Source organism: Artibeus jamaicensis, unplaced genomic scaffold (genome assembly GCF_021234435.1).
Source record: "Artibeus jamaicensis isolate MK-2021 breed Jamaican fruit bat unplaced genomic scaffold, CSHL_Jam_final scaffold_804, whole genome shotgun sequence".
NCBI classification, from domain to species: domain Eukaryota; kingdom Metazoa; phylum Chordata; class Mammalia; order Chiroptera; family Phyllostomidae; genus Artibeus; species Artibeus jamaicensis.
The window spans coordinates 780,766-846,889 of record NW_026522055.1 but is presented as its reverse complement, the minus strand read 5'-3'; the positions used below and the strand labels follow the sequence as shown (position 1 = coordinate 846,889).

General features: G+C 52.6%; 6 protein-coding genes across 12 annotated transcripts in view; 5 read left to right on the top strand and 1 right to left on the bottom strand.

The window, feature by feature from the left end:
• Positions 1–14,306, top strand: part of TEAD2 (TEA domain transcription factor 2) — a 14,527-nt gene extending 221 nt beyond the window's left edge. For 2 of the 5 annotated variants that reach the window (XM_037140923.2, XM_037140924.2), the window contains exons 2-13: positions 1,391–1,628; positions 1,974–2,038; positions 2,479–2,541; positions 3,682–3,693; positions 3,862–3,969; positions 4,075–4,133; positions 6,748–6,812; positions 7,865–8,013; positions 10,432–10,605; positions 12,117–12,278; positions 12,902–13,054; positions 13,495–14,306. In XM_037140923.2, the coding sequence (XP_036996818.1) occupies positions 1,397–1,628; positions 1,974–2,038; positions 2,479–2,541; positions 3,682–3,693; positions 3,862–3,969; positions 4,075–4,133; positions 6,748–6,812; positions 7,865–8,013; positions 10,432–10,605; positions 12,117–12,278; positions 12,902–13,054; positions 13,495–13,608 (1,356 nt within the window). In that variant the 5' untranslated portion in view covers positions 1,391–1,396 and the 3' untranslated portion in view covers positions 13,609–14,306. Of the gene's footprint in view, positions 90–1,390; positions 1,629–1,973; positions 2,039–2,478; positions 2,542–3,681; positions 3,694–3,861; positions 3,970–4,074; positions 4,134–6,747; positions 6,813–7,864; positions 8,014–10,431; positions 10,606–12,116; positions 12,279–12,901; positions 13,055–13,494 lie in introns of all 5 variants that reach the window. The other 3 variants (XM_037140925.2, XM_053659780.1, XM_053659781.1) reach the window with 3 other exon arrangements.
• Positions 14,307–14,323: 17 nt separating this feature from the next.
• CD37 (CD37 molecule) lies at positions 14,324–19,536 on the bottom strand. Of its 2 annotated transcripts, XM_037140928.2 has the most exons (9): positions 19,219–19,536; positions 18,901–18,978; positions 18,707–18,779; positions 17,773–17,897; positions 17,580–17,654; positions 16,956–17,060; positions 16,087–16,317; positions 15,675–15,758; positions 14,324–14,695 (listed from the first exon to the last, which is right to left on the bottom strand). In XM_037140928.2, the coding sequence occupies exons 1-9, from the start codon at positions 19,279–19,281 to the stop codon at positions 14,618–14,620; spliced, it is 912 nt and encodes a 303-aa protein (XP_036996823.2). In that variant the 5' UTR covers positions 19,282–19,536; the 3' UTR covers positions 14,324–14,617. The 2 variants fall into 2 exon arrangements, with proteins under 2 accessions (XP_036996823.2, XP_036996824.2); XM_037140929.2 differs by lacking the exons at positions 18,901–18,978; positions 19,219–19,536 and having other exon boundaries at positions 18,711–18,779.
• A 2,019-nt stretch (positions 19,537–21,555) lies between these two features.
• LOC119046018 (orphan sodium- and chloride-dependent neurotransmitter transporter NTT5) lies at positions 21,556–31,913 on the top strand. 2 transcript variants are annotated; one of them, XM_037140930.2, is made up of 13 exons: positions 21,556–21,648; positions 22,946–23,036; positions 23,859–24,376; positions 24,789–24,946; positions 25,129–25,255; positions 25,425–25,600; positions 25,830–25,940; positions 26,319–26,560; positions 27,249–27,435; positions 28,162–28,363; positions 28,511–28,670; positions 31,078–31,240; positions 31,424–31,913. In XM_037140930.2, exons 2-13 carry the CDS (start codon positions 23,032–23,034, stop codon positions 31,640–31,642), a joined length of 2,268 nt encoding a protein of 755 aa, XP_036996825.2. In that variant the 5' UTR covers positions 21,556–21,648; positions 22,946–23,031; the 3' UTR covers positions 31,643–31,913. The 2 variants fall into 2 exon arrangements, with proteins under 2 accessions (XP_036996825.2, XP_053515635.1); XM_053659660.1 differs by having other exon boundaries at positions 31,078–31,913.
• Positions 31,914–38,455: 6,542 nt separating this feature from the next.
• Positions 38,456–48,248, top strand: LOC119046028 (orphan sodium- and chloride-dependent neurotransmitter transporter NTT5-like). The gene is made up of 10 exons (XM_053659674.1): positions 38,456–38,792; positions 39,164–39,321; positions 39,476–39,602; positions 39,755–39,930; positions 40,683–40,924; positions 42,784–42,970; positions 43,582–43,783; positions 43,890–44,049; positions 47,580–47,742; positions 47,979–48,248. Exons 1-10 carry the CDS (start codon positions 38,456–38,458, stop codon positions 48,246–48,248), a joined length of 2,022 nt encoding a protein of 673 aa, XP_053515649.1.
• A 4,461-nt stretch (positions 48,249–52,709) lies between these two features.
• Positions 52,710–53,936, top strand: LOC128626591 (sodium-dependent neutral amino acid transporter SLC6A17-like). The gene is made up of 4 exons (XM_053659673.1): positions 52,710–52,948; positions 53,101–53,258; positions 53,374–53,506; positions 53,647–53,936. Exons 1-4 carry the CDS (start codon positions 52,738–52,740, stop codon positions 53,931–53,933), a joined length of 789 nt encoding a protein of 262 aa, XP_053515648.1. The 5' UTR covers positions 52,710–52,737; the 3' UTR covers positions 53,934–53,936.
• A 1,156-nt stretch (positions 53,937–55,092) lies between these two features.
• On the top strand, positions 55,093–62,763 carry LOC119046029 (orphan sodium- and chloride-dependent neurotransmitter transporter NTT5-like). Its single transcript, XM_037140948.2, has 7 exons — positions 55,093–55,107; positions 55,246–55,484; positions 60,195–60,381; positions 60,798–60,993; positions 61,128–61,287; positions 61,665–61,830; positions 62,043–62,763. Exons 1-7 carry the CDS (start codon positions 55,093–55,095, stop codon positions 62,535–62,537), a joined length of 1,458 nt encoding a protein of 485 aa, XP_036996843.2. The 3' UTR covers positions 62,538–62,763.
• The last annotated feature ends 3,361 nt before the right edge of the window (positions 62,764–66,124 follow it).

Sequence of the window (66,124 nt, the reverse complement as noted above, 5' to 3'; positions counted from 1 at the left end):
ATCAAGTCTTAAGTGCGGGCTTGGAGCTTTCCCCGGAGTTGGGGTGTCTGCTGATGCGTCTGGGTTGAGGAGTGTGAGCCCGCGAGTGGGTGAGGACAGGGGACTTTGTCGGGTATGTGTGGGATGTGAGTTTCCGCGACGGTGTCGTTTGGAAGCGAGAACGGACTCTGCGTGTTTCTGACCGAACTGATTCGTGTGTGTCATTTGTGGGCGCCTGGTTCTCCTCAGGGAGAAAGGGGCCTCCGGGGTCACAGAAGGAAGACTACAGAGCTTTCTGGACCTTCAGTCTCGTTTCTTCGGAGGTTGGGGCCTGGGGAAGGAAATTAGGGGGACCTTTCTTAGCCGGCTCCTCGGTCTCTTTGTCTGGCCACATGGGGGAGAGCTGGGCTGGGATTTTGGCCTACGGGGGTCCCGAATGCCGCAGCGCCACTGGGCTCGGCCTGGGGTCTTTGTCTGTCTCGGCCGGGACTCCAGGGTCCGAGGGAGGAGGGGGATGGGAGCATGGACTCTGGAGTCCTGGGAAAGCTGTGGAAGACGTGGAGCTGCCAGGGAGGCGGGATCTGACTGTATTGGAAAAAGTTTTCTCCCCCTGTTCCCGGCCTCCGGAAAGTCACTGGGAACTGGAGTTGGATCCGAGCCCACGGCGCCGGGGGTGGGAGGGAGGGGGCGGGGCCGAGGGCTTGAGGGGAGGGCCCTCGCCAGCCAGCCCCTCCCCTGATGGGGGTTGTGGGAAACTGGGGGAGGGGATGCCTGGGCCCTTTGTTCTGGCTCTCCTGATGGCAGGGCGCCCTTGCCCCCCCAGTCTCTGGTTCTGTGCGTCTTTCCTGATGTCCACTTGAGTTTCTGCCCTGGGTCTCTGTCCCTGACTCCCTCTGAGCCTCTGTCCCCTCTATGTCTCTGGCCCCTTCTCTCTAGATCTCTGTCCCCCCCCCCCCCCCCCGGGACTCCGTCCCCCACCGTCTGGATCTGCCCTTCAGCCTTACTAGGGCCTGTGCGCCTCTGCTTTTCCCGCAGCTGTTGCTCGCATCCTGGCACCTGTTCTTGGGGTGGTACTAAGATCTCACCCACACCCCCCTTTCCTGCAGCCAGGCCCTGACTCCTGTCTCTTTACTAGGAGACAGCCAGGCCCTGTCTCCTAGGAATCCCTACCCAAGTGCATGGCCCTCATGGGCCCTACGCAAGACTCTGGGGTCTCCAAGACTTCATCACTTCCCAGGCTTCCCTGGAAAGCCAGAGAACACTCTTCACCCTAAGTGTCTCCAGAAATCCAGCCCCCTTCTCCAGGACCCCTCCTCCCTCAGACCCAGGGGTTGGGGCCCCCAGCCCTCTGAGCCCGAGGTCCTTCTGGGGGCGTCGGGGGAAACTTGCTGAGAGCTCTTTGTCCTTCCAGGCCCAGATGGGAGAACCCCGGGCTGGGGCCCCCCTGGACGATGGCAGCGCCTGGACAGGAAGTGAGGAAGGAAGTGAGGAGGGTACCGGTGGCAGCGAGGGGGCTGGGGGAGATGGAGGCCCAGATGCCGAGGGCGTCTGGAGTCCGGACATCGAGCAGAGCTTCCAGGAGGCCCTGGCCATCTACCCGCCGTGCGGCCGGCGGAAAATCATCTTGTCTGATGAAGGCAAGATGTACGGTGAGTCCACCTCAATCTTTTTTGCTCTGGTCTCTGCTGATTAAGAAAAAATAGTAACCAACATTTGGGGAGCTTTCAACACTGCTCACGTTAAAGCACTTCGCATCCTCACGATGGCTCAGGTAGGAGCTCGCATCCCAGAAAACCTAAAGGTAGCGTGTGGCAGAGCTGGGATTTGCACCCAGGCAGTCTGGCTCCCAACCCCGCAGTCGTAACTCTGCTTCCACCGAGCTCCCGGCTGGCTGTGGACCTCTGGGAACTGTTGCTTCTCTCTCCTTCCCTGGTGTCCTCTCTGTTGGGAAGTTCTGCTGAAGGTCTAACTCTGTTCCATCTCTGACTCCTCAGGTCGGAATGAACTGATTGCCCGCTACATCAAGCTGAGGACGGGGAAGACTCGAACTCGCAAACAGGTCTTGGGACTGACTTGTGGGCTTCTGTCTGGGGCAGGCTTGTCTTCCCAGGGCCATACTAGTATGGGCAGGTTCAGGTTCAAGGAGGATCTGGTTCACGTGCTTTTGCCTGTCTTCTCGGCGCCCCTGTGAGTGCGCTCTGTGCCTGTTTGATGCAGTTCTCTTAGCGGTTGTGTGAGAACCCGAGGAAGTGAGACCAACGGGGCCAAAGAGAGAAGGGCAGGGAGGGGACATGAGACTTAGATTTGCTGGGTCTGGGGGAGATCAGAACTGTTAGTGAGGAAAGAGTGGCCTTATGGGTCACGTCTGGGTTTGCATACATAGTCCTGAGCTGGCATGTTGGGTGTGTCATATCTCATGGTCCAGGGGTGCCTTGGGGACAGGGAACGCAAGAGGCGAGTCACTCTGGCCTGAATCTCCCCCTTTGTCACTCCCTCCAGGTCTCTAGTCACATCCAGGTTTTGGCCCGAAGGAAATCGAGGGAAATCCAGTCCAAGCTCAAGGTAGAGACCAAAGGAGACATTCGGAGAGTGGAACAGGGGCCCGGAGAGAGAGAACAGGGATTCATTTAGAGAGAGGGGACCTAGGGGGAGAGGACAGGGACTGAGAGGGGGTAACAGAGATCTGGAGAAAGGGGACAGAGAACCGGGGTGCAGGGCAGAGACCAATACATGGGAACAGGTTCACACAGGAGGGTAGACAAAATAGGGGGAGCAGAGACCCAAGGTGTCCGGGTTAGTGGAGCAGCAAGGCGGGGAGGAGTGGATGGAGACCCTGGGGTCTGAAAGATCTGTAGACAGAGGGGTGCAGAGAAGGATGGGGCATCAGGCCCCTCCTCCAGCTACGCCTGTCTCCTGCCTCCCTCCCCTCTTTCCTTCTGCTTTCTTGTTTGCTTTTCCTGGCATCCTCACTGCAGAGTCACGCCTGGGCTCTGAGCGTCTCCTCTTGTCTGGGCTCTGAGCGCCTCCTCCAGCGTCTGGGCGCTGGTTCACCTGCCCATGTCCCTGTCCCTGTGTGGCCTGCCTGTGTGTTCCGAGCCAGATTGCTTCGTTTCCTTTTGGAGCTCTTGACATCCCTTTTTGTTTCTCGTTCCTCTGCATTTCCTGTTCCCTCTTGGCCAAAGATCCTCATTTTTGACCCCTCCTGAGTATGGAGTCTTTCTGTCTCTTTCTTTGCACTTGGGGACCACCACTTCCTGTTCCTTTTATTTGTTCCCAGAAGCCTCCCCTTCCTTTCTCTCTAGGTCTAAACACCTTCCCTCTGGTCTTGTTCTTGTCTGGAGTTCACTGTTCCCCTCTGTCCTGTCCTGGCTACGAAATGTTCACCGCCTATTCCCCTCGGGTCTGAAATTCTCATTTCCTGTTGCCTGCTTAACCGGAAACCTTCACTTCTGTCTGGCTCTTTATTGACTTAGAAACCCTCATTACCGTCTTTTATTCTGGGCATTGGGAACCTCTGTCCCCCGTCTAGGCCTGGCTCCCTCTTTTGCATATTCATCCTTCATTCTGCCTTTCTCTCCTTGGCCAGCTCAGGCGGCAGGGCTGTCGGGGTTGGCAGGGCAGGAAGGTGGGGCGTCCAGGCCTCGCTTCCTAAATCCTGTTTTCTTTCCTTCTTCGCCATCTTCCCCCACCCCCCGTGGGCAGGCCCTGAATGTGGTAAGTCCCTCTGCCCATCCTCCCACCCACTGCCCGAACCCACACATTCCTTTGCCTTGACCCCCCAGCTTCGCACCTCCCTGCGCTTGCCCTGCCCTGTCATTGTCTCCACCCTCACTGTGGCTGCTGAAACTCCCCACTGACACGGCCTTTCGACATCTCCTCCAGGACCAGGTTTCCAAGGATAAGGCGTTCCAGACAATGGCCACCATGTCCTCGGCCCAGCTCATCTCGGCCCCTTCCCTGCAGGCCAAACTGGGTCCCGCCGGTCCTCAGGTGGCTTGGATTGGGGACTGTGGGGTTCAGGGCTGGAGGGTGGGGGGGGGTGTAGTTTCAACAGGAGAGTAACTGGCTGACCCCCAACCTTTGTCTCATCTCCAGGCCTCTGAGCTTTTCCAGTTTTGGTCAGGGAGCTCCGGGACCCCCTGGAATGTTCCAGAGTGAGTACTTTCTGTTCTGCCTCTGCACCTGACTCCCACCCCCACTCTCTCCCTCAGGCTTTTCTCACCCCACCTCCCAGTTCCCAGCTGCCCCGTGAACAGGGATTCTGGAGCCGGGCTACTTGGAGTTGAACTCAGGCAGGAGGGTGAGGGGACGATGGTCTGAAGAACGAGACTAGGATACCGAGGAGGGGGAGGGGCCAGGGACAGCGCCTGAGCTCTGGCTGGTGCTAGGGGTTGGGAGGCCACCCTGGGGGAGGAGTGGGTCTGGGAAAAAGTGAGCTCAGCTGGGACTTGATGATTGTGGGAGGCCTGGAGGATGTCCACGGGGACAGTGGCCTTGTAGTGAGATTGGCTGGGCCCCAGAGGTTCATGGGAAAAGCAGCTGTAGGTCCAGAGGCTCCCGGAAGGGTTGAGTGGAGCCCCGGAGGCTCATGGGAAGGTGTGTTCTCATTCCATAGAGCTGTTTCTTTGGCCTGAGCCCGGGTCCTTATCTTCTCTCAGAGTCAGAAGAAAGAAAGTAGGCCTCAGAGGTAAATAGGAGTGTCCTTTTTAGGACCATGAGGGTGACAGTGTGTATGTGTCTAGCCTAGAAGAATAGAAAGGGGCCCCAGGGGCACATGGGAAGGACAGTTTTCAGCCCAGAAAGGAGTCAGTGGGCCTGGGCTGGGTGCCTCTGGACTGTGAGGCAGGAGGGTTGAGGGTGTCACCAGAGAAGGAGTAAGTGACAGGCCGTGGGATCTCCAGGCTGGGGGAGAAGAAGGTTCAAAGGGAAGGTGCTGCCGGGTGGGGACCAGGAAAAGCTGAACAAGTCCCCAGAGCCAAAGGAGCCACAGGTGTGCCAGGGAGGAGGCTGATCTGGAAGGAGGGTCGTTCAGCATATACCACACTGGTCACTGGGGCTCTGCCTCTCACGGAGCTGTCAGTCAAACTGGGGAGATGGATGTGCATTAGATCACGTGCACAGACACAAAAGTGAAGGGCCTGTGTGATGTGGTGTGAAGGTTCTGGGGTGAGGAGCGTTATGGGAGTGTCCCTCTGAGGACATAACGTTGAAGGCTAAGTAGGACTTTGCCAGGTGAAGAGAGAGGATGGGAATATTTTAGGCAGAGAAAACAGCATGTGCCAAGGCCCTGCGGTAGGAAAGTGGTGAGTGTCAGGAACTGAGAGAAGGCCAGCGTTAAGCCATTGGTCAGTCAGTCAAATGTTTACTGAGCATCTACTAAGTGCCTGTTACTCTGCTTGGCTTGGGGACACAGCATTGAACAGGTCAGAGAGAATTCCTGCCTTCTTGGAGCTTTGATACTTGGGGAGGGGAGGAGGCAGACAGTGAAGATGTAAACAGGGAAATTAGCATCAATAAGAGAGGAATAAGTGTGGAAAATACAGCAGGGTGAGAGTGCTGTATTTAGACAGGAGTCAGGAAGGCCTCTGAGGAGATGGCATGTGGGCAGTGGCCTGGTGACAAGAGGGTGTCAGTGGTAGGGTTCTGGAGTTCAAATTTCAGACATGGGGTGGCAAGGACTAGGTCAAGGGCCTTGGGAGTTGAAGCCTGAAAGCCCCTGGCATTTGTATCTTTCTGATCTTGATCTTTGGACCTTTGGCCTCTTACTGACCTCTGACCTCAGGCTCCCTGACCTCTGACCTCTCAGTCTCCCCACCACCATCTCCTGGGATACTAATAGGTCATTGGCTTTTAGAGTTATGCTATCAGATACTATAGCCACTAGCCACATGTGGTTAATGAAATTTACGTTAATTCAAATTAAATGAAATAAAAATTTCGGTTCCTTAGGCAGTGGTTATAGGTCGTGTGGTCATTCGCATGTGGTCTGAGGCTACAGTATTAGATGGCACACATACAGAATATTTCCATCATCACAAATATTTTTTAAAAGATTTTATTTATTTTTAGAGAGGGGAAGGGAAGGAGAAAGGGAGGGAGAGAAATATCAGTGTGTGGTTGCCTCTCACACACCCCTTACTGGGGACCTGGCCCACAACCCAGCCTTGTGCCTTGACTGGGAATCGAACCAGAGACCCTTCAGTTCGCAGGCCAGCTCTCAGTCCACTGAGCCACACCAGCCAGGGCTGCAGGCAGACATTTCTGCTGGACACAGTGTGTGGGACTCTGTTGTGCTGCTGCCTCACCCCAGAGTTCAGCCCGATGCCCCACTTCTGGGCTGCTGGTTATTATCTCCCCAACCTCTTGACCCTTCAGCCTCCTCTTTCTCCAAACTTCCTCTTCTCCCCACCCATTGAGACCCCATTTCTGTTCTCTTTCTGCCATTTTGTGAGAGGTACCCCACTATCATCAAGACCCCAGGCTTCGTGGTTGGCACTGACCTGGTCCGAGCCCAGGCTGCACTGTGCCCAGCTGCAGGACTGGGTGGGCCTGCTAACCACCGCGTGCCTCAGGTTTCACTTGTGCAAATGAGAAGAGCAGTAATCACACCTACGTCATTGGTGTGACGCTTCGATAAACACGTTCACGTCCCATGTAGCAGCACAGGGTCCAGCTTGTCCTGACCCCTCAATACACAGTAGCTGGCATGATCAGCATCGTGATTAGCATCGTTCCACCTGCTGACCCCCAGCCTCCTTTCTCCCACAGTGTGAAGCCATTCTCCCAGACACCGTTCTCCTTGTCACTGACTCCCCCATCTACTGACCTCCCAGGTAAGAGCCTGATCTCCACCCTCCCTGGGCTCCTGTCTCTCTTGCCGCCCCTAATTATCTCTCCTTTAACCTTCCATTAACCAGGGGACACATTTCTAGTGACGTCCAGCTCTGAGGCAGGGTGCGTGGGGGTGTAGAAGGATGAGTGACAGAATTTGTAGTGGGTGAGAGCATGGCATCTGTAGCTAGACATGCTGGGTTTGTGTTCTGTCAGCCTAAGGTTTGTCACTTGCTTAGCCTAAGGGACATTGGGAGGTGTATCAGTCAAGATTTTTTTCAGCTGCAAGTGACAGAAACTCAAGTCAAGCTAGATGACAAAAACAACAACAATAATAATTAGACGGAATGTATTGGTACCTGTAACTGATATTTCAGGAGTTAGAGCTTCAGGTATGGCTGGATCCGAGGGTTCAAATCAGGACGTGTTTGGTTCTTCCTTCTGGTAGCTTTATCGCCAGGTAGGCTCTGTCCATCTGGCTACAAAGAAGGCTTCCAGAAGTCCATGCTGATATAATCCTATGAACTCACATTAATAAAAAAAAAAAATCACACTTAGGTTCCATAGACTCATTAATTAGGAATACTCTCGGCTGCAAATAACGATACTCAAATGAGTAGTGCCATAAACAAAAAGGTTTTCATGATTCCACATAAAAAATCTGAAGGTGGGCTGCTAATGTGCTGGCTGAGCAGCCAAGCAATATCAGGACTAGCATCTCTATGGGTCCCTCGGCCTCTGCTTACTGAGATGGCTACTGTGACTCCAGGCATCATGTCCCAAGCTGGACTTGACAAGAACCAAAAGCTTTTGCCTCCCAAAGTTCTGTCTTTTTCATTCAGGAAGAAACTCCTTCCCAGAAGCCCCCGAGCAGATTTCCCCTAACGTCTCATTGGCCAGAACTGTGTCACATGGCCACCTCTAGCTGCAAGGGAGGCTGGGAAAGTGAGTATTTAGCTTTTTCAGCTTCTAAGTGGAGGCAGGCAAGAGAGAACAGTGCTTGATGTATTCCATAAATGTTAGCAATTTTTATTGTTTGTTCTTCTTTCCCTAGGGTACGAGCCCCCCCAAGCCCTCTCACCCCCTGCCCTGCCCCCACCAGCCCCATCACCCCCAGCCTGGCAGGCTCGGGCCCTGGGCACTGCCCGGTTACAGCTGGTGGAATTCTCAGCCTTTGTGGAACCCCCGGATGCAGTTGACTCTGTGAGTGCAATTTTGGGACAGTCTCTGTAGGTGTTTTGGAATGTAGAGGGTTATGGGAAGGGAAAGCATCAGGCTTTAGCATGTATCAGAATGACATGGAGGGCATATTAAAACACAGATCGCTGAGTCTTACTCTCAGAATATGCGATTCAGTAGGTTTGCTGTGGGGCCTGAGAATTTGCATTTCTTACAAGCTCCCAGGTGATGCTGCTGCAGCTGCTGGTCGGAGGACCACACTCTGACAGCTCCTAGCATAGAGGAACTGGAAGGTCATGAGGTCATGGGTGCAGGAGGTCAGAGAAACTCTCCAGAACATAATTTACTCGTTCAAACACTTCTGAGTGCCTACTGTGCACCAGGCTTTGGGGAGGACATGGGGAACTTGCAAAAGTGGATCTTGTTTCTAAGTTCGAGCTTTTCCTGACCTAGGACGGAGATGGAGGCCATATGAGTCAGGGTGAGCTGACAGAGGAGATAACCCCATCACGTAGGGACTGAACATCACAGAAATTGCTCACTTATGTGCCATTCCAGTGTGGGCGGTCAGCAGGAGCCCTCCACACAGCAATGCTGGGAATCTACGCTTCTTCCATTTTGTGGCTCTGCCATTTTCTAGGGTTTCAGCATCTGTGGCTAGATTCTCTGCATCTGGCTGGCAGATGGTGGAAGGGAGAGAGTGAGATTTTATAGGTCTGACAGGGAAGTGGCAACTATCAGGTCTGCTCACATCCCATTGGCCAGGACTTAGTCATGTGACAGCACATAACTGCAGGGGCATCTGGGAAATGTAGTTGAGCAGTGTGAAAAGCGTTTGTGAACACACCGTCTGCAGTAACCACACAAAAAACAATTACTATATATAGTGGTCTTGGTAAAACCCAAGTCAGACCAGGTTAAAACCCTCCCATCTCACTTGGAGGAAAAACTCAAGTCCTTTATTCGCCCACAAAGTGCTGCACGATCTGACCCCCGTTCCTGCCTTGCCCTCTCCTCCTGCACCCTCACCCTCTTCTGCTCTGCCCTGGCCACACTGGCCTCCACGCCCTTTCTCAAACACGTCAGGCCCCCTCTGGCTTCAGAGCCTTTGTATCTGTTGTTCCTGCTGCCCGGCGTGTGCTTTCCCCAGCTCTCCCCACTCTGTGCCTCCATTCAGGGCCCTGCTTGATTAGCCTCTCAGGTTGGCTTCCCTGGACTACCTTACGGAAAACACTAGCTGCCGTCCCTCTCCCCCCGCCTACTGTGATTTATTAGGGTTTCTTTCATAGCATACATTACTCTCTGAAATTTATGTTATCCACAAGATGATTAAAAATTTTTTTCTGCCTCTGCCAGTAGATTGTGAGCTCCAGGAGGTCAGGGACTTGACCTTGTAGCTCTGGGACTCAGAGTAGTGGCTCTAGACTGTAGATTCTCGGTAGCTGTCTGTTGAATAACGAGTACGTGGTGGGATGGGGGAAGGTCAAGTTTCTGTGGGTGTACAGAGGCCTGATGCTGCCTGGAGGATCAGGGAAGGCTTCCCTGAGGTGGCGGCATTTGAGTTGCACTTTGAGGGTTACATAGGAGTTTGCCGTGCGCAGAACTGGATGTTTCAGGCACAGAGATGCAAACAGCGTTGAGGCCCTTGTGGTAAGAAGTCACTGAGTAGGGTGGGAAGCTGACGAGGCTGTGGACAGGTGGGCACGTGCCGGTTCTGGAGGAGCTGCCTTTGCCAAGCTGAGAGAGCCAGGTGGCAGGGAACCATGGAGATGGTGGGGAGATCCCATCTGTTTGTCATCAGCGGAGGCTTCCAGAAAGAGGTAGATGTGCGTGACCTGGAAAGATGGAGGAAGATTCATATCAGAAGAAAAGATGGGGAAGGTTTCAGGATAAGGACAGGAAGTGAAGTGATAAGAATGCAAACAGAGGAAGTCTTGGTGTGGGCTCGGTGGATTCCCATCCATCCATCTATTGATGGAAGATTTATGAACAACTGTTCAAAAAATAGCCAGGTGGAGGGGTCTGGGCTTTGTCCTGGGGGCACTGGGGAGCCAGGGCAGGATTATGAGCAGGAGAGGTTGAGGGTCTGCTCTAGAACCATGTGCGTGATGAACCAGGGAAGAGAGAGACTGGAGGCTGGGAAGCCACACAGGAGATGGGGTTGAAAGTGGGAGAGGACAGGGTTGTGAGGGCGGAGAGAAGGTGGCAGGGCAGAGTTGAGCTGTAGGGTCAGGGCTTGGGGACCGAGGTGGGAACAAAGGGGCGGAAGAGAGTGGGGACAGTGCCTGGGAGTTGGGCGCCATGTCTGGGTGGACGTGGTGGAACGGCTGACTGGCAGGAGCTCTTGGGGGGCGGGTGACAGGGGTGTGAGATTAGCTTGGGCAGTGAGGGCCTCGGCTCCCACCCATCCCCCGCTTCTCACCTCTGGCTGTTCCTCCCCAGTACCAGAGGCACCTGTTCGTCCACATCAGCCAGCACTGCCCCAGCCCTGGAGCGCCCCCCCTCGAGAGTGTGGACGTCCGGCAGATCTATGACAAATTCCCTGAAAAAAAGGGGGGTCTGCGGGAGCTGTATGACCGCGGGCCCCCCCATGCCTTCTTCCTGGTCAAGTTTTGGGTGAGTTCCGCCACCAACACCAGAAGTGCTCACACATCACGTGGCCTCCCATCAAAGGCCTCTGGCTCTACCAGGGCAACCTGAGCCCAGAGTATCAGCCCCCTTTGCCACAAGGGACACTAAGGAGTTTGGCCCTGGGGATCGTGTCCTTTCAGACTTCCCTACATCCCACCCGACTGTACCAAGCCTAGTTGCTAAGGGATGCCTTCCTCCCCTTAGCAAATGGAGTCCTGGAGAGGGCGGCTTCTAAGAGGGATGCTAAGTCCCAGCAGACCCTGTCATTAGAAAATCCCTGGCCACGAGGATACCATTGAAGGGGCCAGGGAGTGGCTGCGTGAAGTCCCGTGTTTACTAAACAGTCATTTATTGAGTGTGTACTATATACAGTGCCAAGTGCTATGTATATAATGGTGAGAAAGAGGGTCCATCGGGGTCTTTCTTTGGCCCATTTGGTTTTGTGTCCAGTACAGTGGCTGATGCTACAGAGCTTCACTCAGTGTGGTCCATAGGGCGTTTTAGCTCTCGCGGGAACCAGGACTGTGGAAGGGTCTAGTCTCTGAGAAGGAAGCCTGCTGAGGGCCTCAAGTTTGTTGGCCTTGCTGGACCTAAGCGACTGTGGTTAGGAAGGGCTCTAGAGTGTGGATTGGAGGCCCGAGGCAGCTCTGGGGATGTGGTGGGGAGGAGGTAGGCGTTGTCAGGGCTTAACACAGGACTCTCCAGGTCCTAGGTCTGGAGGTCGACCCTTAGAAGCCTCCAGCACCTGCAGGAATGAGCAGGAGTGGCTAGGAAGGCCTCCCTTTTTTGTCTGGCTTCACAAGGCCCTGCTGCCAGGCTGAGGGGTGGAGTTGGGCCTGGACCACCCTGGAGAGTGACCTGGTCAAGTTGAAAGTGAGGAAGAGGAAGAGGTGTGCCTTCCAGGAAGGTGGCCAAGGGGCTTAAGCCACAGGCGATAGGGGGTCTTGCGCTTCATTAGACCACACCTGGCATAGCGGCCCATCTTGGCCACGGGGGTCACGGACGGGTCTGACCTCTGCAAATCAGCCGAAAGGGCCCGGGAGAGTGTTCTGGTGAGGAATGTGGGTTCCCTAGGTCCTGTTGCTAGGGAGTAGCCCCTTGTCTTAGCAACCAGGATGGGGAAGGCCTCTGAAGGAGAGCCTCTGGTTGCTAGGGAGTGAGCGATGGCTTCCTTAGCAACCAGGCCCTGGGCAGGGGCTGGGCCCTTGAGTTGAGGGCGTCAGGAGTGAAAAGTTGAATCTCAGGGCTCCTTTAGCTGGGGGCTCACTAGGGAGAGAGAGTCACGATTATTTGGGGGTCTCAGACTTCTGCAGCACCCATGGAAGGGGGGGGTCTTCTCCAGAAACCGGCCCTTGGAGAGGTAGGGACTTGGAATGCTGAGGCAGCGAGGTGGGCAACTATAGGGGCCACAGGGCAGAGTTGTCACATTAGAAGAGACCCCACCCTGTATAAAGGACGCCCCCTCCAACTTACATCTGTGTCTCCCCACCTGCCAGGCGGACCTGAACTGGGGTCCGAGTGGCGAGGAGGTCGGGGCTGGCGGCAGCAGCGGTGGCTTCTACGGCGTGAGCAGCCAGTACGAGAGCCTGGAGCACATGACGCTCACCTGCTCCTCCAAGGTCTGCTCCTTCGGCAAGCAGGTGGTGGAGAAGGTGGAGGTGAGGCCGGAGGGGTGGAGCTCTGGGTGGGCTGCCAGTCAATGGACCCGGAGCCACAACAGCTCAGGCTTTGGGGGGCGTCTTCATGGTGGGGTTGGGGGGGCATCCTATTCTCAGGTAATGGGGGAGTTAATGCATAGGCTTCCAGCTGATACGGCATTTTAAAGTGGCAGGTAGGGGTCAGTTTGAGGATTCAGAGGTGATGGGTGGGACAGAGATTGACAGTCACTGATTTGAAAGGTTCTTCTGAGTCTAGAAGAACTCATAGGGCAAGGAGGTTCAGGGGCCACAGTTAGGTTGCGGAAGACTTGTGGGGTCTCAAGTTCAGAGGTCAGAGAGTTTGGAGATCTCATTGAAGGGTCCTTGGAGGGTTTGAGAGTATTGCAGATCAGAGTTCAGAGGTCATGAGGGTTCAGAGCACAGTGTTGAGGGGCTGGGGGGGAAATCTCTGGTTTGCAGGCTTAGTGGTCCCGGGTTGGATACCCGGGGGGTTCCGTGTTCCATGTCCTGTCACTGCAGATGGGGCCATGGAACAGGGAAGACCGCAGTGGGGAGTGGGGCTGGGCTCCTGGGGCGACCCCTGTGTGTCTCAGTCATTGTCCCCCCCGCCACCCCTGGCTCAGACGGAGCGTGCTCAGCTAGAAGACGGGAGGTTCGTGTACCGCCTGCTGCGCTCGCCCATGTGCGAGTACCTAGTGAATTTCTTGCACAAGCTACGGCAGCTGCCCGAGCGCTATATGATGAACAGCGTGCTGGAGAACTTCACCATCCTCCAGGTGCTGTGCTGGGGCTGGGAGTGCCCCCCTGCCCCGAAACTCTCAGCCCCAGGGGCCCTTTGGCCTGGCGAGCTGACACAGTGGGAACCCTGCAGTTCCTGCAGTTGACATTTGGCTTCGGGGGTCCCTTTACTCAGGGAACTGATGTGGTGGGGGCTCCGCCTTCCCAGGGGAAACTGATCAGGAGGACTCACAGTGGATCCTTAGCTAGAAAGGGACCCCCTTTACAGGGAACCTAACCCTGGTCCAGGAAACCTGATAGGATGGGATCCCTCTGACTTTTGGGAAACTGATCTGGGGTCCTCTTTCACCTGGGGAATGTGATGTGGTGGGGACCCCTTTTCTGGGTATCCCGTGATGCCTGAGGCGGTGGGGGGAGGGGCGTGGTGGTCCCTTTTCTCTCTTCCAAGCACAAACCCCTCCCCCTGGCCCCGTGGCAGGTGGTGACGAACAGAGACACCCAGGAGCTGCTGCTGTGCACTGCCTACGTCTTTGAAGTCTCCACCAGCGAGCGAGGGGCCCAGCACCACATCTACCGCCTGGTCAGGGACTGAAAAGGGGGACCCCGGAAGCCACTCACCCCCGGAATACCCTCCTCCCAGGAAGGACCTCCAGCTTTCCTCAGGCTTCTTATTTTGGGGGGGGGGCTGCTCCCTAGTAGGAAGGGACCTTGAAAGCTGGGTGTTGAGTTGAATGGGCAGGGACTGAGAGGAAAGGAGGGATCCATCCTGATATGGGGACCTCGCAGGGGTGTGTGAAAGGGACAGATCAGTCTGTCCATCCATCCCAGACTGGGGACAGGAGCATCCCTGAGGGGACAGCACTGGTTTCTGAGTCTCTACCAGGTGCCCTCCCCCCAGCGTTCTGGTTCTGGATGCGTTGGAGGGACCTCATTACAGATTGGCTTGTCCTCTCTGTTTTTCAGCCCCTCGCCCCCGCCCCAATCGGCTTCTCCTTCCCACCCTCATACCCTGTGACCCTGATGTTGAATATTGAAGGTTAATCCTTTCTGTGCAGGAGCAGAGCCAGCCGGGCCCTCGAAATGTTTTTCTTGTGTGTGTTTTTTTTAAAAATATAACAAGATATTTATAAATGGTGTTAGAATCATGCCCTGTTTCTCAGCTGGGCGATCAGTGGGGTGAGGCTTGTCAATGTCATCCCCTCTTCGACATGAGCCACGGGTCACTGTATTGTCCACCCGCCCCACCCCGCACCCCCCCACCTCCCACCCCCAAATTGTATTGGTTTGTGTATTGACAGAGGATAAAGTTATTTTACCAAGACTCAGGGGATTTATTTGAGGTTTGGGTGAAAATAATCTTGTGGGAAGTGGTAGGCTGACGGATGAGTCAAAGAAATGAGGTATCTTTGGGGGCCGGAAGCTGGTGGCAGGAAGCCCCAGGTCCCACGAGATCGGGGACAGCAGTGGGGCAGGCAGACATCTGGGTCCCAGGGGGAGAATGAGGAGTCTCAGGTCTCAGTGGCTGGGGAGAACTGGGGATTAAGCAACTATTTACAGGAGTCAGGGAAGGGGTCAGGGTGGGTCTTTGGGGAAGGCGGGGCCTAGCGGTACCGGGCGAGTCTGTCGTAGAGTTGGTCCAGGTTTCTGCACAGGAATATGGAGAGCGACATGAAGCTGAGCTACAGAGAAAGGAGAGGCTATCAGAGCGGTGGAGAGAGGGTGGCGGCGACAGGGAGGTGGGGTGGTGGGGGTTCTAAGAGAGGAAAGTGGGGGGCGGGACCAGGAAAGAAAATGAGGCCCAGAATTGGGCAGGGCAGGGCTACAGGGAGAACCCGGCCTGGTAGTAAAGATGAGGTCCACGATGGGAGTTTGGGAGAATATGAGAGAGGTGGGGTTAAGGGTAAAAGGGCTGGAGGTCATGGAAGGGTCGGGGAGATGGGAACAGGGTGGGGGAGGAGGAACCCAGCTGCGTCTAACTCAGGTCTAGAGTGGAAAGGAGTGAGATCAGGAGCAAGCCCAGGGTCCTTTATTTTGGAGGCTCATCTGTCTCCCTTTCTGCCTCTGCCTGTAATTCCGTCTCGGCTTCCGCCTCTGCGCCCGTGCTCCGGGTCCCAGGCTGTTCCTCATCTTGCTCCCAAAGCGGCCAGGGCCCCAAGGCCATGGGCAGCTTGCCCTGTGGGACCTTGTCCCCCCAGTTGGGGCAAGCATCGGCCATGCCCCAGCCACCCCACAAACTGCCGCTACGCCCGCTGCTGCTCTGCACGCCACCGCCATCGGTGCTCAGGCCGAGCCCGGGGCACGAACCCTCGGCACCCCGCACCTGCAGTGGCAGTTCCCTGCGGAGCGCTCCGCGTGGCACTAGCAGGCTCAGCCCCGCCACACTCACCTGCCGGGAAAGGGGGGGACATTGCGGCCAATAGAAGGAGGTTGGTCGCTGAGGAGAACCAATGGGGGCCTCCCGAGAAAGGGCGGGGTGTCTCCCTGAGTGCAACCAATCAGGGCTCACAGGCTGGTTCTCGCACAGAGCAGCGGAAAAGTCTGTACCGACTGAACTCTAACACTCAGGCAACTCCACGGAGAGGAGGACGGGCATTTGGGGCGGGACTATTTGAGGATTGATTGTGCGGCCAATTGCGAGTGAGGGTGGGACCAGATTACCTCGAGTAGACCGACGCCCAGACAAATGCCCACGATGGAGATGAGGTTGTTGTGCAACCACTTTTGCAGGCTCCGCGAGCAGCCCTGGGAATGTAGAGAAAGGTTAAAGTTAGGGCTTTTTCTGGGCTTCGCTCTTGCCCCTCTTCCTTAGTGACCAGAGTACTGTTGTTTCTTCGCTCGGTACAAGCCCACCCCTCCCTACGTCAACATCCCAGGCCCACGCCTTTTTCTCTAAGCCCTGTCTTTTCTTAGAACCGGCACCATCTATAGGCTCCGCCCCTCAGGTTACGCCATACTATCTCGTAGCCCCACCCTCCTTGCAGACCCCGCCCATATGCCGTGGCCCCGCCTTTTTTGGGGTCACGCCCCTCCCAGCAGGTCCTCCCCTTTGGTAGGCCGCTCCCCTTCCCACCTCTCGATAGGTATGGCTGTTTGCAGGGATCACACAAAGCTCTGTACTGTGTTGGGGCCGAGCCAGTGGTCCGACTCGGCTGAACTGGGTGGGGGAGGTCATATTCGAGACTGAGGAGTTGGCCACCGACGAGTTACGGCAGGAGCAGGGCACTTGGTACATCGACTGGTTGCTGCTCATGCTGGGGACGCGGTACCAGTCCTGAGGAGAGTTCCAGCCACAGCAGCGCAGCTGGGAGAGGGACAGAGTCAGAGGGACCAGGACTGGAGGGATACTAGATTACTTTGGAAGATGAGGGAGCCAGGCGGTGGTGGTCTCTTTGGGACCAGAGGGCTGAATAGGGGGAGCAGGACCGGTGGACTAGGCTGGGGTCGGTCACGACAGGGCCAGAGCCAGGGGGCATTAGGGGAACATGAGCTTGGGAGAGGCAAATCACCAGGCGACCTGCGGCTGGGGAGAAGCTGCAGAATTACCCTGGGGACGGAAGATTCGGTGGGCAGTGCAATTCGGCCTCAGTTAGGGGGCAGGTGGATGGGTGAGCAGGCCCCCATGAGTGACCAGGGAATGAAGTCTCAGAGGGCTGGACCCCATGGGACCCAGAGTCACTAGGGGCAGGGAGAGGAATTGCACCAGGGCCTTGGGGCAGAGACTGAAGTCTCCTCCAGGCAGGGGACGAACCCTTTCCATGGTCTGCATGGGGGAGGCTGGCAACTGGGCCATGAGGCCACGTCAGGCACGGCAGTAGGTAGGTAGGGTTCCATTAGGGTCCCGGAACAGGGCCGAGTCTTCTCCAGGCAGAGGGCGGAGCCACATCGGAGCCCCAGAGCTAGAGGGCGGGGGCTACTCCTGGGGGCAGGGGGCTCACCAACCTGAAACTGCACGTAGTCCCAGCTCTCCTCCGCCTCGGTTGTCTCTGGGTGGGCATAGTAGTTTCGGATCGTCTCCTGTATGATGTCCTTCACCTTCCGCTCCAGCTGAGAGGCTGAGAGTGAGGGTGGGCCCGCAGCACCTCCCCACCCCATCTGCGCCCCACCTACTCCAGTCACTCCCAGCTCTCAGCCCCAAGGGGTCCCTGAGCATCTTCATGCCCTCATCGGTTCCTCACTGAATGACTACCTATGTCTTTGTTCCTCAAAACCTCTCTCTGCCCATTTCTGTTGTGTTTGTTCCTCTCGCTTTTTCCCCGAGAGCTCTCATCAGGTGTTTATGTCTTCCTCCAAGTCTCTGTTTCTCCTCGTGTTTTCTCCTTTCTTTCTTTTTGTTTGTTTCTCTTTGGATGTCATCTCTCTTGCTACGTCTGTCTTCCTCCATGTCTGTCTCTTCCTGCCCGTGTCTACCTCTGTGCCTCTGTCGGTCCCTGCAATTGTTCTGTCTTTGCAGCTATTTGTCTCTTGGGCGTTTCTCTTATTTCTCTGTGTGTCAGGCCCTGTCGGCCTCTGTTTCTCTTGCCACCCACTGGCTGCTGGGGGTTGGGGTGGGGCGGGAAAGCTCACCCGGATCCGCTGCGTGGAGATGAGGATCCCCAGGGTGATCTGCGTGACAAACAGGAGCAGCAGGACCCCAAAATACTGAGGGGCAAAGTGGAGCAATCAGGCTGAGTGGCTCCCCAGGAGGCAGGGGTTTCATTTAAAGGGGGAAAAGGGGGTGGTCCCAGGAGATGGGAGCAGGGGCGAGGCATTCACCCACCAGGCCCAGGAGGCAGCGGAGCTCCTTCAGGGCCCCCAAACAGCCCAGAAGGGCGAGGCCCATGGTGAGAATTCCTGAGATGGCCAGGGCCTTGGACCAGATCTGCAGGGGCATGAAGGACAAGCCTGTGGGAGAAGAGAGACAGTGACGTTGGGTCTTATGCGCAAAACTCCAGGCAGACCCTTCCCTCACCAACGCGGTGGGGAGCAGAATCCTGGGGGGGGGCCTCTTTCTGGGCTCCTGACCCATGCTGGGCCTCTGTCCTTCTCCCTCCCTGCACGTCTCAGTGTCTCCTTCTTGCTTTCGGTCCCTCTTTCCTCCCCCAGCTCCTTCTCTCTCCCAGCAGTTTCAGCCCCATGCCTGGTTCCAGGACATTGGATAAGCCCACTGAACCTCCCTGAGGCCCAAGGGGTTATGATATCTATTTCCTGGGGTTGTTTCCGAGGGAACCCTGGGGGGGGGGCCTGTGTTCAACCCAGTCCTCAATGCAGGGTGGTACTTATTCAGTACAAGCCACTAAGAGTTTGACTATTACCCCATTGTTATTTTCCTACTATTATTATTGGTGTTATAGTTGCGCTTCGGCTTCCTTGCTGTGCGATGCCCCCTGCGTGACTTCCCTGCCCTAAACCTCAGGAGAGGTTTCTGGGAGGGTGTGATGAGCCCCTGCACAAGATCTGACACAGAGGAAGGGCCCGAGAAAGGACTATTATTGTTCTTAGTGGTGCACACAGCTCATTTGTTGGAGGAAGACACTGCGGCTTTGAGAGGCGCAGCAGCGGCGAGCTGTGCACCAGGGCCTGGAAGCTGCCTAAGGAGTGGGGACGCCGTGGGGGCTCCCTGGAACAAGGGAGACCCCAGGAGGCCACCTGCCGGGAGGCTGGGTCCATGCGTGCTCCAGGAAGGCCCTCCCCGACTGCCCCGGCCCCCTCACCCACAAACGACACGAAGCTGCTCTTGTCCACGAGGATCCAGATACCAAAGCAGAAAACCAGGCTGCCGAGGACCTGGGTGGGGAAGATGAGAACAGGGTGGTGGGCAGGGAGGGATACGAGGTGTGGCGGCTGTGGCAGGGACGGTGGTTGGGGAGGGGAGGTGGCCAGGCTGGGTGGCCAGGAGACAACTCACGAAAAAGAAGAGGTTGAAAACGAAGAGGAGGTATTTGATGAGGCTGAGGCAGCTCTCCTGGGCCGAGGACATCTTCACCTGCAGGGGTGGGTGACCACAAGAGGGGTTGGCAGCAGGGAGAGAGGGAGAGAGAAGCCTTGAACAACACAGGGGCAGGCTGAGAGACAGAGAAAGGAAGAACACGGAGAAAGAGGAAGTGCCCGGGTAGAGCCCCACCCCTCCCCCTTCTCACTAGGTGGTTTGACTCAGTCTGTCCCCGTCTCCCTCACCCACGCCACGGGGACACACACACACACACACACACACACACACCAGTACCTGAGGAGCTTTGGAACTTGTGGACACTGAGGACACGCTGGGCTGTCCCTCCAAGGTCTTCATGGTTCAGGCTGAGGGGGACCCGCAGGGACTCCTGATCTGCTTGTAGCCACTTACTCTGGGCCCCAGGCCCCCAGGCTGGCCCTGGACAGCAGCCGACCTCACAGACACTCTGACCTCACTGCCTGCTAAGCTCTGCCGTGTCTGCATCTGTCTGTGTCCTGCTCCTGAGCCTCTTGTCCACCCTGCTGTGGGTCTCTGTCCCCCCCTCTCCCTACCCGGGGTCTGTCTCCCCCAACCTCAGGGTCTCTATCTTCTCCCTCTCTGGGTTTCTGGATGCTTCTCTCTGCAAGCCTGTCCTTTCTCCATGGACTACTGACCCCTAACCCCACACCCCCCCCCACTTCTGTCATCGCCCCTTTCTCAGAGTCTGCATCCTGTTTTTGGCAAGAGCGCAGGCCAGGTGCTCCCCTGGGCAGGGGCAGGGGCTGGGCACCTGGGGGAAGTGAAAGTGCTGTAGGCCCCAAGTGGGAAGGTCCCCGGGAGTGTGAGGAGTGGCAGGGCAGTGCCAAAACACCCTGGGCGGAAGCTGAGCCTCGGGCATTACTTCCTGCCCCCGCAATGGGGGTCCCTAGAGCAAGCGGCTCCCCAGGAGCCAGGATTGAACCTGGGACCCGGGCAATGAGATCCCGGTTGGCCGTCCCTGCCTGTCTCTAGGCCCGAGCTCTAGGCCTGGTGGCGTCCGAGGTCTCCCCTAATACCCCCCTGGCTCCCCACGCCCACCAAGTCCCGAGTCCTCACAGGTATCTGGCATAGGTCAGAGTCATTCCTGCCACGCTGACGTCCGCCCAAGCCCTGGCAAACCAGCCGCTCTTAGAGATCTCTCTTCTGAAGGATCTCATCTGCTATCCTTAAAAAAAAAAAAAAAAGATTGATTTTAGAGAGGGGAAAGAGAGAAACATCTATTTGTTGATCTACTTATTTATATGTTCATCGGTTGATTCTTTTTTAAAAAAGATTTCTTTATTTATATTTTAGAGAGAGGAGAAGGGAAGGAGAAAGGGAGAGAAACATCGAGCTGTGTGAGAAACATGGAATCGGCAACCTTTGCAGGCAGCCCTGAAGCCACTGAGCCACACCCCTTTTTCCCCCATTGGTTGACTCTTACCTGTGCCCTGACTGGGAATCGGACTAGCAACTGTGGTGTATCGGGATGATGCGCTAACCAGCTGAGCTACCAGGCCAGGGCAATCTTTATTTATATATTTTTCATTTTCTAAGATACTATTTATTTATTTTCAGAGAGAGGGGAAGGGAGGGAGAAAGAGAAGGACAGAAACATTCATGTGTGAGAGGAACATCGATTGGTTGCCTCTTCTTTACCCCACAAATGGGAACCTGGCCTGCAACCCAAGCATCAGTCCTGATGGGGATTTGAACTGCCAACCTTTTGGTTAGTAGGCCAGCATTCAATCCACTGAGCCACACCAGCCAGGGTTGTTATCCTTTCTTTTTTATTTTTATTTTTCAAGGCTCAAAATGCAGGTCATTTTTCTTAATGTCATAAGAAAATCCATGAACACTATTCTGATTTCTGACTCAGGGCTTCCATTCCCCAGCTATACTGAAGAATTGACATATCTGATTATATTATATATAATTTAAAGTGGACAAGATGATGATTTGATAACCACATGCATGGTGGAATGATTACCAAACTCAGGATAATTAACAGATTCATCATTTCATACAGTTAACTCTGTGTGTGTGTTGAGAACACCAAAGATCTGTTTTTAGCAACTTTGCAGTAAAAAATACTGCATGATTAACTGTAGGCAGTAAAGGGTTGTACGCTTGGACCTGCGTTACCCCATTTCCAGGTCCTGGCTACCACCATTCTACTGTTCTAAATATAGAAAATAAATATATAATAAAATAAATGTATTTAAAAATATATATATTTTTTAGATTTCACATATAAATAATATTTTGTCTTTGGCTCATTTCTCCTAGCGTAATGCCCTCTGTTTCATCCATGTTGTGGCAAACGCAAGGATTTTTTTTTTTTCTGGATGAGTACTATATGAGGGAGGGCGAGAGAGCAGGCGGGAGAGAGACAAAGTGTGTTTGTGAGTGTGTGCACGCATGCGGGAGTGTGCGCACGTGCGTTAAACGAGGGGCAGGAGGTGGGGCTGTGGTCCAAAGAGTGAAGTGAGAGAAGCGCACGCGCATGCGTGGTGGATGTGGGCGTGCACGTGCAGGGAGGGGGGCGGCCAGGAGGCCGGGGGTTATAAAGGGCAGAGGGTGGAATGGGCTGCTGGGTCACGTGGGAGGCACGTGAGGAGAGCGCATGCGCAGAGGAACTGCAAGAAAGGCGGTGGCTGCTGAAGAGCGAGGAGCGTCCAGTGCGCCAGCCTCACGAGGCTCACAGTGAGTGGCTTGAGAGGGTCGCTGAGCTGCTCAGTTTTCACCTAACTGACGGGACTGAAGAGGCCAGACCTTGAGGCATGACCTGGACCTAGATCTCCCCAAAATGATGGTCATAGATCAGGGTTGGGAGGGCGTGAGGCCAGGTTCACTCTAAGGGGCAACAGTCTACAGGACTGGAGCCTCCTGCCCGCTTCGGCCTCTGTGGAACCGAGGGATGGAGAGACCAGAGAGGCCCGTCCTTTTCTCTCCTCTGGAGCCCAAGACGTAGGCCTTAGCCCCTTTGCTCACCGAATCTGACCTTGAGCCAACGCCAAGCCCCGGCCTTCGCGAGCCTTGGCCATCAGCCCCTGTCCATCGCGGAAACCCACCGGTTTACATTCCCAGCCAACAGACCCCAAGTCCAACCTGGCATAGGCCTGTTGGGGACAAATGGTTATTTCCTGTGCCTTGAGGAGCCTGGACAGCAGCCCCGGCCTAGTTCTAAGGAAGGAGGGAAATGGGCATTTCTGGGAGACGCGGGCGCACTCCCCAGGCGGCGTGGGCCTAGGTGGGCGATTGCTGGGACAGAGGATGCCGGGCCTCGCAACGCTGGGCAGTCACCAGGAGCGCTCCAGCCTGGGAAGAAGTGTCAGCCAGAAAGCAAGGGGCCCTGTAGGTGTCCCAAGTGACCAGTCTGCAGAGTCTCAATTTGCCAAAACTCAGTTCTCTTACCGAAGGGCAAAATGACCAATTTGCGAAAACAAAACAAACAAGAAACAAAAACAAATAAAACCCCCTAAAACTTGTTTGAAGGGATACACTTTTTATTTTTATTTATTTTTTAAGATTTTATTTATTCTTACACAGAGGGGAAGGGAGAGAGAAAGAGAGGGGCAGAAACACCAATGTGTGGTTGCCTCTCGAGTGCACCCAACTGGGGACCTGGCCCGCAACCCTTTGGTTCCCAGGCCGGCACTCAATCCACTGAGCCCCACCAGCCAGGGCTACGTGAATTAATTTTTCAATGTTGAACCAATCTTACGTACTTGGGATAAGTCCCACTTGATTATACATTCTTTTTTAATTCTTTTATATAATTCTTCTTATACTCTTGTTCAGTAATTTTCGGTAATGTTTTTGTCTGTTCTTGGTATCAGGGTACTCCTGATCTTGTTGAACGAGTTAGGAGGTGTTCTCTCAGCTTCTGTCCTCTGAGAGAAACTGTAGAGAATGAGTATAATTTCTTCCTTAAGTATTTGTTAGAATTCACCAGTAAACCTGTCGCGTCCCGTTTTTATTAATTTCTTTTCTTTTTCAGTACGCTCTCTGCCCATTCGCTTATAAAGTATTTGAGGAGCCAGCCAAAGGTCAGAGGAGCAGAAGCGCAGAAAGGAGAGAGGAAACATGAGGTGCAGCACCAGCCCCTTGCTGGGGACGGAACAGCTAGGGAGGAGGGGGGAGAGAGACAATAACTAGACGAACAATCAGTAGTAAATCACATCCGGAGATGAATGACACTGTGAGGAAGCATAAAAGTGGTTGGGATGGAGAGAGTAGTAGCTACGTAGGCTGCATTTTTCTGTATTTATTTTCTGAGAGAAGGGAAGGGAGGGAGAAAGCGAGAGAAACATCAATGTGTGGTTGCCTCTTGCGCACTCCCTACTGGGCACCTGGCCTGCAACCCAGGTCCGTGCCCTGACTGGGAATTGAACCGGCCACCTTTTGGTTCACAGGCCGGCACTCAATCCGCTGAGCCACACCAGCGCAGGGAGACCACGATTTTTAGATAGATGGGCAGGGAAGGCATTGCCGGTGAGGCGGTAATAGAGCAGAGACCTGGCTGTTTTACAGATGAGGACGCTCAGAGAGAGAAAGAGAAAACTACTTCCCTGAGGCTACAAGGCAGATTTGATAGGAAATTAGTTTCCTTGGCTCAAAAGCCCACTAAAAATGGTGTCTCCCTCTGTGGGGGGGCACCCCCCCCTTGTTTCCAAAAACCCACCGAGTGAGATTCCTGACTGCTGTTAGCTTGCTTTCTCTACCCTGATCCTTTGCACCAAAGCCCTCCTAAGAAGTAAAACTTACGTGAGAGTATTTTTTGGGCGCTTTGAACTTTCGGAGTGTCAGGGCCAGAAATGAATGGTTTGATTTAAGGAGGTGTTGAGGATTATTTTGCAGCTCGGGCAGCCCTTGGCTCTAACATCTAAAATGTCGTTTCTGGTGTCCTTCAGGTCTACTCGGGGAAGCAGGCTCTCCTCAGGGTTTTCTGAAGATACCAAACAGGGTGAGCCTGGAGTGAAGACAGAGGCCCAGCCATCGGAGTCTTCAGTGAAAACAGCCTCATTTACTGATTCAAGCCTTTCAGACAGTTTGTCAGGGAGCCAAGTTTGGGAAAACAAGGGCCTAGCGTCTCTCGCAGCCCGGGCTTCAGATACTGAGACTTTGGCAGCCCGAGCTGCAAAGGCTGAGGCCTGGGAGACTCAGGCTTCTGAGGGACAGAGAATGGGCACCCGACCCAAGAAAACCTTTACGTTGGGGGTGAAATCTGCCCAACCCCTGAAACAGAAACCCTTAATTAAGAAGACAGAGGTGCCAGAGAAGAAGAAGAAGAAGAAGAAGAGTAGTGAGGTCCCTGATACCCGGCCACTCTGGTCTAACAAGGTTGAGTACATGCTGGCCCAGGTGGGCTACTCCGTGAGGGCAATCAACCTTTGGCGGTTTCCCTACCTGTGGCTTCACAACGGAGGTTGTAAGTCTGGGGACCAGGAATAATCGTGGGTCCACCAGGGGCTAGCAAGACAGAAGCCTGGCTGGGCTTAAAACTCCAAGGTCTCTGGGACCTGTAGAGCTAGGGACTCAGCACTTGGAGCAGGAGAGGAGGCGGGGCCTGGACCCCAGCATCCTGAGGGGCGGAGGCGCAGGGTATCTGAATGCGAGGGTGAAAGGGCTAGAAGCTTTTTTCAGGGCTGCAGGTGGAAAGGGCACATCTGGGCCTTCCAGGAACCGGGGGCCAAGGGACCGGGCACCCGAGACTGTGAGGGATGCGGAAGTAGTTGAGTTCTCGGTGCCCGTGGTTCTGATGGATGTCACGGGTGGAGATGGGTGTTTCTTGGACTCCCAAAGAAGCCCAAGATGGCTCCTTCCTTAAATGCCCTGCACAGGGAGTTTTTTCATCATCTACCTCTTCTTGCTGCTCTTGGTCGGGATCCCGCTCCTCTTTCTGGAGATGGCTGTGGGTCAGAGGATGCACCAGGGCAGCATGGGCGTGTGGAAGATCATCGGCCCCTGGGTCGGTGGCGTGGGGTACACCAGCTTCATGGTGAGGAGCCCTGGGCTGCCCAAGCCTACTCTGCGCCCCGAGCCCAGCCCTTGTCCTGCAGTGGGTTCCCCGATTTCACTTGCATGGGTCAAGTTCCTTCAGCCCCCCCTCCCCATCCTCTGTCAGATTCCCTCGTTTTTCCCTGTCCCGCCTCCCCAGCCACCGCCTCCCTGGCCCCACAGGTGTGCCTCATTGCCAGCTTGTACTGCAACGTATTCAATGCCTGGATCCTCACCTATTTGTGTCAGGCCTTCAAATATTCTACTCCCTGGGAGCACTGTCCTCTCCTAAAGAACTCCAGTGACTTTGGTGAGGAGGGGAAGGGGATTTGGAAGAGGGTTAAGGAGTGAGGGGGGTAGAGAAGAGGCAGAGAGTAGAGGGAAGAAGAAATGAGAGGGAAGGGATGTGGGGGAAGCGCTAACGGAGAGGGGAAGGGCCACCCCGCCCAGCAGTCATAACCAAAGCCAGACGCCCTCAGATCCTGAATGTCAGCGGACGACGCCCTCCATGTACTTCTGGTACCGGTCGACCTTGAAGGCCTCGGACAGCATCGAGGACAGCGGGCCGCCAGTCCTCGGCCTGAGCATTCTCTACCTATTGTCTTGGTGTCTGGTGGGCACTTGCGTGATATTTGGGCTGAAGTCCCTCGGGAAGGTGAGCCACCGTTTGTGAATTCCTGAACAGTCTCACATACTTTCAGCCCTCGCCTAAATGACTGTTTCTTGAGAAGTCATTACTAAGGTCTCGCTCTCCCTGGCCCCTGAACCCGGCTGAAAGCTGTCTTCTAAGTCCTCATTTCTGACTCAGAGAACTTCCCGCCACTGGTGACTGTGGGGGGACCCCGGTGGCACGTGGCTGCTGACGGGCCCCACTCTCCACCCAGGTTATGTATGTGTTGGTACCATTGACCTACGTAATCTTGCTCTGCTTCTTCATCCGGGGGCCCCTGCTGGAGGGAGCGGTGTTCGGCCTTCAACATCTGAAGATTTGGAAGGTAAAGGTATATCTGCCTTACTCTTCTATCAGGCCTTAGAGGATACCTACTGTCTAGTTTGTTTTTTTTTCAATTTTTATTTATTCATTTTTAGTGAGAGGGGAAGGGAGAGAAAAAGAGAGGGGGAGAGGGAGAGAAACATCAGTGCGTGGTTGCCTCTCATGCGCCCCCTACTGGAGATCTAGTCCATCATCCAGGCGTGTGCCCTGACTGGGAATCGAACCTCTATCCTCTGGTTTGCAGGCCCTCCTCGCTCATCCTGTTGTCTGTTCTTAGGTGGCCTTTCCCCATCTTCTTCTTCTGTGTCCCCACCTTTATTTTGTTAAGGTTCTCCTCTTCTTTGACCTCTGTTCTCGTTCTTGTCTTCTTTCTTTGAAGATACCGGCTCTGTATGACGTGGCCGTGTGGTGCTTTGCGGGGATCCAAGTCTTGTTTACCTTAGGCCTCGGCTATGGCCCCGTCGTCTCTTTATCCTCGTACGTGGACTCATCCAACAACTGTCTGCAGGATGCCTTCGTCGTGGCTCTGGTCAACCTGGGCTGCATGATGCTCGCCACGCCGGCCATCTTCTGCGTCCTGGGCTTCTGGGCCACCATCATCACAGACCGCTGCAGTGAAAAGTAAGGCCAGCCCCTCAGCGGTGCGTCTTGGCCTCAGGGAACTACAGAAAGCCCAAGAAGCAGGTTCTCTCTGGTAGCACACCTCGGTGGGAGGGTGATGCACGCTTCGTTGAAGTGCACGGCGCTCCCCCATCCTCCGTGTGCAAAGCTCGCGAGGTTGACTTTTTGCTCCTAGTCTACGAAGGGAGGAAGGACGAAGGTCGGGGGGCACATAAGAGACCGCAGCACTAGCCCTGGCTGCTGTGGTTCAGTGGATTGGACGCTGGCCTGAGAACCAAAGGGTTGCTGGTTGGATTCCCCGTCAGGTCACACACTTCGGCTGTGGGCCAGGTCGCCAGTAGGGGGCGTGTGAGAGGCAACTGCATGTTAATGTTTCTCTCTTGCTCCCTCCCTTCCTCTCTCTAAAAATAAATAAGTAAATAAATAGGCTTCATCACTAGAGAAGGTTCTCCCAGAATCCCAAGAAGGTGGAAGGAAAGCATTGCCCGGGAGGCGCCCATGGTTATAAATTCCCCAGGTTCACACAGGTTCATGATGCTGAAGGTGGGTGCCTTCTTGGCTTTGTCCTAGGCCAGATCAGTGATGCCAGGCTACTGATGTCCTTTCTTACATGGAAGATGAGAGAAAAGGAGGTGGTGTCCTAAGGAGCTGAATGGTTCTAAGTGACTCAACTCTTTTCCCCCCCCAGGAACGCAGACACGCTTTCCAGTCTGGTAATAATGGGGAAACTGCCTCCTGAGGCCAAACCCCCTGAAAACCTGGGGGAGCACCCGGCCCCCATCTTCTTTGCCTGGCTCAGCAGCCTGCCCCCACCCATCCACAGCCGGGTTCTCAGCCACCTGGTTGAGTGTGACATAGAGAAGCAGTTTTTGAAGGTCAGTAAAAATAGGTAAGCTGGGCTGAGAGTTCCTCAATGACTTCTTTAAAAAAAAAAAAAAGGATTTATTTTTAGAGGGAGGGAGAAAGAAAGAAAGAGAGAGAAACATCAGTGTGTAGTTGCCTCTTCTGCACCCCCTACCGGGGACCTGGCCCACAACCCGGGCATGTACCCTGATTGGGAATTGAACTGGTGATCCTTTGGTTCACAGGCCAGCACTCAATCCACTCAGCCACATCAGACAGGGCCTCAATGCCTTTTTAAAACAGAAATTTCATCTTTTATTATTAGTACCAGGAAGAAAAAAAAAACGAAACTCCCAGAAGCACCAGGATAACCTGTAGCCTGTAGCCGTGGCTGGTGTGGCTCAGTGGACTGAGTGCTGGCCTAGGAACCAAAGGGTCACTGGTTCCATTCCCAGTCGGGGCATGTGCCTGGGTTGCAGGGGTTCCCCAGTAGGGGGTGTGGGAGAAGCAACCACACATTGCTGTTTCTCTGTCTTCCTCCCTTCCCCTCTCTAAAAATAAATAAATACAATATTTTTTTAAAAAGAACAGTAGCAGAATTTCTTCTGTGAATAATGCTAGGCGGATTGGTTTTCCATGTGAGAGGGTCAGTTTAGCATTTGCTAGGGAAGGTAGGATGTATCTTTGTCTGTACTGTTGTTGTTTTTAAGTTCGAGAACACTTTAACTTCCACCTGTCCCCCCCCCCCGCCTTAACAGGTGAAGGAGGGCCCAAACTTTGCCTTCCTGGCTTTTATTGAAGCCATGTCCTTTGCTCCTGGCTCTGTCTTCTGGACCATCCTCCACTTATTGATGTTGCTGACCTTGGGGCTGAACGTCATGCTGGGGACCCTGCAGGGCATTGTCACGCCACTCCAGGACAGCTGTTCATCTTTCAGGATGTGTCCAAAGCTGTTCACAGGTACTCTGGCCTGCGCGGCCCTCCTCCCTGCAATGACCCCCGGCTTCTCTGAGACGCGCATCTAACCCTGGCTATAACTTCCGCTTAGTTATCCTCTTCCGCCAGCCGGACCTCTGACCTTGACCCAGATTCATTGTTTCCCCGCAGTGTTGGTCCTTGTGCTCCTGTTCCTGTGTGGCCTCTTCTTCACTCAGCCTTCAGGCATCTACTACGTGGAACTGCTGAGTGAATACTGGATGGTCCTTCCCATAATTCTCATCGTCACATTTGAAAATGTGGCTGTGGCCTGGGCCTACGGAGCGAGGAGGTGCTTGCTTGGGTCTAACAGGGAAGGCTGGCCCCCTTTTTTTTTTTCTTTCTTTCTTTCTTTCTTTCTTTCTTTCTTTCTTTCTTTCTTTTCTTTTATATTTTATTTATTTACTTTTAGAGAGAGGGAAAGGGAGGGAGAAAGAGAGGGAGAGAAACATCAATGTGCAAGAGATACATTGACCAGTTGACTCTCACACACCCCCTACTGGGGACCTGGGCCCCGGGCCCCAACCGAGACACGTGCCCTGACTGGGAATCAAACTGGTGACTTTTCGGTTGTCAGACTGGTGCTCAGTCCACTGAACGACACCAGCCAGGGCTGAGCGCTTTCTTTTTGCCTTCATTCCCACTCAACCACAGTGACACAGGGACCCTTCACTTCAGGGCTTTCTGAGAAACCTTTGAATTCATTCATTTCTTTAATGTATTTATTGAGTGCTTAATATGTGCCAGGCACTCTTTCAGCCGGTGGGGATAGAGGGTCTAGGAAAAGCAGTGTACCTGTCATCGGGAAGTGTGCGATTAACGGAGGAGCCAGACAGTCACCAAATGAACAAATGAAAATGTTAGGCGGTCATAACGTGGAGGAGAAAATCAAAAGTAAGGTAAAATAAGCAGGGGAGCACGTGTGAGTGTCAGCTGACACAGGGTGGCAGGGAAGGCCTCTCCGATAAGGTGACACTTGAACAGACGCCTGAGTGAAGCAAAGGAAGGAGGAGCCGTAACAAGATTCCAAGCGGGTACATTCCGTGCGGAGGGAACGGTAAGTACCAAGGGCAGGGACGCGTCCTGCGCGTGTTTTGAGGAGCAAGTTAGCAGGGACCAGGGAGGTCATGAAACGTCGTTCGGGGCCTTGTGAGCCATGGGAGGACTTGGCTTTGTACTCAGGATGCTGGCGGAGGCACGGGAGCGTTTTAAATAGGGGAGAGACATAAGCTGATTTATTTTGAAAAGATACACTTGCTGTGTGGAACATCGACTATGAGAAGTGGAAAGTGAAGAGTAGGGAACTGTTGTAGTATTTTAAATGGGAGCTGACAACGGCGTGTAGGCTGGGGGGGTAGATGGAGAGCCGTGCTGTGATTCTGCAAGGAAGAGCGACCAGGGCAGAAGGAGCAAGGAGAGCAGCATCTGGGAACCGGCCGAGGTAACTGCGGCACGGAAGAGTGGGAGACCCCAAAGCACCTCCAAGAGACCCCAGAGCCCAGCATTTTCTATACAATTCAAGGGCGGATTGTTCAGGGGGCAGTATTTTCAGGTGACAGGGGCTCTTGGAGTCAGTTCCACTCATTAAGTCACCGTGCAAATATTTCTTGAGACTCGCTGTGTCGGGAAAGCCTTGTGGGACTAGGGTACGAACGCGTGAGAATGAGCCCCTCCTCTCGAAGAGCCGAGTCCAAAGAGGAAAACGTATGCAAGCAGGCAGTTTGCAGCACAGATGGCCCCCCGGGGCACCTGGAAACTCAGAGAACGTGTCCTAGAGGAGAGGGTAACTGAGCAGAGTCTGGACAGACGAATAGGTGAACAGAGAACAGCAGTCTAGACCGAAAGACCCGCTTGTATACTTACTAAGTTTGGGAGTGTGCACTGAAGGAGGCTAGAGTCATGGGCTGGAAGAAACTAAGAAAAGTGCCTTCAGCATCGGGTGTTAATGAACTTTTGGGGGGGTCTGTGTTGCTCACGATGGATACCCAGCACCTGGAAGAGTCCCTGGCACATCACACTCTCGCGTTTATGGAATGAATGAAAGGGACTTGGCCTTTACCTTGAGGGCACTGGGTACCCGTGAAAGGCTTTGGGGCAGTAGAGGAATGTTTGAAAAAATTATTTATTCCTGGCTGGTGTAGCTCGGTGGATTGAGCGCGGGCCTGTGAACCAGAGTATCTGGGTTCGATTCCCAGTCAGGGCACATGCCTGGGGTGCAGGCCAGTTCCCAGCAGGGGACTCACGAGAGGCAACCATGCATTGGTATTTCTCTCCTTCCCTTCCTCTCTAAAGAGAAATAAGTAAAATATATATTAAAAAACTATTTATTTTTAAAGAGGGGAAAGGGAGGAGAAAGAGAGGGAGAGAAGCATCAGTGTGTGCTTGCCTCTCACACGCCCCCTATTGGGGACCTGGCCTGCAACCCAGGCATGTGCCCTGATTGGGAATCAAACCGGCAACCCTTTGGTTCGCAGGTGGGTACTCAATCCACTGAGCCACACAAGCCAGGGCAGAATGTTTGACTTTTTGAGAGGGGGTGTTAAAAGAAGATAAGAACAGATGAGGCTTAAGCGGAGGCAGGGGTTTGGAAGTGGGGTAGAGTATTAGAAAGGCGCTCACTAAGGTTGGGCTGCCCTTGGTCCCCCAGTGAAGGGTGAGGTGTGACCGGACTTCCCACATTCTCCCGGCCCTCGCTCCAGATTCCTTGCAGACTTGGCGATTCTGTGGGGCCGTTCCATCCACCCCATCTTCCACTGGCTGTGGTGTGCTGTGTCTCCAATTTTGCTGCTGATGCTGCTTGCGGCCACCCTGATCCTGCTGTCTCTGGAGAACTTAAGCTATCGAGCCTGGGACTCAAGCACTGTGAGCCTCCCCGTCCAGACCCCACACCTCCCCAGAGAGTGGGGCCGGCCTTTCAGTCCGCTCCTGCCTGGAGACCGTGTCCGCTCATTCTCTGCCCTGATTCCCCTGCTACCCTTCCCCTTCCACCATCTTTCCTCTTCTGGAAGCTTCGATGTTCTGAACCCCTTTCCCATCTCTCCACAGTCCAAACAGGTGTTAAGACAGTACCCGACGTGGGTGCTGCTCTCGATGATCTCCCTTTTCGTCATCGTCATCCTCCCCATCCCCGTGTACTTTGTGTACTGCCTCACCCAAGGTATTCCCTTCAAGCCCGCCATCTTGGACAGGCCCATCAAAGATGTGCCAGAGGAGTCGGTTCTGCAGGATGATAACCAAACCGCTGATCCACCGGCGGCCGTGTGACTTCCCAGTCTCCTTCATGTCACCCGGCATCACACCGCTCGTAAAACAGGCGACTTAGTATCAACTAACGACTGCTGATGTCCTCGGACCCAGAACTCCCTTTTATTCCCAAGGGCATTATTTGGGGGGCGGGGCGCTCTTGGGGTTCACTCCTGCCATTGCAGCCCTAGTTCAAGACCCCGCTGGTTGCCACCGTCATTTTCCCCACTCCCTTCCTCAGTGTGTGCACGTGCCCCTCACACGCAGTGGGTGATGCCAACCAAACCTGACCGCTGTGGAGCCGGAGGGGTAACACTGTTGGCCAATAAAGCAACCCACTTACCAAGCCCTGGGTGTGAGCTGATTGGTTTTTCTTTTCTCTCAGTGTCTCAGAGTTTCCATAAATGTTGAACCCTCAGGAGTCTTCCATTTTTTTAAATATATACTTTTAAAGATTATTAAACATTTTTAGGGGGGAAGGTGAAAGATAGGACGAGAAACAGCAATGGGTGGCTGCCTCTTGAGCACCCCCTACTGGGGACCTGGCCCACAACCCAGGCATGTTGCCTGACTGGGAATCGAACCAGTGACGCTTTAGTTCACAGGCTGGCTCTCAAGCCACAGAGCCACACCAGCCAGGGCAGGAGTCTTCCATCCTTTTGAGAGCTAAACACCAAGCCCCAAGTTCCTGCCCTTACCTCACAGTGGCAAATTCAGATGCTAGATCACTAGACTTGCTTTATCCAGGACCGGCCTTTGGCCAAGAAAAACCTAGGACATGGTGGCTTCAACACAGCTGGAAGGGATATTAATGTGCTTGCCAATGGGACGTGGTACCCCTGTCGTGAGTCTAAAATTATTGTAAGAGTTTCCAAGACTGCCGTGGGCTGAGTGATCCACACAGACTCAGTCTGGACACGACCCTATTGCATTACTGAGCCCACCACGGTTCCATACCTACTTGGTAAGAGACATCCTGTTACCACAGGGCTAAAATCAAATGGATTTGCCCAGTGGGTGAAAATCGAATGGGTCTCAAGGAACTGGTGGAAGCGGTGAGTTCACGACTGAGCTGAAGTACTCCCCAAAAGAGGGTAGAGTCAGTCAGTGACTGCGGTGAGGGCTGTGGGTAGAGGCGGTTGGGGTTCCCAGAGATTCAGGGAATAGGCTTCCTTTATTTTCTCAGTTTTAAAAGTAATTTTAATAATGTGACATAGAGAAACATCAACGTGTGAGAGAAACATCAATGAGTTGCCTCTTGGCCCACAACACAGCCCTGCTCCCTGACTAAGAATCGAACCAGGGACCCTTTGGTTTGCAGGTGGGCACTCAGTTCTCTCAGCCCCACCAGCTGGGGTTGGGTTCCCTTTAAATGCTCAAGAGGTCCCAGGATTTCAGATTGCTTAGCTCCCACAGGGAGATATCCTCTGCATAAGTTTCTGTGACAAAGGAAGAGAAAGACATTTCTGATCCTTCCTTGGCGCACAGGACTCCAGGGGTGGGTCTGGTGAACAGGAACAGCCGAGACCCCTGAGGTCTTCCCAAAGCAGCAGTTTCACGCTCCTCAGGCTCGCGGGTTGTGAACCTCCTGGTCCTCATCAGCCATTGGCTCGGGTGCTGTGTAGCCCCGCCCCTCACGCTCCCCCGCCCCGCCCCCACCCAAACGATCTGCCCCTTGAAGACCCGCTATAGGGTCAGGTAAGAGGGGAATGAGGGAGAGATGAGGGAGGAGGCAGGCATCTTCTCAAGATCAGATAGCCTGAGTTTTCGACTTCCTTCCTTTTGGGAGCCCAGGCGCTCATCCTCGTCTTGCCCTCAACCTCCAGTCTCCGCTTTGGGAGCAGAACCCAGGGAGAGGTATTGAGAAGTAGGGGCTAACCGGATAAACCGATGGCAGTGGGATGAAGACTTTGGTGCGTGCGCTCCTCCCACCGTGGATTTTCCTTTTCTCGGGCCACTCATTGAAGGTCCTACGGCACCTGGCAGTGGGGTTGTTTAAATTGGGAAGCTCTCACTTTGCGGGAGGGGTGCCGATCGCAGTGGAAGAGCGGTTTCTATCACAGATACTTCTCTGCGGAGCGTTGCGGGTCCTTGTTGCCTGTAGTTCCGTTTCAGGGCGCCCTAGCGTGTGAGAAGGTTTTCTTGTGGAAGGATTTCTGTTAGAATCTCTGGCCTTGTGAGAACAGAGTCCCCTGTCTTGGTGAAGTATCTTACACATCTTCACTTTTGTTCCTCTCAAAAGTGGTGTGAGATACAGTTATTGCCATCCTCCATTTTCATCATGAGATGCGGAAGAAAGGAGTTCACGCAGTGAGTGAGGGGTAGAGCATGACAAAGATTCTCATCTTTTGGCTTCTAGACCTTTTATTTGGGAAGTTGTCAAACATATACAAAAGAATAACAATGAACGGCTTTGTATTCGTCACCTATCTTCAACAAGGACCAACTCATGACCAGTCTGCTTTCATCTCTCCTCACCTCACGGCATGCCTCCCCATTATTTTGAAGCAAATCCTAAATTTATCATTTCACTTGTAGACATGCCAGTACCTATCTCTAAAGTATAAGAACCTGTAAACAAACAAACAAACAAAACTTGACAAGCCCTGTCTGGTGTGGCTCAGTGGACTGAGTGCTAGCCTGTGAACTAAAGGTCTCTGGTCCGATGCCCAGTGAGGGCACATGCCTGGGTTGCTGGCTGGGTCCCCAGTAGGGGGCGCTAGAGAGCAGCAACCACACATTGATGTTTCTCTCCCTCACTTTCTCCCTTCCCCTCTCTCTAAAAATAATTTTTAAAAAACTGACAAAACTTATCACACCTAAAACAAATAACAATAATCGTAATATCATCAAATACTAGGTTAGTACTCAGCTTTTCCTATTTGATCTTTTTCTGGTACCTTTATCTTTTTTAAACTGCTCGATTGAGCTAGGATTCACCCATTCACAGAGTACAAGTTGATGGTTTTTAGTATATCACAGACCTGTGCAACCACCACCACAGTCCATTTTAGCATATTTTCATTACCCCCAAAAGAAACACCACACCTGCCCTGGCTGGTGTAACTCAGTGGATTGAGCGTGGGCCTGCAAACCAGAGGATTGCGGTCTGATTCCCAGTCAGGGCACATGCCTGGGTTGCAGGCCATTCCCAGCAAGAGATGCATGAGAAGCAACCATACATTGATGTTTTTCTCCCTCTCCTTCCCTTCCCCTCTAAAGATAAATTATTAAAAAATCTTTCAGCAAAAGTCAAAATGTTAAAAAAAAAAAGAAGCACCACACCCCTTAGCCACCACCCCAATGTCCCAGCCTCTAGCCCCCACCTTAGACAACTACTAATTTACTTTTTGTTCTATAGATTTGCCTATTCTGGTAGCCCTTCTGTGTCTGGCTTCTTTCACGTAGCATAATGTTTCAAGTCATCTTTCTTTCTTTCTTTCTTTCTTTCTTTCTTTCTTTCTTTCTTTCTTTCTTTCTTTCTTTCTTTCTTTCTTTTTTCCTTTTCTTAGTCCACCTAGCTAAAGCATTGTCACTTTATTGATCTTTTCAAAGAGCCAACTTTTGCTTTCATTGACTTTCTATATATTTTTTCTACTTTCTATTTCATGGCTCTCTGCTCTGATCTTTAGTATTTTGTAAATATATTCCATTTTTGTCAATCACCCCTCAGTAAAGCTGGAAAAAATACATACTTTTAAAAAAAATGATAAACCCTTTGTCTAATAATTTTATCATCTGGGTTATCTTAGGGTAGACATCAATTGAGTCTCTTTTCTTTCAGAAAATGGTCAGAATTTTTTAAAAAGAGATGAGACATTTCAGATTGTATCTTGGGAATGTTGAATATTATGTTGTGAGACTCAGGATCCTGTTAATATCCTCAGCAAAATGTTGAATTTATTTATTTACTTATTTATTTGGGTGGCTGGCCACACAGAATCCTACATACCTTCTCCAGCACCATTCTCCTGGAGAAGCTGCTACGGATGTCAGCTATTGTTTTCTCTTCATTAGAATGTTGAGTTTTGCTTGCTTATTTGTTTTAGCAGGCAGTCACCCTGGGTAGGTTCAATGACAAGTTGTTTGGACTTCCAGCGAAGATGGAGATATAGGTAGACACACTGTGCCTCCTCACACAACCAAAAGAAGAACAACCAATTTAAAAACAAAAAAAACAACCAGAAATGACACGAAACAGGACTGTATGGAAGTCCAACAACCAAGGAGTTAAAGCAGAAACACTCATCCAGACCGGTAGGAGGGGCAGAGATGGGCAGCCAGGCACAGAGGACTTGCAGCAAGGAGGTGGCTGGAGGACCCAGCAAGGCAGCGATTGGCGAAGCTGGTGGCCCCACATTTGCATGCAGATAAACCAGGAGGAACAACTGGGGAGCAAAACAGACTGCACAACCCAGGGTCCCTGCTCGGGGAAATAAACCCTCAAACCTCTGATTGAAAACAGCTGTGAGGGTTGAGGCCGAAGGAGAAACTCCCAGCCTCACAGGAAAGTTTGTTGGCGAAACCCACAGAGTTCTAAAACGTACACAAAACCACCTACCTGGGAATCAGCACCAGAAGGGCCCAATTTGCTTGTGGGTAGCAGAGGAAGTGACTGAAAGCTGGAGAACAGCTCAGCAAGCAGCTCTGTTCCCTCTCAGACTCCTCCCCCACGTACAGCATCACACCGTAGCGTGAGTGGGTTGCCCCGCCCTGGTGAACACCTAAGGCCCCGCTCCTTACTACTTAACAGGTGCGCTGAGACAAAAAAAAAAAAAAAAAAAAAAAGCCCAAATGAAAGAATGAATCAAAGCTCCAGAAAAAATACAACCAAGTGATAAAAAAATAGCCAGCCTATCAGATGCACAGTTCAAAACACTGGTAATCAAGATGCTCACAAAATTGGTTGAGTATGGTAGCAAAATAGAGGAATGAGTGAAGGCTATGAAAAGTGAATTAAAGGAAAATGCACAGGGAACCAACAGTGATGGGAAGGAAACTGGGACCTGAATCAACAATTTGGAGCAGAAGGAAGAAATAAACATTCAATCAGAACAGAATGAAGAAACAAGAATTCAAAAAAATGAGTGAACTTTAAACATTCCAACATCTGAATCATAGGGGTGCCAGAAGAAGAAGAGGAAAAGCAAGAAATAAAAAAAACTTATTTGAAAAAAATGATGAAGGAGAACTTCCCCAATCTGGCCAAGGAAATAGACTTCCAGGAAGCCCACAAAGCCAGAGAATTTGGACCCAAGGAAGCACACACCAAGACCCATCATAATTACATTACCCAAGATTAAAGAGAAGGAGAGAATCTTAAAAGCAGCAAGAGAAAAGGAGACAGTTACCTACAAAGGAGTGATCATAAGACTATCAGCTGATTTCTCCAAAGAAACCTTACAGGCAAGAAGAGGCTGGAAAGAAGTATTCCAAGTCATGAAAGGCAAGGACCTCCATCCAAGATTGCTCTAGGCAGCAAACCTTTCATTTAGAATGGAAGGGCAAGCCCTGGCTGGTGTAGCTCAGTGGATTGAGCATGGGCCTGCGAAGCGAAGAATGGAAGGGCAGATAAAGTGCTTCCCAGATAAGGTCAAGTTAAAGGAGTTCATCATCAGTAAACCTTTATTATATGAAATGTTAAAGAGACTTATCTAAGAAAAAGAAGATAAAAAATATGACCAATAAAATGACAACAAACTCATAGTTATTAGCAACCACACTTAAAACACAAACAAACAAACAAAAAAAACCAAACGAAGCAAACATGTGCCAGAACAGGAACAGAATCACAGAAATGGAGATCACACGGAGGGTTATCAGTGGAGAGGGGGAGGTGGGAGAGAGGGAGAAAAGGTACAGGGAATAAAAAGCATAAATGGTAGGTAGAAAATAGGAGGAGGTTAAAAATTGTAGAGGAAATGGAGAAGCAGAAGAACTTATATGTACGACCCATGGACATGAACTAAGTGGAGAATGCAGGTGGGAGGGGCGGTGCAAGGTGGAGGGGAATAAAGGGGGGGGATGGGACAACTGTAATAGTATAATCAATCAAACATATTTATAAGTACATAAATAAAATCTTTTTTAAAAAATCCACTTTCTGTTTATTCTTACGGTAGAGAAATTCAGGGTTTTTGCAATGTTTATTTTTTAGATAATCTTTGATTGCAGCATATATTAAAGTATGCGCAGATCATAATTGGGGTAGATAAACGGTCGCAGCGTGAGCACACTGTCCGGGATTCCGAAGTGGGAGCGGTAGCAAAGCCAGGAGCAGGCCTGCGGGAACCCCACCATCTGGCCGCCGTATACAACCTTTCCTCTCTAGAGTGGATCCTGTGGCAGCTGGGGTGGGGGACGAGACGGCAGGAGCAGAGGGTCCCCCAAGGCCCACGTGCTGCTGCTGGTCGTGGTAGTCGCTGTGCGCAGGAAGTCCTGGCCGCACGGTGCGTCGCTCCCACTCGCCCAGCATCCAGCAGCCGCAGGCCGGGCCAGGTTGCCGGTTGCCAAGGCTGAAATCCAACAGCCCTCGCTGTCAGTGGCTGCCTTGGAGGCCGAGATCTTCGTACATGGTGAGGACTGCCTGACAGGACCATGCAGGTTCCTACTTTTTAAATTATTATTTTCTAGAGGCAGGCGTATTCTTGGCAGCTTTTTCAGAGTGGAGACTCCATGTTCTTATCCACATAAGGATAAAAAGGTTGGGGAGGGCTCAGGAAAGTTCTTGTCTTTCCCACACGCGCGCATGCGCGCAGACGGCTCAAGTTCTTGGTGTCCTTCAGGTCGACAGTGAGTCGGAGCCTACCCAGGTTGTAGACTGTAGAAGAAAACATGGAGGACTTCGATGACACCTCCCAAATGTCTAGAGCTTCAGATTCCAAACCGCCCATGTCTACTTTCTCACAGTCCAAGATTCTAAAGTCGGCGTCGTTGTCTGTGGAATCAGGTAGGGAGGGACAGACTTTTGATCGCTCCTCAACCGTGTCTGAGGACAATTATCTCAAAGAAGTGGAGGCCATAAGCACAGATGAGGCAGAGGATGCTGCCGCTGCCACTGACCGACCGTGCTGGGACAATAAGATGGAGTACCTCTTGGCCCAGGTGGGCTTCTCCGTGGGGCCGACCTCCATCTGGCGCTTTCCTTATCTGTTTTATCACAATGGACGTGGTGAGTCTGGGGACCGGGGATCTTGGGCCCAGGAAGGGGCGAGTTCTTGGAGATTGAAAGGGGCTGAGGAGTTGGGGTCATCAAGGGGGCAGAAGGCAAGCACATGAACAGAAGGACATTGGGAGGGTGGAAGGCGGGGTATTTGAAGACTTGGGCTTATCAGGATGCTGGGGTCTGGGTCTTCTAGGAACTGGGGGCCCAGGGACTGGCCACCTGGGACTGTGAGGGATGTGGAAATCGTTGAAGCCTGATGCCTGTGGCCCTGACGGAGGTCACTGGTAGGGAACGTGTTTTCCTGGACTGACCCCCAAAAGTCCAGGCGCTGAAAGGCCAGATGTTTCTCAGAGCCGCTCCTTAAATCCCCTGCACAGGGAGCTTTCTCCTCATCTACATCTTTATGCTGCTCTTCATCGAGATCCCTCTGCTCCTGCTGGAGATGGCGGCTGGCCAGAGGATGCGCAAGGGCAGCATTGGCGTGTGGAAGGTCATCAGTCCCTGGACTGGTGGCGTGGGGTACACCAATTTCGTGGTGAGGAGCCCTGGGCTGAGCAGGCCCGCCCTTCATCCCCATCACCCTGGAGTGGGTTCCGTGGGTCAAGTCCCTTCAGCTCCCTCTGTCAAATCCGCTCCCTGTGGCCGGCTTGCCTTCCTCCCCCGCCTCCAGCAGTCTCCGTGATCCCTAGGTCTGCTTCATCGTGGGCTTGTACTACAGCACGTTCGTAGCTTGGTGTCTCTTCTGCTTGGTTGAGTCTTTTCAGTTGCCACTGCCTTGGGCAATGTGCCCGTTGCTGAGGAACTCCAGTAATTTTGGTGAGGAGAGAGGGAAGACAGGGCAAGCGGGAGAGTTGAGAAGAGGCCAGGGGAGTGAAGGGAAAAGAGGATTGTGGAGAGACTAGGGGCAGGCACAGGGGAGAAGGGGGGCACCTGGTCTTGCCGTTTCCTCCACGGCCAGTTCACCTCAGATCCCAAATGCACACGGACAAATCCCACCACCTACTTCTGGTACGAGCAAGCCTTGAAGGCCACGGACGAAATCGAGATCGGCGGGCTGCCTGTCATGCATCTCGGCGTCTCTCTCTTTGTGACCTGGTTAGTGGTCTGCATCTCCATGATCAAAGGGCTCAAGTCCACCAGGAAGGTGAGGGGCCCTCTGACGTACTAATTCAATGGACCCCAGAGACCCCAAATGTTCTCCCAACCTGATAGCTGGAGGTCTCTGGCTTCTTACTCATCTTAATCGGACTTCTGATTCCCCATAGTTTTTAAAAAATATTTTATTTATTTTTTAGAGGTATTGTAATATATACATATATTTTTAAAGATTTTATTTACTTTGAGAGAGAGAGAGAAGAAGGGAGGAAGAGAGGGAGAGAAACATTGATGTGTGAGAGATACAGTTGCCTCTCACACACACCTAACTTGAAGACCTGGCCTGCAACTCAGGGAGGTGCCGTGACTGGGAATCGAACCACCATCCTTTCAGTTCCTAGGCCAGCAGCCAATCCACTGAGCCACACCAGCTGGGGGCGTGACTCCCCCTAGTTTTGGCCCTTTTATCCCAGCTTCCGCCTTTGCTGAACTCTCCGAGGCGCACTTCCTCCCCAGATGCTGTACGTCTTGGTACTCCTTCCCTACATCATCCTCTTCTGTGTCTTTATCCGGAGCCTCATGCTGACCGGGGCGGAATATGGTCTGAAGAGTTTATTGGCTGCCAAGGTGAGGTGCCCCTACCCTTTAATCCTTGTCTCCCTCCATTGGGGGTGTCAGGAACAGTATGACTCCCTGTCTGGTAGAGGCCCTCTTAGCTCCTGCTTTCACTCCCTTCTTCTCATCTTCCATCCCGCCACCCCCCACTTCCCATCCTGACTCCCTCGGCCCTTCTCCCCGCAGGTGCCGGCCCTGTACTCTCTGAAAGTGTGGAGTCACACAAGCTACCACCTCTTCCTGTCCATGGGCTCCGGCTTGGGCGGCTTCACCGCCATCAGCTCCTACGTGACCCGGTCCAACAATTGTGTCGTGGATGCCTTAACCGTGTCCCTGCTCAACCTGCTGACCTCAGTGATGGCCACGATGTTTGTATTTGCCATAATGGGCCACCTGGCCACACAGGCCAACGAACAGTGTTACCTGAAGTGAGCTCCGTCTTTCATGGGGCCCGTCATCGCAAACAGCGGAGTCTCAGGAGTAGCTCACAGACATCCAACCTAGGCCCCCCCCCCACAACCCCGTTTCTCAGGGATGCTGGCTCGGTCAACATGGGTCCCTCAAGTGAGGGCGTCCTAAACCTTAGGGACACTTAAAATCTCTGTATCTCTTTAAGAGCTGTCTTTCTAAACTAGAAAAACCCCAAACTTGGAGGGTTTTAAAGGTGTTTTTTGCCTGTTTGCCCCATTCTTAAACTGGAGGCTACTATGGGAGAATTAGGGGATCCCTTCGGCTGGACCATTAGACCAAAACCATGGGGGCACCCGCGGCACCAGAGCCTCCATCGCCTCTCCTCTGTTTTCTTCTCCTGTGGTATTCGTTTCAAAAAACACTCATCAGATATTTATTGATATAACAGCCCGTATCTGCCAGCCCCCGCGTGGAGTTGCAGAAACACAGCCGACGGTGAATCAGACCATCTTCCTGATTTCAGAAAAATCACGGTTTTCTGAAGAAGCAGATGCTAAACAGATCATCACAAACTAGATAATAACTGACCTTAGAACGGATAAGGAGCCAGAGGAGGGAGTTTCTGACTTCCTGGAGGCAGTCAGAGAAGGCTTCCTGGTGGAGGCAGTTCTGAGCTGACCTTGTCTCCTGACAAATAACCGGTGCTCATATTCTCTCAAATATTATGCACTCATAGACCAATATATAAAACTACACCATTTTTGGCCCTGGCTGGTGTAGCTCAGTGCACTGAGCACGGGCCTGCGTGCGAACCAGACAATTGAGGTTCGATTCCCAGTCCAGGCACATGCCTGGGTTGCAGGCCGGTTCCCTGAAGGCCAGTTCCCAGCAGGGAACGCACAAGAGGCAACCATACATTGATGTTTCTCTCCCTCTCTCCTTCCCTTGCCCTCTAAAGATAAACAAATAAAATCTTTTAAAAAACCCCACCATTTTTTAAATAATTGGATCATAGTATACTACTTTCTGCAACTAGTTGATTTGACCTTATAAACATAAATCTTTTTAAAAAATATTTTATTTATTTTTAGAGAGAGGGGAGGGGAAGGAAAAGAGAGGGAGAGAAACATCAATGTGTGGTTGCCTCTCGCACGCCCCCTACTGGGGACCTGGCCCACAACCTAGGCATGTGCATTGACTTGGAATTGAACTGGCGACCCCTTGGTACACATGCCGGCACTCAAGCCACTGAGCCACAGCAGCCAGGGCTAAACATAGACCTTGAATAGCTTTCCATGGCAGCCAATAGAGTTCAGAGAGCTGAGCGAGGATTCGTAGGGATTTGCCATATGGAGAACGGGTGTTGGGAGAGAACTGGGGTAGAATGAATGAGGGCAGAGTAGGGTGGGTCTGGGCAGAGAGAGTATCACGTACACACCGAGACCAGGTTCGGCACGGCAAGCGGAAGGCTCACTAGCTGACTGTGGCTGGAGTGTCCCAGATGAAGCCACTGTGAGTTAAGAGATTGGAGAGGCCAACAAGTCAAGAAATCGGAGTCGCTTCAATGTCAGCCTGTGGTTTTTCCAGGAGGGGATGAGGGTCCTGGAACCCTCAATGCTACCTCGGGGAAGACCCATTCAGGGGTCCATGAAGTCAGTAGCTCTCTGGCCTCACACGGACACCCCTGTGATGGGGGCCCTGGGGGTCAGGCCACACGCACGGGCCGTGATTCTCAGGACCTCAGCTTCTGCACAGCCTTTACTTCAAACCAGACCGGAAACCAAGCTAGTGATTTCCCTTCTCACCTACAATAGAAGAGCGGAGAGGTTGTCTCAAAGGCCAAAATGGTTTCAAAGGATTCTACCCCTGTCCCCAGGAATGCTGAGCAAGTGATGAATCTGGTGTCTGCCGGGCTGCTGCCCCCTGAGCTCGGCCTCCCTGACGGCCTGCATCGAGACTTGAGCTCCAGCTACCCAATGTGGTTCGGCGCGCTCCCGGAACGGGTCAGAAGCGAGCTTGTACCCTATTTGTCCAATTGTGAATTATCTCAGCAGTTGGAGAAGGTAGGCAGGGGAGGGTGGAATCCGGGAGGGTGGGGCCCTAGAGCTCCCTTCACTCCCCCAGGGCGCTAGAAATAGCAGCTCTGCTTGTCTGTCTGTAGCGGCCAGTAGGGCGTTCCCAGCAGCACCCTGGACGACCAAGACGACCTTGGCCGTCTCCTTTTGGGAGAAGCCAACTGTAGTCTCTACAGCACCGAGTACTCAAGGTCCCACAAGCCCGTTCAGCGCAACACAGAACAGTTCGTTGCTAGACCAGCGGCTGTTGTAGGAAGAAGCCCTTTGCTTCAAGGCCTGAGGAGCATGATAACGTCCATGAGCGGCTCTGGCTGGTGTGGCTCAGTGGATTGAGCCCCGGCCTGTGAACCAAAGGGTCGCCGGTTGGATTCCCAGTCAGGGCACATGCCTGAGTTGCAAACTAGGTCCCCAGTAGTGGATGCGTGAGAGGCAACCACACACTGATGGTTCCCTCCCTCTGTTTCTCCCCTGCCTTCCCCTCTGACTAAAAATAAAGAAAAAAAAAGCGCTACAGACAGTTTCCTAGGAGGGGACAGGAGTGAAGCGAGGACCCTGTAGACGGAGCTCTGAGCCCTCCCCACGCCTCCCTTCACTCCCAGGTGATAAAGGGTCCAGGTGTGCCCCTCGTGGCCATTACCATCATCACCTCTGTGTTTTCCGAATCCCCCTGGTGGGCCGTCATCATCTTCGTGTTTCTGGTGACCATGGGACTGAGCACCATGATAGGGATCTTGCAGGGCATCGTCACCCCCCTCCAGGACACCTTCTCGTCCACTAGGAAACACCCAGAGATGCTCACAGGTACCCTGACCTAGGGCCCCACTCCCACCCGTGGCCACCGCTGATAATGAACCCCAGGGGACTCCCAAGGCCCGGCGCACATCCCGAGTCTGCTTTGTCCCTCCAGTGGGCCTCTGTGTGCTCATGTTCCTGGGCAGCCTCGTGTTCGTGAGGCCCTCGGGCAGCTACTACGTGACCCTGCTGGACGATTACTGGGCGCCTCTCTCCGTCACCTGCATTCTCATCCTGGAGAACGTGGCCATAGCCTGGATCTATGGGGCCAGGAGGTGAGGTCCCAAGCCCAGAATCTCTCTTGAGGTGCCCACACAACTAAGGACCCTGAGGAAGCAAAGGCCCTCTCACCCTCGCCAGCAGCTGTCTGCCCCCAGGGTCACGGCCAGCTCCCGGGGAGGCGGGAAGGAGAAAGGCGCGGGCTGGCTTCCGGGGGCACTTGATGTAAAATAGCAAAGCGGTGAATAGCCTATATCAAGCCCTAGGTGCTCCCCAGCCCTACTTTAAAAAAGAAACACTTTTTAAGATTTTCTTGAGACTTCCGCCAAGATGGAGGTTTAGCTGGATGTGCCTGCCTCCTCCCACAACCAAGTTTAGGGACAACTAAATACTAGCATCACAAAACACAACCAGAACACGGAAAACTGAATTTTTCGGAAGTCCGCTAACAACAAATTCTTCAGCCTGACCTAGGTAAGGGGCGAAACCGGCCTCCGGTGAGGACTTACAAAGGAGGGCTCGGTCGGACCGGGCGCGGAATCCGGGCGCGCGAATCCGGGCGCGCAAATCCAGTCGCGCCGGTTCCAAACCCAGGATTGGACCTGGTGAGCCGCCGAGCACCCCACCGGGGGAGCGACACAGTGGGGAGGCGGTGGCAACGAATTGACTGTGGTTGCCTGGGTGCGCACGAGTGAGGGAGTGAGCAGTTGGACCAGCCCGGCGGCGGCGGCGGCGGCGGCGGCGGTGGCGGCCCGCCATTTCCCGCTCTGACCACGCCCCCACATACAGCGTCACAACCCAGCGACCTGGGACTCCAAGGCGCCGCTTGTCCCACTTAAAGGGCCAGAACAGACCAAAAATGTCGCAGGCAGAACTCAAAGCCCCAGAGATAAATCTAAATGACGAAGAAATAGCAAAACTCTCAGACGCACAGTTTAAAAGACTGGTCATCACCTTCCTTACAGATTTGGTGGTTTACAGCCACAAATTAGAGAAACATATGGAGGCTAAATTAAGGGAAATGAATGGAATTCCACAGGAATCCCATAGAGATGAAAAGGAAACTGGGACTCAAATCAATGCAGTGGTCCAGAAGAAAGCAAATAATGGACAAGCAGAAAAGAGTCAAGGAGCAAGAATTCAAAGAAATGAGGAGAGTCTTAGGAACCTCCAGGACATCTTTAAACGCTCCAATATCCGAATTATAGGGGTACCAGAAGGGGGAAAGACACAACCACCAGTGGAAAAACTATTTGAACAAATAATAAAAGAAAATTTCCCCAATCTGGCAAAGGAAATAGACTTCCAAGAAATCCAAGAAGCCCAGAGAGTGCCAAAAAAGTTGGACTCAAGAAGAAACACACCAAGGCATATTATAATTACATTAGCCAAAAATTAAAATGAAGGAAAGAATCCTAGAAGCAGCAAGAGCTAAAGGGACAATCACCTACAAAGGAGTCCCCATCAGGCTGTCAGCAGATTTCTCAAAAGAGACCTTACAAGCAAGAAGGGGCTGGAAAGAAATATTCCAAGTCATGAAATCTAAGGACCTACAACCAAGATTGCTCTACCCAGCAAAACTTTCATTTAGAATGGAAGGACAGATAAGGTGCTTCTCAGATAAGACCAAATTCAAGGAGTTCATCATCACCAAGCCCTTATTATATGAAATGTTAAAGGGACTTATCTAAGAAAAAGAAGATAAAGAAACATGAACAGTGAAAGGACAACAAATCCACAGTTATTAACAACCACACCTAAAACGAAAGCAAACCAAAGGACAGCTACAGCAGGAGTGGAAACATAGAAATGAAGATCTCAAGGAGGGTTAGCAACAGGGGAATGGGAGGAGGAGATGGGGGGAGAAGGGTACAGAAAACAGGTAGCATAGACAGTAGATAGAAAATAGATGGGGGGCGAGAATAGTTTGGGAAATTTAGAACCTAAAGGACTTGAGACACATGGACATAAACTAAAGGGGGTAATGGTGGGGTTGGGGGGGCAGGGTGGAGGGGAATGGAGGGGGGGAATAGAACAACTGTAACAGCATAATCAATTCAAAAAATAAATAAATTTAATTAAAAAAAAAAAAAAAAAAGATTTTCTTTATTTACTTTTAAACAGGGGAAGGGAGAGAGAAAGAGAGGGGGAGAAACATCAATGTGTGGCTGCCTCTCCTACGCCCCCTACTGGGGACCCGGCCCACAGCCCAACTATGTGCCCTGACTGGGAATCCAACTGGTGACCCTTTGGTTCGCAGACCACTGCTCAATCCACTGAGCCACACCAGCCAGGGCGCTAGGCCTCCCTTTCACCAGGGTAGTCAGGACCCTTGCTTCTCAAAGTGTGTTCTGTGGACCAGCAGCATTGGCATCACCTGGAAGCTTATTAGAAATGCGCAGCCTCAGGCTCCGCCCCAGACCTTGGCACCTGCGGCTGCGTTTTAACAAAACCCCTCAGGGGTTGGTACACATGCTAACACTTGAAAAGCATGGCATCGTCCCAGGGTGGTGGCGTTCCCAGGTGATAGTGGTTTTGGCATCGGCTGGCTCGTTCGCATGCTCGCCTGTGCTCACATATTTCTGAGGGCTTCCCATGCGCCAGGCAGGCCTCGCGAGGAGTGCTGGGGATACTGGGATACATTGTCTTTGGGTTCTTCTCTCAGAATCCAAAGACGAAGACAGAAAAGCAGATTCTTGGGCAGGGCAATAAGCCTGTGGCAGAGGCAGACAAGGGCACTGTAGAAATGCAGACTGCCAGCTAAAGACCGAAGAGTTGGCCAAGGAGGAGATGCCCAAACGGAATCTAGACAGGTCCCTGGCTGGTGTGGCTCAGTGGATTGAGCGCCGGCCTGCGAACCAAAGGATCGCAGTTCGCTTCCTAGTCAGGGCACATGCCTGGGTTGTGGGCCAGGTCCCCAGTAGGGGGCGCATGAGAAGCAGCCACACATTGATGTTTCTCCCCATTCATGTTTCTCTTCCCCTCTCCCGCCCTCACCCTCCATTACTCCTTTGCCTAAGATAAAGAAATAAAATCTAGACAGGTGAAGGGAAGGGCATTCTGGGCGGCCGGAACCAGACTTGCCCATGTGACAGGTTTAAGAAGCTGTACCAAAGAAAGCAGCGTGGGCTTGAGGAAACGACCTAAGTGTACTTTGGCCCGTGTGAGGCCCTCACGCTTTCACCCTGAAGGTGAAGAGAGATAGTTGTTTTTTTTTTTTAATCCTGGGGCTGGGACAGAAATTAGCCCGCAAAGGGACAGATTAGAGGGGAGAAGACTGGTTTGAAAGTAAACAGGGATGGGGGTGTCCAACCTTTTGGGGTCTCTGGGCCACCCTGGAAGAAGAGTCGTCTTGGGCCACACAGCAAATCCACTGCTACACGTAATCATAAAAAAAACCTCCTCATGTTTTAAGTACATTTACGATTTTGTGTTGGGCCGCAATTCATAGCCATCCTGGGCTGCAGATTGGACACCCCTTGAACTGTGGGGGGATCTCTCCTAGGCTAGGTTCAGACGGACCCCGCCCCTAAGACTGGGCAAGGCTCCACCGGCCCTTCCGAAGCCTTCCCACCCTCCCGCCCAGGTTCCTCGCAGACCTGATTATCATACTGGGCCGCCCCATCTTCCCGATCTATTACTGGCTGTGGTGCTATGTGACACCCTTTATGCTGCTAACCCTGTTGGCCAGTACCCTTCACTCCCTGCATCTGACTCCCACCACCTACTTGGCCTGGAACTCCAGCACGGTGAGCCTCCTCCTCAGGCCCCAGATCTCAGACACCCCCCCCCCCGCCCTGCTTAGGGAGTGGGGACAGACCTTTCAACCCGCTTTTGCCTGCGGGACTGAACCATCTCCTTCCCTGGGGATTCCGTTATGCAGTCGCTTGCCTGGGGTCCTCTCCCCCATCCCTCTTGTGCATCTCACTTCAGACAACCTGGACCCTCTCACCCTTCCTCCCCCTTTCTCCCCCTTTCTCCACAGTCCACTGAAATAGTCCGCCGTTATCCATCATGGGCCAAAGTCTTGCTCACAATCCTCAGTGCCATTACCGTCCTGCCTATCCCTGCCTACTTCTTGTATATACTCTTGCACGAGTGTTCCCCAGTCTCCAAGATGCGCAGCCAGTCCTTGGTTATCTTTACACCCAAAGCTGAAAGGACGTCATCAGAGCACCGTCCACGGCTTCCTGTGGGCCAAAGCAAAAAGAAGAATAAAATCCGTACCCGGGAAAAACCACTTTCTGCCATGTAAGTAACCCCTCCTGGCGATAAATACTTGGCTCATTCGGCATAACCTCACTGGTTTTTCGAAGTGGAACTCTTGGCTGGCGAGTTGAACTTAGAAGAGGTAAAGGCAGCTGCCCTGGCTGATGCGGCTCATTGGATTGAGTGCCAGCCTGCAAGCCCAGGGGTCGCCAGTTGGATTCCTAGGTGGCATGCCGGGTCCCCAGTAGGGGGCGCGCGAGAGGCGACCACACATTGGCGTTTCTCTCCCTCTACGTCTCCTTCTCTTCCCCTCTCTCTAAAAATGAATAAATAAACTCTTTTTTAAAATGTCTACCACAGGGGCTTAAAAGTTGATAGAAATTCATGTGCTTTTCCTCAGATGGTTTCGGGCCCTGAAGAGTATTTAGCCAGGGATGACGGGGAGAGCGGAAGCTGACTGCAGACAGAAGAGGGCCAGCGGAGGACTTCTTCCAGGGCAACGGGACAATACAATGAGAGAAACCAAACATACTATATTGTAAGACACCCAAACTCTATAATAAATTATATTTTAACGGTCCTCTTTCATTGCATAGGCCAGCTTACAAGGAATCGAGGGACATCTTTAGATCTTCAGTCTAACACTCTCCCAACTGAGCTATTTCGGCCAGAGGTAAGGGACATTTTTAAGAGGCCAAAATGAAGCCGTAGCTCGAATTCCGAGAGACAAACAAATGGTAAAGCTAGTAACTGCTTTCAGGCAGTTGCCACTCTCTGGTAACTTAGAGAGTTTGATTTTGCAGGTAGGGACAGACAGAGCCTTGGGTCCATGAAAGAAAAGGAGACCCCCATTCGTAGAGTGTTGAAGAGCGCTGCTCTCTATGAAAGAGGTAGGTCCTATCTCTGATCAGAGGGGGAAGTCCTGTCTTTTTTGAGAATGTAACCCTAAACCATTTCTCACATTAAGATTGGTTCAGCCCTGGCTGGTGTAGCTCAGTGGATTGAGCACGGGCCTGTGAAGCAAAGGGTTGCCAGTTCAATTCCTAGTCAGGGCACATGCCTGGGTTGCAGGCCAGGTCCCCAGTAGGGGACACATGAGAGGCAACCACACACTGATGTTTCTCTCCCACTCTTTCTCCTTCCCTTCCCCTCTCTAAAAATAATTTTTTTTTTAAAAAAAGATTGGTTCAAATTTGCACAGGTTCTATAGTATGAAACCCAAATTGAGTTGAATATAAAGGCTGCTTGGTGGATAGGCCCTTGTTCCCAGGACCTGCCCCCAAAATGAATACAAATAACCTCTGGGGGAAACACAGCCTCCACCAGGAATTCCCCAGAGAAACTTTGAATGAACACGAGGTCACCAAAAGAAGTCACAAGATTCTCCAGAAAACAAGGCGCCCTGGGGAGGACTAGCAGAACCAACAAGAGGTGGAACCAGACCCATAAAGACCTAACACAGCAGAATTGTCAGGTACACAACATAAAAGAAATATGCTTAACATAAAGGCAAAAAGAGGTAGATGAAATGAAGAACGAGGAAGAAGAGATTCTCCTCAAGAATCAGGATATTCGAAAAAGAATATTTACAAATAATAAAAAAAATCATTGAGATTAAAAATATCAATGGATGGGTTAAAAAAAACAATTAGAGCCCTGGCTGGTGTAGCTCAGTGGATTGAGCATGGCCTGTGAACCAGAGGATCGCAGTTCGATTCCCAGTCAGGGCACATGCCTGGGTTGCAGGCAGGTTCCCTGCAGGCCAGTTCCCTGCAGGGGATGCACTAGAGGCAACCATACATTGCTCTCCCTCTCTCCTTCCCCTCTAAAGACAAATAAATAAAATCTTAAAAAAAAAAAAACAGTTAGAAAACTGGGCAAGGAGAAACACATGACGAAATTAGCCATAATGCAGCAGAGAGAAATGACGGTATTGCAAATGTGAGATTAAGAAGGTCGTGGGAGAAGGTCCAACACGCACCTAATAGGAGTCAGAAAAAAGCGCATTGCAAGAAGAGAGGTGAGGTCTTGTGCAAAGAGGAAAAGGCGAACATTTTCTGAAATCTAGGGAAATAATAATGGTTAATTTGTAAGCTGACACAGAGTCAACTACAACTGAAAAACAAGGAAATGACTTACACTAAAAAATGAAAATAGCCCTGACTGTTTTAAAATCGTCAGCGCTGAAACAGGCCCCACCTGGGGTCCTGCCTTGGCTCTCCCCTTACCTCAACCCAGGAAGGGGGTCAGCACTAGGTCTCCTAGCCCCACTATGAGCCCGCCCGCGGGTGGCCTCACTGCCCAACACAAGGCCAGATCCACACGGGAACCTGGGGCTCCCAGAATCCTCCCAGGGTCAACTGGAAGAGAAGATACTCCTGGGAGTCCGGGATGATGGGGTGGGAAGGGGTGGGTAAAAGTGAACAGTGTCTCTCATCTGAGCGCACAGCACGTCACGTTTCAGCGCTCGAGGAAACCGCGAGGAAGGGGCACCCCCCCCCCCGAGAGGCGAGCCAAGGGCCCACGCGAATGAATGAACAGGGGCAAGGAATGAAGCGCGGCCGAGCGGGCGGCCTGTAGGGGGCGCCTGAGCCTCTCCAAGTGAATCGTCTAAATCGCCCTCCTGCTGCAGCGAAATAATCAAACTGCCTGTGGTTCCCGAAGCGGTGGCTCCCGGGGACCCTCGGCCTCTCATCGCTCGCGCACAGCCCCCGCCCCCGCTGGTGCCCGCGGAAGCGACGGGTCTTCTCTGGACTCGCGCGTCAGTGGCGGGTACGGGGTGGGGGGCGGGGGGGCGGTGCGGTGCGGTGCGGTAGTTCTGGCCTCAGCCCCTGACCTCTCCGGGAGCCAGGCGCCCGTTCCTCCGCCCAGGGCCCCTCCACCTCTGGACCCAGGCCTCCGAGCCTCCCCTCCCGTCTCCCTTTCCACGAATTTAGGGCCCCCGACGCCCTGAGTCTGGGAGGGGAGGTTCGGTCGGTAAACGCCAGTGGGTGGCAGGAGTCTGGTGGCGCATCTGGCCCCGCAACCGCCTCTCGTGTCCTCCGCCTTCCTCCGTCCTCACCGAGGCTGAAGTCGCGGGTGGGCAGGCCCTGGAGAGACACCGCCTTCCCAGCAGGTGACCCGGGCTGGGGCCGGTGCGGTGGGGCGCTGTGTGCGCGTCCCTCAGGGGGACAGGAAGGCAGGGAGCGAAGAGCCAGGCAGCACCGGACTGGTGACAGGGCCGTCACCCCAGGCGGGTGCTCCGGGGCTGGGCGCACAGCTCCGGGGGGTGAAGGCCGAGGGAGCGTGGGCGGCAGAGGGAAGGGCGGGCGCAAGGCAGGGCGAGAGGTGGGAGCAGGAGCCGGAAGCCACAGCTGATCAGGAAGGGTCCTGCGAGCTAAACCGATCAGGGCTGGCAGGACCCCCGGGAAGGTTTCGGCCAGTGATCGGGTTTGTATAAGGACTCTGGCATATTAAGCAGCTATTAAAATACTTTAAAGAAGACGAAGTAGCCCTGGCTGGTATAGTATAGCCCAGTGGATTGAGCAGGGACCTGTGAAGCAAAGGGTCGCCGGTTTGATTCCCAGTCAGGGCACATGCCTGGGTTGCAGGCCAGGTCCCCAGTGGGGACCACATGAGAGGCAACCACACAGATATTTCTCTCCCTCTCTTTCTCCTTCCCTTCCCCTCTCTCTAAAAATAAATAAATAAAATATTTTTAAAAAGAAGATGAAGTAGCTATTAAGTACTTTTTAAAATTTGTAATTAGGAAAATACTCATGGTATAACAGAAGTAAACATACATAGATGTCTCTAATGTGTAATGTACACACCTGTTCATAAAGTATATACTAATATATATTTATCTACTATGTGCTTAACTATGTTGAATAAGATATAGTCAATAATACTTATTCAACTGACAGCACTTTTAGGAAAGCTCTCGCTTTGTCTTCCTCTGATCACACCCGGAGTTTAGGACCCACTAAATTCCAGATGATTGCTCCATTTTTTTTTATTGATAGTGTTGTAAAGCATAGATTATTTCACAATCTGACTGGCCGGTGTTCATACCATAACAGTTATTACATTTTTTAAAGATGTTATTTATTTATTTTTAGAGAGGAGAAGGGAGGGAGAAAGAAAGGGAGGGAAACATCAGTGTGTGGTTGCCTCTCATGCGCCCCCTACTGGGGACCCGGCCCGCAACCCAGGCACAGTGCCCTGACTGGGAATAGAACCAGCGACCCTTAGCTTCGCAGTCCAGCACTCATTCCACTGAGCCACACCAGCTCGGACAGTTATTAAATATTTTGAAACTCTTCTGTTTTTGTAAGATGAGAAAAAGCTGAGTCCCAGAGAGATGAAAGTATTTTCCCAAAGTCGATCCTTAGTGAGAGAAGGGTTAAGATATAACCTCTGGCCCTGGTTGCTCAGAAATCTTCTTTCTCGTGGAGTTTGGCAGTCTGGTATCTGAGACAGGTATTCTTAAAGCCTGCTATTCTTGGTGACCCCAAGATTCCCCCAGGAGTTAGGGGACCTGTGGGAAGAAAGCCATGGATCCAGTCAAAGACACAGAAAAGCAAGAGCCCCAAACCTCCAGATCCCTGACCCTGAAGCTCACAACCAAGGAAACTCTGGCCTCCAAGACCCAGAGCTCCTTTGTGCAGACTAAAAGCACCGAGACTCTCTTGATCCAGCTGGCCTTCACCATCGGGCTCGGCAACCTGTGGCGTTTCCCTTATCTGTGTCAACAGAATGGAGGAGGTAAGGCCCGGGATGCAGCTCCCGAGGTGGAGGGAGGGGTCGGAAGGATGCAAGGCAGGCATGTGGGGAGGGCAGCCAGACTCCCGGGGAGAAAGACGAGGGTTGCCAGGACCCTTGGCTGCCTGAGCAGAGCTCCCGCCTTCCTTCTGCAGGCGACTTTATCCTGGTGTACCTCTTCATGCTCCTCTTGTTTGGGATCCCCCTCTTGTACATGGAGATGATCGTCGGGCAGTGGCTGCGCATGGACAACGTTCAGCTGTGGAAGCAGCTGGTCCCCTGGATGGGCGGCATTGGCTACGCCAACGTTCTGGTGACTAAGGGGCCTGGCCAGGAGCCGTCCTGGCTTCCCCCCTGGGGGTCTCCAAGCCTCCCCCGCGCCCGTCTGTACCCTGCTCACCCCTCCAGCCCACGATGTCCACCCGCAGGTATGCGTCTTGGTAAGCATGTATCATAGCGCCATCGTCGGCTGGAGCCTTGCTTACCTGCGCTACTCCTTCCATTATCCCCTGCCCTGGACCACATGCCCTCGGACAACGAACAAGACCTTCAACATCACCCGTGAGAAGAGGGAGCGAGAGGGTTGGCAGGGCGCAGGGAGGCATGGGCGCCAAGGAGCGAGAGACAGGGAGAGCTGAGGGGGGGGAGGGGAGAACAGGGCCGGGCTCCAGGCCAGTGTCCCGAGCGCCTGTGTCCCACAGGCTTCTCCTGCCTTAATACTGTGACCCCCCAGTACTTCTGGTACCACATCGCCCTGACCATCTCCGACCAACTGGAGGAAGGGGTCCAGGCCCTCGTCCCCAAACTTACCCTGAACATCTTCACAGTCTGGTTGATCCTCTTCATTTTCATGAGCGTAGGGATAAAGGCCTCACTGACGGTAAGCCCCCCACCATGCCCGGACCTCCTCACCTTTGCACATCCTGACAACCCAGGGATCCCTGTCCCCACGCCGTCCAACTCCTTCCCGACCACCTCTCTTCTCTGACCCCCACATGCACCCAGAGGACAAGCTGAGGTATGACCCCCCGCAAGCCTCTCCAGCGGGGGTCCTGAGGATGATGGTCTTCCTGAAGGCAGCTGTGTCCGTCACTCTTAACAGAGACCTGTCTGTCTCCCTCTTTCCTGCCGCCCAGCCCCACACCACCACACACACAGACCTGCAGACACACAGCCTCACGCCCAGCCTGGCACCTTCCACCTTCCTGCCTTTGTAAAGGGCCCGTGAACCCCCAGAGGAGGCGGTGGGCATCCATTCCTTTCAGAATTTCCTGCTGAGACCACTTTATTCCAGCCCATCCTTCCAACTCGTCCTCTTGGCACCCGGGACATTTATGTCTTTAGATCCCTTTAGGTAACTTGACCAACATCTTCTGGCCCCTGCGTCTTTGCGGGCGGTCAGCGTCCACCCAGCATCCCCGAAGGCGGGCTCCACTCACCGCCTCTTCTCAGCCTCCCACTAAGGGATTTACTTAAATAAGCCACGCCCACTAAGGCGGATATACCGAAGGCTTAGTAGGAGTACCCCAGGGGAGGGGGAGGATGAGGGGTTTACCTTACCTACCCCAGAACAAAAACCAACAAACCAACCCCAAACTTAAAAATTCCCACTAGCCATGTTGCTTTCTCCCAAAGCCTCTCCCCAGTTTTATCTCCTCCCCCTTCACCTATGAAATCATTCCCCGCAGCCCTTGCACCCCCCACACCCGCCCAGCTCCCTGCTCTTGGAAGTTCAGAGGCCACAAAACCAAGGTCCGTGATAAATGGTGTCCCAGCGCACCACTGTTGAAACGCCATCTGTGTTTTTGGCCTCTGTCATCCCTCAACAGCTTATTGGTGGATTTTCCCCCCAAACAATATTGCTGTCTCGCTAGAATGATCCCCCTAAAGCTCCCTCGCGTTGCACCCGGGCCACCTGAACACTGTTCACCGCGCCTCTCCACTCCTGCTCACCTGTCTCCTCGCCCCGCCCCTGTCGCCCCGCCCCCTGTCTCCTCGCTCCGCCCCGCCCCCTCTTGACTTCCGGTTTCTGTCCCGACCCACCCGGCCAGAACCTGTTTTTTTCGATATTCCTCCCCTATGTCCTCGTCATCTGCCTGCTGATCCGAGGTCTGTTCTTGGAAGGCGCAGCCGCCAGCCTCATGAGTATGGTGACCACACAGGTGAGGCTGGGGACCCCACACTCCCACCCTCTCGTGGCTCCCCAGAACTTCTCCAAACGTCCTTCCCCTCCACCTCCTTTCCTTCCGCCCCAGCCTGCCCCTCTGGCCTCTCATTGGTGGTCCCATCTCCACCCACAGCTCTCTGCCTGGGCCTCGCTGGACATGTGGCGGGAGGCAGGAGGCCACGTGCTCTATTCCCTGGGCCTGGGAATGGGCACCATCATCAACATCTTCTGCAAGGCCGGAGGCCAGAATTTTATCCAAGTGGCCTGCATGGTGGCCCTGGCCAACCTGGTGGCCTCGTTGCTGACCACATCCCTCATCTTTATAGTGCTGGGCTTCTGGACAACCAGCAGTGGTGAAGCCTGTGTTAGGAGGTAGGTAAGGAATCACGGCTTTGGCAGTCCACGGAAAGGTCCCCCTCCCTGCACCTTGGCAACACCCCGGCCCAAGGGCTGTCAAACTCAAACCTCTCCAATACCAGTGATGATGACCAGGATAACACCTCATTTACATGAATAACTCAGAGAAAACAGCCAAAAAGGGAATGTTCTGGTAGCCACCCCGTTAGAGATAAGAAAGTAGAGTCTCAGAGACATGACTGCACAAAGACATCCCGGAAATTGCAAAGGGTGTGCAAAGGATTTCCAAGTCAATTTCTTCACTCAGGGCAGACGCCAGTACAGCTCTCTGAGCCCCCGCCAGAGGCTACTGGCCTAGCCCGAATCCCAGTCACTCCTGGGCCTGGGGTGCATTCAGGCACTGGGATTTATTTAGAGGGGAAGGGAAGGACAAAGGAGAGAAATATCAATGCATGGCTGCCCCTCATGTGTCCCCTGCTAGGAACTGGCCTGCAACCCAGGCATGTGCCCTGACTGGGAACCGAACTGTGATCCTCTGGTTCACAGGCCTGCCCTCGATCCACTGAGCTACACCAGCCAGGGCAGGCACTGGGATTTTTAAAGCTCCCAGGTGGAATCGCTCTTTCCAGGTAGGATGTTGAAGGATGCAAAAGTGCAATGCTTCCATAGTAGCAGCAATTATAAGTGTGGATAAAAGAAAAATCATGCCCTGACTGGTGTAGCTCAGTGGATTGAGCACAGGCCTGCAAACCAAACAACCACGGTTCAATTCCCAGTCAGGGCACATGCCTGGGTTGCAGGCCAGTTCCAAGCAGGAGACACGCGAGAGGCAACCATACATTGATATTTCTTTCCTTCTCTCCTTCCCTTCCCCTCTAAAGATAAATAAATAAAATCTTTCAAAAAAAGGAAAAAAATCGCATTTTCTTATAAAGTCATTGAAGAGCCAAGGGCATAAAGAAGCCCTAATGAAATAAATCCTAGAGAGTAAGGAGCCCATCACTAGTGAGCAAAGAGCTATGCACGCCTTTACGTCTGGGGGTAAGTGCTTCTTCCGGTGCCACGTGAGTGGGAGAGCAGGCCTGCCCCAGACAGACTTTGCACAGCTAAGAAGAAGCCATCCAAGCATTTAATGTTAGTACAGGCTGCCCATAGCTATTGGAATCTCAAAGAGCCCCCAACACACAGATACATTGCTTGACCCAACAAATTGCTTCCAGAAATTTGGCTGAAGCGGCGGAAGGAGACAAGGGCTAGCAAGCAGAGGAAGTTGGACGCAGTCTTAATGGTGCTCAGGTTTATGGCCCCACTGCAGTTAAATACAAAGGTAAAGCCAAAACAGCCCTGGCTGGTGCGGCTCAGTGGATTGAGCGCCAGACTGCGAAGTAAAGGGTGGCTGGTTCAAGTCTCCTCTCTCTACAAATAAATAAAATCTATAATTAAAAAAAAAAGATAAAGCCAAAAAAGCTAAAGCTACAATCTAACCCACTCTGGCTCACATAATGACAACATCAGAGATATTATTCCCTGCTGGGGTTGCAGAAAGCTGGGGGCATGGCTCCAAGGGTAAAGCGAGCTCCCCTTAGGTCTAGAGGAGGGCAGAGGGAAAAACTCGACTAAATAATGCTATCACCCTGCCCCAGATCAACCCAACTCAACTAGAAAAATCTTAATAATTGGTGCTTATCCAAGCGCCTGTTGAAATAAAAGGCTTAAACTCATTGAAACTAAACAAAAAAGACATATGCCTTTCTCCATTATTCCTTTAAATAAATGTGCAGCATAAAATTAAAAGTCTCAAGATATTCCAAAACCCAGGAAAATGCTACCCATGGCCGAGAGAAAAAAGACGCACAGATTATCCACACATGAGAATTAGCAGATAAGCCCTGGCTGGTGTGGCTCTGTGAATTAAGTGCCAGCCTGTGTAGCAAAAGGTCACCAGTTTGATTCCCAGTCAGGGCACATGCCTGGGTTGCAGGCCAGGTCCCCAGTAGGGGGCGTGTGAGAGGCAACCACACATTGATGTTTCTTTCCCTCTCCCTTCCCCTCTGTCTAAAAATAAATAAAACCACCTTTAAAAATAAAATAAAAGACCATTAAAAAAAGAATTAGCAGACAAGGACTTTAAAGCTACTATTCTCATTATTAAATTCCTTAACATATTATAAATATGTTAAGGGTTTGATGTAAAAGATGAATAACATGTATGAGGACAATGGGAACATTTTCGGAAAGATATGGGAGCTAAAGAAGAACCCCGTGAAAATTTTAGAACTTAAAATGTACATGAAAACACAGTTTCACTGACTGTTTGATAGAGGTTGGAACCAGCAGAATAAAAAACACAAAAAACCAGTTAACTTGAAGACAGCTAAACAGAACCTAAAGTGAAGCAGAGGGTGGAAAAAAGAATGAGAAAAACTTAACCAGAGCACCAGTGACCTGTATGACTAGCATATGTATCATTGGAGTTGCAGAGGAAAGGAAAGAGATTTGGGGCAGAATTTCTTTTTTAAATAGTGAGCAAATTTCCAGATCTTATTAAAAGCATCATTTCTGAGATCTCAGAAGCTCAGAAAATCCAAACACAAAGGCTAAATACAAAAAGACCACACCTGGGCACATTGTGTTCAAACTTCCAAAAGGTAAATATAAGTAGAACGTAGCTCGGTTGGTTGGAGCATCGTCTTGTACTCCAAAAGGTTGGGGGTTCAATTCCTGGTCAGGGTGTGTATGGGAGGCAACCAGTCCATGTTTCTCTCTCACATCGACGTTTCTCTTTCTCTCCCTTCCTCTCTCTAAAAATCAATAAACATTTAAAAAATAATTTTTAAAAAAGGAATTAAAAAAGGACATTGCCTACAGTAGAACTATGATAAGAATTATGGCTAACTTCTCATGAGAAACAATGGAAGTCAGAAGACAATGAAATGAAATATATATATATTTTTTTAAGATTTTATTTATTTATCTTTAGAGGGGAAAGGAAGGAGAGAGGGAGAGAACTGGCCTGCAACCCAGGCATGTACCCTGACTGGGAATCGAACCGTGGTTGCTTGGTTCCCAGGCCCGCGCTCAATCCACTGAGCTACACCAGCCAGGGCTGAAATGAAATATTTTAGAATACGGAAAGGATCTGTCAACCTCGAGTTCTACATCCGGCAAAAATATCCTTTAACAATGAAAGTGACATGGAGACATTTTCAGATTAAGATGAGAGAATTCATCACCAACAAGTCTCTACCAAGATAGTACTAAGTGAAATTCTTGAGACTAAATGGAAATAATTCCGTTTTGGTTTCTATTAGATTTTACAAAAGTATGCAATTGGAAAAGCAGTTTCACATACCCAAGTTTTTCCAAATGTATTTAAAAGTTTCCCAGTACCTGAAAAACTTATCCTTTAAATTTTATCTTATTTTGTTAAGATTTTATTTATTTATTTATTTGTAGAGAGATGGGAAGGGAAGGAGAAAGAGAGGGAGAGAAACATCAATGTGTGGTTGCCTCTCACACGCCCCCTACTGGGGACCTGGCTCGCAACCCACGCATGCGCCCTGACTGGGAATCAAACTGGTGACCCTCTCCCTCACAGGCCACTGAATCCACTGAGTCACACCAGCCAGAGCTCTTTTGAATTTTAAATTAATTAAAAGTTCATTTAATGTAAAATGTATTTTGCCTTGGTCATATTAGCCACAGTTCAAGTACTCATAGCCACTTCTTTTTAAAATATATTTTATTATGCTATTACAGTTGTTCCATTTCCCCCCCTTAGTTCATGGGTCGTACATACGTTTTTTGGCTTCTCCATTTCCTGTACTATTCTTAACCTCCCCCTGTCTATTTTCTACCTACCATTTATGCTACTTATTCTCTGTACCTTTTCCCTCTTTCTCCCCCTCACCCTCCCCTGCTGATAACCCTCCATGTAATCTCCATTTCTGTGATTCTGTTCCTGTTCTAGTTGTTTGTTTAGTTTCTTTTTTCTTTTCTTTTCTTTTTATTTTCTAAAATATTTTATTTATTTATCTTTAGAGAGGAAGGGAAGGAGAGAAGGAGAGAAATATCAATGTATGGTTGCCTCTCATGTGTCCCCTGCTCGGAACTGGCCTGCAACCCAGGCATGTGCCCTGACTGGGAATCGAACCTCGATTGTCTGGTTCGCAGGCCCATGCTCAATCCACTGAGCTACACCAGCCAGGGCTATATAAATATTTATGTACTTCATAACAGAGTTTCAGAATAAAGAAAAAAATTTTCAGTGCTAAAGCAAGAAACAGGTAAATCCATAATCTCAGATAAATCCATAATTGTAGTTGGAAATGTCAACGATTCCCTCTCAGTAGCTGATAGAAAAGAAAGAAACTCCAGATTGAAAATATCAGGAATAAAAAGGGGACCATCACTCTAGATTCTGTAGTCATTAAATGGGTAGTAATGAAATATCAGGATCAAATTTACACCAACAAATTCAATCACTTAAAGGAGATGGACCAGCTTCTGAAGAGGCACACACATCTGCCCCTTAGCTGGAACCCTCAGGTGACTCACCTCAAGTCCATGGGACTCATTTCCGGTGCCTGTCCAGTTGCCCTTGTCCAGGCGCACTCACCTTGGGCAACCTGGTTTCCCTTCCAGGCCTCGGTTTCCCTGGTTTATCCATAGCAGAAGGGCCAGCCTGGTCTCCACCACCTTTCCTCTCCTTTCCTTCCCCTTCAGGAGTGTCATAAATCTGATGAATCTGATAGACAAGGGGATCCTGCCCCAGGATGTCAGGCCTCCCAAACACATCCTGCTCCTGGCCCCGCTGGACTACCAAAACTGGATCGAAAACCTCCCCGAACACCTCAAGTACCAGGTCATCCGCGTCGCCCCACCCTGCAGCATCAGGACCCTGGAGGAAAAGGTGTGTTTGTGGGGGCGGGAAAGCGCTTCCCAAAGGCCCCAGAAGACAATGGGAAATGCGTTTCTCAGGAGCTTCCTGCCCCTCCCCCCAGGCATCTTCTGAGGCAGGTAACAGTTACAATCACACTTTCACCCCCACTTTGTGTGTATCAGGGCCTCTGCTAAGTTGTCACTCTACTTGTATTCTTACACCAACCCTAGGACTCCTATTGTTATAGGAGGAAACTGAGGCCCCAAGAGGTGAAGCTCACACAGCTTGTGAAACCAAGAAGGGCAAACACGCAGTGCCCTGCCACTTACTATCCACCTGTGCCTCTTGCCACTGCCCTAGACAGACATTGCTAATCGATTGCGGCACAATTTCCCCCCCCCCCCCATCCAGATGTTCTAGTACCTCAGAGCCCTTCTCCCCCACAGTTCATGCAGGGCCCTGGCCTGGTATTTGCAGCCTTCTCCCAAGCCATCTCGTTGCTCCCCAGTGCCTCTCTCTGGGCCATCCTCTTCTTCCTTGTCCTGTTCATCATGGGACTGAGCACCTTGATGAAAATCTTGGAAGGCATTGCCTTTCCCCTCCAGAACTCCATCTTCAGGCAGCAGCCCTTGCTGCTCTCAGGTACTGGGCATCCTCCGGTGAAAACCCTGCCCTCCCCGCACCAGGCCACCCCCATCTCCAGGGCTCACTGGGGCCCCTGACCGAGCGAGCCCTACACACTGACCTCAGTGTGGCCAAACCTGCCTCTGCCTCAGCGATCATCTGCCTGGGAGGTTTTATGGGCAGCCTCGTCTTCACCAGTCAGCCAGGCAGCTACATTCTGTCCTTGTTTGATGAGCACGTGGTCCCACTGGTCCTCATCATCATCGTGGCCTTCCAGAACGTAACTCTGGCCTGGGTCTATGGAGCTAACAGGTAATGTCCAAGTCCCAGGGTCTTCCCAGCCAGGGACCCCATCCCAGGTCTCCGAGGAGAGTTGGGGGACAATCTGAGAGCCAGGGGTGGGGTGCGGCTGGAGGGAGTGATCTGAGGGGAGAGACTGGATGGGTCCTGAGGGAGCAGCAGTCAGGACTTAGGGTTCTCAGGTTCCCCTGTTGCTGGAGCAGTGCCTGCCCACTGGACTGGGGGATCCTCACAGGGACATCAGCTGCAGGCCTCCCCCTCGGACAGGGCCTGGCAGGACTCAGCGTCCTGTCTCCTGGGTTGAGAACTTGTGAGAGAAGCAGAGGGCTGGTGGGCCTGTTCTCTGGAGGGCTCCATCCCAGATGCCACACCCAATGCCCCCACCCCAGGTTCAGGGAAGAAATGTATGGCGATCTGGGCCACCTGATGTGGTCCTTCTTCGCCTTCCTGTGGCGCTTTGTGACCCTGCTCGGACTGCTGTTCCTCTTCATCCTGTGCCTCACGAGTCTGTTCTCGAACACACCCCCTCACTACATCTCCTGGAACAGCAGCCTGGTGAGACCCCCCAACCCTGTCCTCCCACCCCCATCTTGGAGACCCTCGGTCAGACCTCCCGTCCCACGGGGACCCTAGATCTGTGCTCCTGCGACCTCCAGGGGCCCCCAGTCAGCTCCCCCCACCCCTGGGGAATCTTATCCTCCACATCCCATGGACTAAAACTCCACCAACACCTCTTCCCCCCACCCTGACACCTCCTCTGCCTCTAGAGCCAAGAAGTGACACGACCCTACCTGCCCAGCACCCGGGGCTGGGTCACCCTCCTCAGCATCCTCACCTGCCTGCCCATCCCAGTACACCCGCTGCGGCAGTGGTGGTACTTCCAGGACCACGAGGTCAAAGAGCCCTTCGGAAAGATGCCAAGTCAAAAGTTAAACTTGTCCACCAGGCCCTCACTGTGGTCTAACCACGACAAAGAGAAGGTCAGCTTCAAGTCCCAGGACAGAAGGCTCGAGGGCTCGACGCGCATGCTCTCCCTGCCCTTGGCCAGATCGTCGAAACTGGACTCCCTGTGGCAGTTCAGTCTGCCCTGGAGCCGGCACAGCACGTCAGGCTCCGGGTTCAGCCTGCCTCTCTTCTCCTTGACCTCCGTCTTTCCCATGAGGAACCAGCGCACTTCGAGGCAAACGAACCCAAACTCAACAGTCACGCTCAACAGTGACAGAAGCGGAGACGCCGAGGAAGAAACTGAGTCTCTTCAGTAACTGGTGACCTCCGCCCATTTTTCCAAGGAGCAAATCCGTCCCATCACTGGCAGCCTTGAAGCCCATTTTGCTACGGGAATCCTTCCTGATGCTGCCAGACAGGAAGGGGAGGGGCGCTTGGAAAACTTACCTAGCAACCGATGACGTCCTGGTTTGGCCTTGGGAGGAAACGGACCGTCCGGGAGCCTGTTCCTGTCCTGGAATTGCACCGATTCTGCTAAGTGGAACACCCTGCTCTGAGATTGGAGAAGAATCAACGGAAGCAGATTCAATTGCACGGGCTCTCAGGGCTGGACCTACTGGCCCCGTCCTCCCTGCGAAGTGGAGGGCCCGCTCTTAGGCCTGATGGGACAGGCTTCCCCGCATTTTCCAGGAGCTAACTTCCCAGTTATCATGGAGAGAGACGCTGTTCTCTCCAACCCCCACCTCCACCGCCAAACTGGATCGATGGGTGACGAACTCCTGCGGGGCTGCCCTCACAGACTGGGGCCCGCACTGCCAGGCTGTAGGTCAATAAATCAGCCCGCTGCGGCTAGCATGCCTTCTGTGAGCCGCTACCAGCGCCGCCCCCCCCCCAACACGCCCTCCAAATCGCCAGCCTCTCGGGAACTGCGTGTCTGATGTGATAACTCCAACCCCCCTCTGCTGTCCAGACACAGACACCGGGTCCCTAGGCCCCTCCTCGTCCCGCAGTCGAGCTCGGCTGCTGCGGGGAGCCTTCGCAGCAACCCATATCACTCAAGCCACAACCTGGGGGATCCCCTAAATCTGAGCTGGCCACTGGGCAATCGCACTAAATCTGTCCCCCACCACCGTGTCACTACTACTACCAAGAGGGTGGTGTGCCTAGAACAGCGCAGGGTCCACAGGGCCTCTCCGAGCAGGAGGCCATGCTTTGTTCTTACTTGGGGTGGAGTCTCACCCACTCAGACCCGGGAGGCGCGTCACCCCTGGAGGGCTCAGGACCCAGGGGTCTTGGGGAACATGGAGCTGACTCGAGTTGGTGGTGGGAGTGGGTAACACCACCTGGGCTCTTCCAGGGTCGAATGGAGTTAAAGCAGCTCGGGGGCTGGAGGCACCTTCTAGAAATCCCTTCCCCTTAGAAACTTCCTGTGCAACAACTCTTCTCCCGGACACCCCACCCCAAAGGTCATGACCTTGACCCCTGAACCCGCTCCCACCACACCACCCACTGTAGTTCCCAGTCACCTCTCAAATCTTCTCCCCCCTCACCTTTAAACTCACCTCGGAGGTCTCTAAACGTTCTTTTTTCTTTCTTTTTTCATATTTTATTTTTATTTCTAGAAAGAGGGAATAGGAAGGAGAAAGAGTGGGAGAGAAACATCAATGTGTGGTTGCCTCTCACGCATCCCCTACTGGGGACCTGGCCTGCAACCCAGGCATGTGCCCTGACTGAGAATTGAACCAGCGACCCTTTGCTTCACAGGCCCGTGCTCAATCCACTGAGCTACACCAGCCAGGGCTCTAAACGTTCTTTATCACACTCTTTCAGGGACATTTGGAGACAATATCCCTAACATCTGTCGAAGATTTATGTGTGGGCTACTGCCACTGTACATAATGTCAGTGAAGCTTAATTTGTTTTGCTTCTTGGGGTTTAAAAAATAGACATTTTTAAAGCAGAAATTCTGGGGTTTTTTCCCCCCCTTCTTGCATCCCCAGTGTAACAGCTTCTACAACCCTATTTGGAGAGCACTGAAAAGGCCAGAGGCAGAAACTTCTAGACCCTCCCTGCCCATGAGTCACCCTCCTGGCCTCTTGCCTCCTGCCTTGCTCTCCAGGGATCCTGGGTCTGGGGTGACCCAGCTCCAGAAATGAGCTGGGTGGGGTGAACCCGGCCCCCCCTTACACCGTGGCCCCCACCTCTGCCTTTCTTCCCCTCTCAGAGCCCAGAGAGGTCACGTGAACTAGCATTGCAGTGTCTGGCAGGGTTAAGAGGAAAGCCTTAAAGACGATGCATCCTCAGTCACAGAGAGATGTAGTCCTCAGGTCGTTTTTGTGTGAGGATGGGGGTGAGAAGTCCTGGCACGGAGGACGCTGTGGCAGGTGCCACGTCAAGCCCTCTATGCCTTTGATAATACTTACACAAAGCAAGGGAGGGGCGCTCCACGGGGCTCCGCCCTCTTCTCCTTTCCTGGACGTTGCGGGAGGCTCAGGGAAGAGAGAGAGAGAGGCACGGAGGTCAAACAACCAGTCGGTGACTGAGGCGGGTAAAGGATGGACGTCCTCAGTCTCCGAGCCTGGGATCCTTTCATTTCGCGAGTCCCTGTTGCGTTATACCTCCTCGATCCGCGGGCCGAGGGTGCTGGCGTCTGGCTTGCATCCCCCCAATCTGAGGTGCTCCCACAGCTCAGCGGGGGAAACGAGGGTGTGGGAGGTGACCTTGGTCATTTAGAGAATGTGGGGTCCCCCTGGACCGGACTGAAGTGGAAAACACAGCTCTGCCAGGACAGCCTCGCAGCCGGGGAGGGTGCCTCGTGTTAACCTTGACCCGGATGGCCGTTACAGTGGCTCAACTAAACCGCACAGGCAGCATTAGCACGTGGTTGTAGCCAAGATGAGACCCAGAAATCTTTGCCCATAAAGAGCCAGACCATAAATGTGTTTTGGCTCTGCGGGACATTTGGTCTCTACTGCATAGCCTCCTTGGTTTCTTACAACCCTTTCAATTTGCAAAAGCCATCCTTAGCTGGCCAGGTGTGCCAACCCCTGAAACAGGACCAACCAGAGGACGCTGGTGGCTAAACCTGAAGCTACCGTGGGTTGGCCAAACAGTTCGCTTGCTTTTTTGCGTACGATGGCTCTAGTAGCTTTTAGCTGTGTTTAACTCCCTTCAGAACAATTTTGCTAGGCTGTATTGTGACAGCCGTCAGGGGTGGCCGCTCCTTTCCCATTGCAAAACAGATGAACGAGGACCAGCCAGCTGCACTCTTGAACATACCAGCTACATTTAACCATCTCAGACCTCACTAGTTGTCAGGTTGGAGTTGACCTACGCCAAAACAGAAATGTAAGGGCAGGCAGTCCCGGGCCTCCGGGGGGGCAGGGGGTGGCTTTCAAGAGGCGCATAAGCACCAAAAGCTGCCTTCTCTGAAAAGGGATGTACATGGAGGATGCATCCGGCAGATGGCGCTGTTGTTCTGACAAACAGCCCCTGTGCTCCGAACAGCCCTCACGTCCTTACAGTCGTGGTTTCCCTTACTCCTTCTGGATTCTGAGTTGTTTCTGCGGACCATCGTCGGGAGGACCGCAGTCCCCTGACACTCAGGGGACATTCACAGTCAGGACAAGTGAAACATCAATGGGAGCTACAACAGCGGCACACCGAATTGGCCCTAAGTTCTCAGGATTTCCTTCCCCCAACTGTGAACCTTATCGCTTGAGTTCAGATGCCGTTTCCTCCTTGGGGAACGTGGACCACGGGGTCTAACAGGAGCAAGTCGGGGACGACAGCATCAGCTTGAGTGAAATTTCCACCCATGGGATGCACGGTCCCCGAGAGCCATACAAGCTGATCCTGCATAGTCAGAGGCTGAAGGACCAACAGTGCGTTCTTTCAAAGTGAT

What these genes read in the sequence shown, in the direction of transcription:
- CD37 (XM_037140928.2), bottom strand. Translation starts at nt 19,281, where the DNA reads ATGAAGACCTTGGAGGGACAGCCCAGCGTGTCCTCAGTGTCCACAAGT. An exon ending in CAAGTTCCAAAGCTCCTCAG is followed by an intron (nt 18,979 to 19,218) that starts GTACTGGTGTGT and finishes CCACCCCTGCAG; the next exon opens with GTGAAGATGTCCTCGGCCCA. An exon ending in TCTCCACGCAGCGGATCCGG is followed by an intron (nt 17,061 to 17,579) that starts GTGAGCTTTCCC and finishes TCAGCCTCTCAG; the next exon opens with CTGGAGCGGAAGGTGAAGGA.
- LOC119046018 (XM_053659660.1), top strand. An exon ending in AACATCTGAAGATTTGGAAG is followed by an intron (nt 25,941 to 26,318) that starts GTAAAGGTATAT and finishes CTTTCTTTGAAG; the next exon opens with ATACCGGCTCTGTATGACGT. An exon ending in ACAGACCGCTGCAGTGAAAA is followed by an intron (nt 26,561 to 27,248) that starts GTAAGGCCAGCC and finishes TTCCCCCCCCAG; the next exon opens with GAACGCAGACACGCTTTCCA.
- LOC119046028 (XM_053659674.1), top strand. Translation starts at nt 38,456, where the DNA reads ATGGAGGACTTCGATGACACCTCCCAAATGTCTAGAGCTTCAGATTCC. An exon ending in TATCTCAGCAGTTGGAGAAG is followed by an intron (nt 42,971 to 43,581) that starts GTAGGCAGGGGA and finishes CTTCACTCCCAG; the next exon opens with GTGATAAAGGGTCCAGGTGT. An exon ending in TGGATCTATGGGGCCAGGAG is followed by an intron (nt 44,050 to 47,579) that starts GTGAGGTCCCAA and finishes CCTCCCGCCCAG; the next exon opens with GTTCCTCGCAGACCTGATTA.
- LOC128626591 (XM_053659673.1), top strand. Translation starts at nt 52,738, where the DNA reads ATGGATCCAGTCAAAGACACAGAAAAGCAAGAGCCCCAAACCTCCAGA. An exon ending in TTGGCTACGCCAACGTTCTG is followed by an intron (nt 53,259 to 53,373) that starts GTGACTAAGGGG and finishes GTCCACCCGCAG; the next exon opens with GTATGCGTCTTGGTAAGCAT. An exon ending in CAAGACCTTCAACATCACCC is followed by an intron (nt 53,507 to 53,646) that starts GTGAGAAGAGGG and finishes TGTGTCCCACAG; the next exon opens with GCTTCTCCTGCCTTAATACT.
- LOC119046029 (XM_037140948.2), top strand. An exon ending in GCAGCCCTTGCTGCTCTCAG is followed by an intron (nt 60,994 to 61,127) that starts GTACTGGGCATC and finishes CCTCTGCCTCAG; the next exon opens with CGATCATCTGCCTGGGAGGT. An exon ending in TGGGTCTATGGAGCTAACAG is followed by an intron (nt 61,288 to 61,664) that starts GTAATGTCCAAG and finishes CCCCCACCCCAG; the next exon opens with GTTCAGGGAAGAAATGTATG.